The sequence below is a fragment of the Dreissena polymorpha genome, chromosome 12, assembly GCF_020536995.1.
Source record: "Dreissena polymorpha isolate Duluth1 chromosome 12, UMN_Dpol_1.0, whole genome shotgun sequence".
In the NCBI taxonomy this organism is placed as follows: domain Eukaryota; kingdom Metazoa; phylum Mollusca; class Bivalvia; order Myida; family Dreissenidae; genus Dreissena; species Dreissena polymorpha.
Genome location: NC_068366.1, coordinates 69,150,673 through 69,213,029, shown reverse-complemented (window position 1 = coordinate 69,213,029; position 62,357 = coordinate 69,150,673). Strand labels below are relative to the sequence as shown.

The 62,357-nt window shown below is 33.7% G+C and overlaps 3 protein-coding genes and 1 non-coding gene across 4 annotated transcripts; 1 reads left to right on the top strand and 3 right to left on the bottom strand.

Moving 5' to 3' along the window:
• Positions 1-13,416: 13,416 nt before the first annotated feature.
• LOC127854322 (U4 spliceosomal RNA) lies at positions 13,417-13,550 on the bottom strand. The gene has a single exon (XR_008037031.1). It is a non-coding gene; the product is annotated as a U4 spliceosomal RNA (small nuclear RNA).
• Positions 13,551-16,522: 2,972 nt separating this feature from the next.
• LOC127854203 (low affinity immunoglobulin epsilon Fc receptor-like) lies at positions 16,523-18,822 on the bottom strand. Its single transcript, XM_052389240.1, has 3 exons — positions 18,673-18,822; positions 16,931-17,101; positions 16,523-16,620 (listed from the first exon to the last, which is right to left on the bottom strand). The coding sequence occupies exons 1-3, from the start codon at positions 18,812-18,814 to the stop codon at positions 16,580-16,582; spliced, it is 354 nt and encodes a 117-aa protein (XP_052245200.1). The 5' UTR covers positions 18,815-18,822; the 3' UTR covers positions 16,523-16,579.
• A 1-nt stretch (position 18,823) lies between these two features.
• Positions 18,824-28,330, bottom strand: LOC127852703 (uncharacterized; the record flags this gene model as incomplete). Its single annotated transcript, XM_052386653.1, has 9 exons — positions 28,188-28,330; positions 27,927-28,064; positions 26,477-26,596; positions 25,463-25,538; positions 22,846-22,956; positions 21,684-21,962; positions 20,699-20,857; positions 19,516-19,566; positions 18,824-18,942 (listed from the first exon to the last, which is right to left on the bottom strand). Coding segments are annotated over exons 2-9 (1,035 nt in total), but the record flags the coding sequence as incomplete, so codon positions are not given.
• A 10,257-nt stretch (positions 28,331-38,587) lies between these two features.
• On the top strand, positions 38,588-43,210 carry LOC127852702 (putative nuclease HARBI1). The gene is made up of 6 exons (XM_052386652.1): positions 38,588-38,647; positions 39,762-39,901; positions 41,079-41,273; positions 41,970-42,042; positions 42,386-42,567; positions 42,991-43,210. Exons 1-6 carry the CDS (start codon positions 38,588-38,590, stop codon positions 43,208-43,210), a joined length of 870 nt encoding a protein of 289 aa, XP_052242612.1.
• The last annotated feature ends 19,147 nt before the right edge of the window (positions 43,211-62,357 follow it).

Sequence of the window (62,357 nt, the reverse complement as noted above, 5' to 3'; positions counted from 1 at the left end):
GAAAGTTGTATGCAGCTCACGTAAGTAATACGTGCTCAATTGTGGTCTTTTGGTGGTCAGTCACATCGTGTCTAAGTCGGTCTATATGGATTAACTTTCCTTGAAATAAAACTCAAAGTTTCAGAAAACTGGGCTTATTTTATGAGCGAAAAGAGCGTTTCTAGATCAGCCTGTGTTGCCGCACTGGACTTCACAGGTTTATCCGGAAATATTCATTTCACACAATCATTAGGCATGTTTAATAGTGTATGTGTCTAGTTTCGTAAGCATCATTGTGACAAAACAGCTGTCACTCAGCTATTTTAGACATCATTACATTGACAGCACTTTTTGAACTCATGTAATTTACCATGCGAGACCATATCCGTTCTTTTCATTTCATTGTTGACATAAGTTCATGGTATGACCAAATGTCATTGGCTGTGTTTTCAGTTACAGCATATTTTCAAAAATGAAACAATCTGCACAATTTTTAATAATTTGATTTTGTTCTGTTTAACATTAGATAGTGTATTGAATATTACTACGGGCAACTTTGAGCGGCGCTGGAAGACTCAGTTATGTCCCACTGGCTTTACTACTACCACTCTGGCAATTGTCTTGACACATATGTGAACGTTCAGTCATACGTTGGTCTTGGTCACTGTAAGGTCACAATAATTGTCTCGTTGCTGGAGCATAATGTGGTCCGTAATATAGCAGCAACAGCAGCAAATATATTGCAAACAGTTGCAAAAACAAGCATCATATGTTGATGGTTAAGAATTAAGCACCAGTAAAACCATGGTATACCAAGGAAAAGCTGCGACCATGATCATATCAAACTTGGTCTCCCATTGTAAGCAATGGTCAATATTGCTATGATTATTACTACCATGGTTACCCATTTCAGCCAATTATCAATATGGATATTATTATTAGTACCATGGTAACCAATGTTCAACCAATGATCAGTATGTCTATGAATACTACTACCATGGTAACCGATTGTCAACTATATTCCTAATCATGGTTGTTCACGGATATTTTAGGGTGGCCACGGTTAAGCATTATTGGCAATCAAAGTCATTTAAAAAAACATGGTGACAATTGTCGTCTCTTTATATAGTGTATACTTGGCAACTTCACAGTTAATTTGAACTGTTATACCAAAAGAAAATAACTCAAGAAAAGTTATATGTTTAATAAGAATTTTCTAAATAGAGATACTTAACTTCAATTTCATCAGAAAAATGGTATAATTTCCAAAAATATAGGGATTGCTGAATCTATTGGCATCGATTAAATTATATAAGAGATGGATAATCGTTTGACAAGGATGATGTCCGAGTATCTGCAAAAAATCGCAATTTATGCCTTCGATATAAGGCTAAATTTTCAAATTTTGATTTAACATATTTAGTAGCATGATTTTATAACATATATTATTTCATTGCTAATTGTTTATTAAATCCATTTTGATGTAATTGAATTTTTGTTAAATTTATAACTGCTTTTCATTTCAAGTTTATTTATAATCGCATTTTTTATTTCCACGTATTGTCTTCATGTATTAAATTAGTTAACCATCTTATGCACGTTGCCCGGTTCGTTATTCGCAAGCTGTTCATGTTTTATGCTGTTTACTGCTGATTCAAAAGCCTCTTAAATACCATAAAAGTATATTTTAAAAGATTATATGAAAAAAGTGAATTAAATTATATTAGGGTCAAATACATATCTTAGAGGTAAATGGTTAATGTTTGTATAATCAGGTAATATCTTAATAATTTAATATTTAATGGCTCCTTTTTTATTTTCAATCATCAAAATTACTTATATAATGAGCCGCAGATAAAAGTCCCTTCTTTTAAGATGCGAAGGGACGCAAAGCAATGAAACGCACTCAAAAGTGGCATAATGAATGAATTTGTCTTTAAAAGATTATATTGTTAAATGATAAACTATGGTTAGACGAAGTTAAATTTAAAAAAAATTTGTAAGTAAATGAAAGTACATGAACTATATAAACAATCGTTCAATCGTGTATCTTGATGTATTTTTTCAGAGTTCAATATGCAATATGAATTTGCATTACGTTAACCATTCCTTAAAAATGAACAGTTTCTATTTTTGGGTACAACTAATTTTCCTTTTCAAGAATGTAAATATATTATGGCATATAAACAATAGTGCTTGTGCAGTTTCATGCCGTGTGATTGACCCGCATTTTCTACGATCGGAAGCGCCATATCGTTCATATGTTCATCAAGCCCCTGGTCTTGTCCCGATCTCGATGATTCACTGAATGGAAATGACGTCACTTAAGTATTTGCTGTTCGAAGTTTAAAAGCGAGCTCAACAGTTTCACCGTGACCAACCGGTTTGGTAAGCTCGATTATACCTAAATTACTGTAAAGACAGTTGATTGATTATATTGGTTTGGTGAGCTCGGTTCTACCTAAATTACTGTAAAGACAGTTGATTGATTATACCGGTCTGGTGAGCTCGGTTCTACCTAAATTACTGTAATGATAATGACAGTTGATTTCTTATACTGGTTTGGTGAGCTCGGTTCTACCTAAATTACGGTAAGAACAGATTATTGATTATACCGGTTTGGTGTGCTCGGTTCTACCTAAACTGTTAGGAGAGTTGATTGATTATACCGGTTTGGTGAGCTCGGATCTACCTAAGTTACTGTAAGGACAGTTGATTGATTATACTGGTTTGGTAAGCTCGGTTCTACCGAAATTACTCTAAGGACAGTTGAGTGATTATACCGGTTTGGTGAGCTCGGTTCTACCTAAATTAATGTAAAGACTGTTGATTGATTATACTGGTTTGGTGAGCTCGGTTCTACCGAAATAACTGTAATGACAGTTGATTGATTATACCGGTTTGGTAAGCTCGGTTCGATCTAATTTACTGTAAAGACAGTTGATTGATTATACCGGTTTGGTGAGCTCGGTTGCACCTAAATTACTGTAACGACAGTTGATTGATTGTACCGGTTTGGTGAGCTCGGTTCTACCTAAATTACTGTACGGACAGATGATTGATTATACCGGTTTGGTGAGCTCGGTTAGACCTAAATAACTGTCGGGACAGTTGATTGATTATACTGGTTTGGTGAGCTCGGTTCTACCTAAATTAGTGTTAAAACAGTTGATTGATTATACTGGTTTGGTGAGCTCGGTTCTACCTAAATTACTGTAGAGACTGATGATTGATTAAACCGGTTTGGTGAGCTCGGTTCTACCTAAATTAATGTAAGGACAGTTGATTGATTATACCGGTATGGTGAGCTCGGTTCTACCTAAATTACTGTAAAGACAGTTGATTGATTATACCGGTTTGGTGAGGTCGGTTCTACCTAAATTACTGTAAAGACAGTTGATTGATTATACTGGTTTGGTGAGCTCTGTTCTACCTATATTACTGTCAAGACAGTTGATTGATTATACCGGTTTGGTGAACTCGGTTCTTCCTAAATTACTGTAAAGACAGTTAATTGATTATACCGGTTTGGTGAGCTCGGTTCTACCGAAATTACTGTAAAGACAATAGATTGATTATACCGGTTTGCTGAGCTCGGCTATACCTTAATTACTGTAACGACAGTTGATTGATTATACCGGTTTGGTGAGCTCAATTCCACCTAGATTACTGTAAGGACAGTTGACTCATTATACCGGTTTGGTGAGCTCGGTTCTACTTAAATTAATGTAAAGACAGTTGATTGATTATACTAGTTTGGTAAGCTCGGTTCTACCTAAATTACTGTAAAGACAGTTGATTGATTATACCGGTTTGGTGAGCTCGGTTCCACCTAAATTACTGTAAAGACAGTTGATTGATTATACCGGTTTGGTGAGCTCGGATCTACCTAAATTACTGTAAAGACAGTTTATTGATTATACCGGTTTGGTGAGCTCGGATCTACCTAAATTACTGTATGGATAGTTGATTGATTATACAGGTTTGGTGAGCTCGGTTCTACCTAAATTACTGTAAAGGCAGTTGATTCATTATACTGGTTTGGTGAGCTCGGTTCTACCTAAATTACAGTAAAGACAATTGATTGATTATACCGGTTTGGTGAGCTCGGTTCAACTTAAATTACAGTAAAGACAGTTGATTGATAATACTGGTTTGGTGAACTCGGTTTCACCTAAATTACTGTCAAGACAGTTGATTGATTATACTGGTTTGGTGAGCTCGGTTCTACCTAAATTACTTTAAAGACAGTTGATTGATTATACCGGTTTGGTGAGCTCGGTTCTACCTAAATAACTGTAAGGACAGTTGATTGATTATACATGTTTGGTGAGCTCGGTTCTACTTAAATTAATGTTAAGACAGTTGATTGATTACTGGTTTGGTGAGCTCGGTTCTACCTATATTACTGTAAAGATAGTTGATTGATTATACCGGATTGGTGAGCTCGGTTCTACTTATATTACTGTAAAGACAGTTGATTGATTATACCGGTCTGGTGAGCTCGGATCTACCTAAATTACTGAAAGGATAGTTGATTGATTATACTGGTTTGGTGAGCTCGGTTCTACCTAAATTACTTTAAAGGCAGTTAATTTATTATACTGGTTTGGTGAGCTCGGTTCTACCGAAATTACTGTAAAGACAATAGATTGATTATACCAGTTTGGTGAGCTCGGTTCGATCTAAATTACTGTAAAGACATTCGATTGATTACACCGGTTTGGTGAGTTTGATTCCCAATAAATTACTGTAAAGACAGTTGATTGATTATACCGGTTTGGTGAGCTCGGTTAAACTTTAAGTAATGTAAAGACAGTTGATTGATTATACTGGTTTGGTGAGCTCGGTTATACTTAAATAACTGTAAAGACAGTTGATTGATTATACCGGTTTGGTGAGCTCGGTTCCACGTATATTACTGTGAAGACAGTTGATTGATTATACCGGTTGGGTTACCGGTTTGGTGAGCTCGGTTCTACCAAAATTACTGTAAAGACAGTTGATTGATTATACTGGTTTGGTGAGCTCGGTTCAACCTAAGTTACTGTAAAGACAGTTGATTGATTATACCGGTTTTTTGAGCTCGGTTCAACCTAAATTACTGTCAAGACAGTTGATTGATCATACCGGTTTGGTGAGCTCGGATCTACCTAAATTACTGTAAGGATAGTTGATTGATTATACTGATTTGGTGAGCTCGTTTCTACCTAAATTACTATAAAGGCAGTTGATCGATAAAACTGGTTTGGTGAGCTTGATTCTACCTAAATTACTGTAAAGACAGTTGATAGATTATACCGGTTTGGTGAGCTCGGTTCTACCTAAATTACCGTAAGGACAATTGATTGACAATACTGCTTTGGTGAGCTCGGTTTTGCCTAAATTACTGTAAGGACAGTTGATTGATTATACTGGTTTGGTGAGCTTGGTTCTGCTTCAATTTCTTACGGACAGTTGATTGATTATACTAGTTTGGTGAGCTCGGTTCTATCTAAATTACTGTGAAGACAGTTGATTGATTACACTGGTTTGGTGAGCTCGGTTCCACCTAAATTACTGTACGGACAGTTGATTGATTATACTGGTTTGGTAAGCTCGGTTCTACCTAATTTACTGTAAAGACAGTTGATTGATTATACCGGTTTGGTGAGCTCAGTTCCACTTAATTACTGTAAAGACAGTTGATTGATTATACCGGCTTGGTTACCGATTTGGTGAGCCCGGTTATACCAAAATTACTGTAAAGACAGTTGATTTATTATACTGGTTTGGTGAGCTCGGTTCCACCTAAATTACTGTAAAGACAGTAGATTAATTATACCGGTTTGGTGAGCTCGGTTCAACCTAAATAACTGTAAAGACAGTTGATTGATTATACCTGTTTGGTGAGCTCGTATCTACCTAAATTACTGTAAGGATAGTTGATTGATTATACTGGTTTGGTGAGCTCGATTCTACCTAAATTACTGTTAAGGCAGTTGATTGATTATACTGGTTTGGTGAGCTCGGTTCTACCTAAATTTGTGTAAAGACAGTTGATCGAATATACCGGTTTGGTGAGCTCGGTTCTACCTAAATTACCGTAAGGACAGTTGATTGACTATACTGGTTTGGTGAGCTTGGTTGTGACTAAATTACTGTAAGGACAGTTGATTGATTAAACCGGTTTGGTGAGCTCGGTTCTACCTAAACTGTTAGGACAGTTGATTGATTATACCGATATTTTTAGCTCGGTTCTACCTAAGTTACTGTAAGGACAGTTGATTGATTATACTGGTTTGGTGAGCTCGGTTCTACCTAAACTACTCTAAGGACAGTTGAGTGATTATACTGGTTTGGTGAGTTCGGTTCTACCTAAATTAATGTAAAGACAGTTGATTGATTATACTGGTTTGGTGAGCTCGGTTCTACCGAAATTACTTTTAAGACAGTTGATTGATTATACCGGTTTGGTGAGCTTGGTTCGATCTAAATTACTGTAAAGACAGTTGATTGATTATATCGGTTTGGTGAGCTCGGTTGCACCTAAATTATTGTTACGACAGTTGATTGATTATACCGGTTTGGTGAGCTCGGTTCTCATTAAATTTATGAAAAGACAGTTGATTGATTATACTGGTTTGGTAAGCTCGGTTCTACCTAAATTACTGAAAAGACAGTTGATTGATTATACTGGTTTGGTGAGCTCGGTTCCACATAAATTACTGTAAATACAGTGATTGATTATACCGGTTTGGTGAGCTCGGTTCTACCAAAATTACTGTAAAGACAGTTGATTGAATATACTGGCCTGTTGAGCTCGGTTCCACCTAAATTACTGTAAAGACAGTTGATTGATTATACCGGTTTGGTGAGCTCGGTTCAACCTAAATTACTGTAAAGACAGTTGATTGATTATACCGGTTGGTGAGCTCGGATGTACCTAAATTACTGTAAGGATAGTTAATGGATTATACTGGTTTGGTGAGCTCGGTTCTACCTAAATTACTGTAAAGGCAGTTGATTGATTATACTGGTTTGGTGAGCTCGGTTCCACTAAATTACTGTAAAGAAATTTGATTGATTAAACCGGTTTGGTGAGCTCGATTCTACCAAAATTACCGTAAGCACAGTTGATTGACCATACTGATTTGGTGAGCTCGGTTTTACCTAAATTACTTTAAGGACAGTTGATTGATTTTATTGGTTTGGTGAGCTCGGTACTATTTCAATACTGTAAGGACAGTTGATTGATTATACCGGTTGGTGAGCTCGGCTCGACCTAAACTGTTAGGACAGTTGATTGATTATACCGGTTTGGTGAGCTCGTTTCTACCTAAGTTACTGTAAGGACAGTTGATTGATTATACTGGTTTTGTTAGCTCGGTTCTACCTAAATTACTCTAAGGACAGTTGAGTGATTATACCGGTTTTGTAAGCTCGGTGCTACCTAAATTAATGTAAAGACAGTTTATTAATTATACTGGTTTGGTGAGCTCGGTTCTACCGAAATTACTGTAAGGACAGTTGATTGATTATACCGGTTTGGTAAGCTCGGTTCGATCTAAATTACTGTAAAGACAGTTGATTGATTATACCGGTTCGGTGAGCTCGGTTGAAGCTAAATTACTGAAACGACAGTTGATTGATTATACCGGTTAGGTGAGCTCGGTTCTACCTAAATTACTGTAAGGACAGTTGATTTATTATACCGGTCTGGTGAGCTCGGTTCGACCTAAATTACTGTCGGGACAGTTAATTGATTATACTGGTTTGGTGAGCTCGGTTTTACCTAAATTACTTTAAAGACAGTTGATTGATTATACCGGTTTGGTAAGCTCGGTTTTACCTAAATTACTGTAAAGACTGTTGATTGATTATACCGGTTTGGTAAGCTCGGTTCTACCTAAATTACTATAGAGACAGTTGATTGATTATACCGGTTTGGTGAGCTCGGTTCTACCTAAATTACTGTAAGGACAGTTTATTGATTATACGGGTTTGGTGAGCTCGTTTCAACCTAAATTACTGTTAAGACAGTTGATTGATTATACTGGTTTGGTGAGCTCGGTTCTACCTCAATTACTGTAAAGATAGTTGATTGATTATACCGGTTTGGTGAGATCGGATCTACTTAAATTAATGTAAAGACAGTTGATTGATTATACAAGTTTGGTAAGCTCGGTTCAACCTAAATTACTGTAACGACAGTTGATTGATTATACCGGTTTGGTGAGTGTGGTTCCACCTAAATTACTGTAAAGACAGTTGATTGATTATACCGGTTTGGTTACCGGTTTGGTGAGCTCGGTTCTACCAATATTACTGTTAAGACAGTTGATGTATTATACTGGTTTGGTGAGCTCGGTTCCACCTAAATTACTGTAAAGACAGTTGATTGATTATACCGGTTTGGTGAGCTCGGTTCAACCTAAATTACTGTAAATAAAGTTGATTGATTATACTGGTTTGGTGAGCTCGGTTCTACCTAAATTACTGTAAAGGCAGTTGATTGATAATACTGGTTTGTTGGGCTCGGTTCTACCTAAATTACTGTAATGACAGTTGATTGATTATACCGGTTTGGTGAGCTCGGTTCTACCTAAATTAACGTAAGGACAGTTGATTGACTTTACCGGTTTGGTGAGCTCGGTTTTACCTAAATTACTGTAAGAACAGTTGATTGATTATACTGGTTTGGTGAGCTCGGTTCTACTTCTATTACTGTAAGGACGGTTGATTGATTATACTGGTTTGGTGAGCTCGGTTCTACCTAAATTACTGTGATGACAGTTGATTGATTATACTGATTTGGTGAGCTCGGTTCCACCTAAATTACTGTAAAGACAGTTGATTTTTGGCCTGCGGCGTAGCCCTCAGGCCATAGTAATGATACCAATTTCTGAGCCTATCCGAATTGGCTGGCTGGCAAAAACCAAATTCTCAAAACTCCGATTTACCACTTAATTCATGCGCAAAAAAAATAGATTTTTTGCAGATCTCAAAAACCCACCTAGTAAATACAGAATATTCACTAAATAACATGACAGTGTCATAAAAAGTGTAAACAAATATTATTGAAGCTAACTTGCTCAGCATTGGCTACGACATAGTATTTATTGTTTACATATGCATGCGAGAATAAATTCCTCACTTGACGGTCAAGGCCAAACAGATACGAGTGTTTACGGAGACATTAAGAATTTTTTTTTAGGCATTATTTGAACACCTTATATTTGGTATTTATAAACATATTTAAAAATATTGTAATTTTATTTTGCGTTAACAAGACATTCCAGAGAAAAGAAAATGAAAAAAAAACACACTAATATTCACGATCATTCTCGGAAATAGACGAAGTAACCGGTTATGGGCTAGCGCACAAATCGAGCGCGATAAGTTCTACGTGAGACAAAGTACACAATCTGTACACCGTTTTTTATCTGGGTAAGTGGATTTTCTTTTGTATACACATTAAAAAAGAAGTATGCGTGTTATCATGATCTGTTAATTATGTAATAAAAAGTTATTTTAGGCTATTGAAAGTAACTTATTTGGCGCCGACAATAAAAGTTTGTTTGCGGCCACGTTGTTGTTGTTGTTGTTTATCTTAACCGCCTATGTAGACGAACCTCTACCAGATCTGTAGAGTTGAACGAAAGGTTATCGTTCCCACCACCAGTATCGTGTAGTCCTCTACCGTCTATGTACACTGTAGTATATACACAAATATTGTTTTTTCTTACAGTCTCTGAGCTTCTGCACTCAACCGCTAGGGTCAATCCGTATACATTCGGACAAAGGGAGAAATTTGGACAATACTTTTTCCCAAGCACACTAAATCTAGCCGGAGGCCTTCAGCGCTTACAGCGCCTTGAGTTATTATTTCCGCTGATGAGACATTGTTGTATGTTTTGTATTTCTTGTTTATCTTAAAATGACGAAGCATCATTTATTTGTAAATGCAAACACTTATAATGCGAACATTAGATCAATAGAAATGTAGAATTGTTAGTTTTTAACGGAATTTATTTGTGCAATCAAAAGGGGTTTAAAATTACAAGGAAATACATGCTTAAGAGAGATTTAGTAAGCAATTGTTCATAGTTGTTAGTTGCTTGTACAATTCTTGTATAACATTCTTTAAAAGGTATCAGTTTTTTATTGTAATACAGATATTTAGTTTGTAGCTTGTAAATATTTTGATTTTATGGAAATGCAAATCGTCGACGATACACAATCTAATCTTATATACCGGTTGTTTATGTCCCCTTCGAAGTGTTTAGCATTGCCGGTCGTATAACAATTATGGGAAAAGTACATTCAACAAAGACAATCGGTCTGTTTGGTATTGAGAAAAGCAGAGACGATATTTGTAACTTAATTATTGAAGTGTGAACTGTACCGAGGGCGTTTCGGCGACAATAATATATCAAGTTTTATGTGATAACATTTTAGCAAGGACGACTTCTTTTGTGTGTAAATCGAACTCCATATCAACTATCTGCAGTATCGTACATGAATACTGCTCCACCAAAATTCTATACGGTTTGAAGCTTTAATGAAATTATCTATATTTACTTAACACCTTAAACCTACAAGATTCATCTTATCTTCGTATCCCATTTTGAAACCTCCTAGAACATGCTAGGGCATTACTTGGAACTGTAGCAGAAGTTTGAATCGGCGTTGACGGTTTACAAAACGTCTTTACAAATGCTACAAAAATGCGCCCGTCTTGCATATAATACGGCGTTTGTGGCAAGTTATGCAAACACTAATTAGTTATAAGTATTTAAACTACAACGTAAAATTGTCCAATAAAAAATATATCGTGTTAACGTTATGTGACTAGGACAAGATTTAACACTTAATATGATTCATAAACCCCAAAATCGTTCTGACACGGATTCCTACGTTTGACATATTAATTTGCACGTGTGTTGTCCAAGTTTGATGCAGCATGTTGATTGGAGTATAATTCGCTTCAACATTGGTTCTTATAATAAGCAACTGCATATGAACATGACGAATAATTGTATTAAGCTCCCTTGTGTGTTCCCTCAAAATTATAATAAATGTTTAATGATCACGATTACTATGATAGAATAAGACAGCTCCATATATAGTTATATACACCTTCAATGTGTGAGCTAAATAAAGGATTTTAGTTTTTGTAAAGTTCAGTCATGCTTAAATTTAAAATAATTCTTCAAACACACTTAATATATTAATATATATGTACATGATATGGTCGTTTTTTATACTATAAACTGTTAAGTTTATTTCTAACAAACGTATTATCGCATATGTTATATTGCTAGCTAAAGCTATTTAATGTGTCCATTTTCATCCAAACACAAATACGCTTGGCATATACATTATCATTTAAGTTAACAAAAGCAAACACAAGCAATATGTTTACTACATGTATTTATGAAATTAAATTGCTTAAATTTTAAAATATTTACTTACCCTTTAAAGCATTTAAATTCAACTATTCATGTTTAACGGTTAATATAGAAAACATTCGCAATTACATATTTAATCACAAAGTATAATTACAATACATTTTTCTACCAATACAGTACGGCCCTTGAATAAAGGGGACTTCATTTAATCAAAGTTGGGAACAGTTTGAAGATGAACCAAAAATCAAGATCTTCTAAAATGTATCTCTTATTCTTGTTGATGATCTTTACATCCGAAAGTTTTTAATACAAATTGTAAATCAAATTGAACAATTAGAATAAATCCTATGAAATTGCTTCGTAGACTGACAAAACTAGTTTTGAAATATTTGTTGCACAACAATACATAGTTGCATTTTTTTAAAGAATCATTCATATAGGATTTTGCAGGAGTTGTCCTATCATACTATGTTTTATTAAACGAGTTCAGAGATTGTGTGGGTAAGCGAGATCCTTTGGCAAGCTTACATGATATGGTCGTTTTTTATACTATAAACTGTTAAGTTTATTTCTAACAAACGTATTATCGCATATGTTATATTGCTAGCTAAAGCTATTTAATGTGTCCATTTTCATCCAAACACAAATACGCTTGGCATATACATTATCATTTAAGTTAACAAAAGCAAACACAAGCAATATGTTTACTACATGTATTTATGAAATTAAATTGCTTAAATTTTAAAATATTTACTTACCCAATAAACGTCTATTTCCACATATTTCATAAAATAATTAGGTTTTCCACATTTGTGTTCATGATTTTCAATTTACTCAAGATGAATATTTCTTTGAGATTTGAGTCATAAGTTTGATTCAAACATCTTTACACCAATCTCATGATAAAAGGTATCTAAACTGTTGCATCTTAAGCAAAAATACCAAACATCTAACATGTCAATAGGCAATTGAACACCAACAAAACGAATATCCGATGCAACCTGTTTGAGTAATATTATTATGATACAAGCTATGCATGCTCCTGAACTCTGTCGTCCTATACATGTATTAGACGCGATAATCGTGTGAATGAGCTTGAAAACAGATCGAATTACTTTTTGCGCGTTTTTTTTTCATGTTATCATTAAATTTAATGAGTTATCACACCGAAGTGGTATTTCTCATAAAATAGTTCTTCGTGGGAAGTGTAAATTTATTCTAGTCGTAACTTTGTAACTTTTCAAACTAATTGTTCTTGTGTAGATTCCTTTGTTGCAGATGTTGAAAGTAAAGCTTCACAATTAGCATATGTATATCAACATAATTATAATGTGACTGTGTATATGAACGGTCGCTTGATACACAATTTTTTACTATTACGGTATTACATGACACCATCTTAAGTGATTGACTCAATCGAACAATTTGTAATAATTGCATCCAATATATCTATTGATAACAATGTACTGTAAGGAAATTACCGTCACTGAACAAACATATAATTTCAATGCACGAAAAAAGTCATATATCCTTAATTCTGAATAATCTGAGTGTTGCATCGGTGCTTTTAAATTAGGAGGCACATCGAATATCTGAATCCGTATATAATATTCGCAATCAATTGAATAATACAAAATGTGCACGATTAGTTATCATAAAGTAGTCACATGTGTCGCTTCTTATCCATTTTTTGCTGTTTTTTTTTGCTGTTCACGATTTAGAATGCAATTGTCGGTATGTGTTGTTCACGAGAGCAAGCTCAAAATACGTATACATAAGAATTGCAATTAATTATAGATGTGTAAGGAAATATTAATTCGAAACATAGGCTACAGTCAATCGAAAAAAAAATCGGTATTCCCATCTATTTTAAAATGTAGTAACAAATGAGTTAATGGGTACATGAATGTATGTCGTATGTTACCAAAATGACAGTAACGTGTTAATTGTTATCACATGAAACGCGAAACTCAATTTATGATCATAACTGAACTGTTACTGTCTGCATAGTTTAATGTTAACTTAAGCAATTATGGAATTGCTGTCCTCGTGAGGACGTCCATAAATTGGACGTGCCACCAATATATCCGGTCGTCGGCTCGGAATATTGTTTTGAATTAGCAATAACCACGCCTGTCGTTAACCCTCTTGACTATGGTACCGACACTGCGCAACGCTAACAATATGGACTGTTTAACAGTTAATATATGCATTCGGTACTTCTTTGATATTGCAATAACCTTTAAAGCATTTAAATTCAACTATTCATGTTTAACGGTTAACATAGAAAACATTCGCAATTACATATTTAATCACAAAGTATAATTACAATACATTTTTCTACCAATACAGTACGGCCCTTGAATAAAGGGGACTTCATTTAATCAAAGTTGGGAACAGTTTGAAGATTAACCAAAAATCAAGATCTTCTAAAATGTATCTCTTATTCTTGTTGATGATCTTTACATCCGAAAGTTTTTAATACAAATTGTAAATCAAATTGAACAATTAGAATAAATCCTTGGAAATTGCTTCGTAGACTGACAAAACTAGTTTTGAAATATTTGTTGCACAACAATACATAGTTGCATTTTTTTAAAGAATCATTCATATAGGATTTTGCAGGAGTTGTCCTATCATACTATGTTTTATTAAACGAGTTCAGAGATTGTGTGGGTAAGCGAGATCCTTTGGCAAGCTTACTTACAAATTTCCTGGACGAGTTAAATAAAATATGGTATGATATGAGAACGAGTGTTATATATTTTTTATCAAATGCTTTTGAATGTGCAAATTAAATAAATATTTACGCAAACATATTGATAAATCCCGAATGTTGTTTTCATTTCGTGACGTCATTTGAACTTGCAACGTCATTTAATAAAAAACACGCGATTGGTTAATCGAACGAAAACTAAGCCAACGAAAACGCTTATATTACACATTTGTAAGATACACATATTCGTAATGGTTATATTACATGGGAAACATGGTATGACATGTGATAAAATTATACTAAATTATAATACATATTGTGTTGTCAGTCCGTTATGGCGGTATGTAACACAAACGGTGGTTTATCAAAGCAATATCATATCAATCAGTAAAGGCCCGTACAACATTACCGCAATACGTTGTGATTGTGCATGTGTGAGTCATGTTATCTATTTACTGTTTGCCAATCGATTCCTTACCATACATACAGGATCACTTGATTTTAAAGCTATTCTCCTGCAGTTGCAGAGGTTTACTTCGTACATGTGCTTAATTTCAACTTAACCGGGTTTCACTAATTATACCGAAATATGGATATGCTATGATTTAATTGTTCCCGAAGTATGTTACGTGATTGAACAGCCTAATTACGCACACGCGTTTGAGCTAAAATCCACACGCGGGAATGGCTATAACATTGTTTAATTGTTATAGTTCGGTTCGACTGGAATTCAAATTCAACGTTTAATATGACCTTTTGATATTTTGTTTCAAAAATATCTTATACAAATCGTCCGGATAGACAATTGCTTGTATTTATCTTAACATATATTAAAACATTGGTCAGATCATTTAATGATTTTCTCGCATAGGTTATCGTCATTCCCAAATAACGTGATTGCGACTGACGCATCGTTCATATAAGATAATTTTTCCTTACTATTAGCAGCGCGAAATCTATAACGTTTTTTAGAGAATCCTTAATCGTTTTTACAATGTGATGAATGCTGGGTATAGTAACGTCTTTTTACGCATGGAAAGTATTCGGGTTTTGTTTTATGGCGAGTTTACTATCATTAAACATATTTTGTATTAAAATATCCGTCTTCTATAAATTGCAGTTGGAGTCTATCACTTACCTACGTTTAAGGTCGTTAATGTATTTTATTTCGTTTTCAAATTCAAACTATAGATTATTTATCCTATTGGTATTGGATATTTTAATGGGAAGGTTCTGCATTTGATTATGTGACTGCGATAGCGCAGATCTAAATTTAAGAATACATGTATATTCAAATTAAAATAATAACAGGGAACAAAGACGGTTAAACCCAAACGTTATTGCAAAACAAATATGATGAATCATTGTAGTTGCAATATAGCATGTCAATATATACTTTTTTCATTTGATATATATCTTATATAATTGTGCTTTAGCTTCTTCGTTATATTAAAATATGAATTTCCAGTTGCGTCTACATGTTTAATCATACTCAGTATTACATTATTTATTTCGTTGCTTAACTGTATTTTTGAATTGAAGCTTCCAGCGTGCATCATGTGTATAACTACTAATTTACGAAGCATGATATCGTGTGTTTGTATCAGATATCACTCAAATATATTAACCACAGGCGTATTCTCCATTGTTTAACAGTTTAACATTATTTTCACATTACAATTGTCAAGCTTGTTCGCATTTATGTTATCACCTTTGAGATCATTTTCCGAAATTTGAACTAAATTAAAAATACAGGTTACACACAACACACATTAGAATCGTGGAATGCATTTTTGCATTGCAATAGTTAACCTGATCTCCATTTTTTTTAAATACATTGTAAGTGTCACGTGAGGTATTATAAAGCGTGTAAAGATAAACATATGTATCACATGTTTCCTATAACCATTATATATGTCCCTTTTTCATCAGGGGCCGTCATGCAGATTAACGAACAAGAAAAGTTCTAAAATACCGTGTTTTTTTACAATTATGAGTTTATATTGATTAAAATATCACGACTGGTATATTAGATTACTTGAAAAAGTAAATATTTTCAGTATATTTGGTAATACAATTTTGCATTGTGAAATCGAAAGCACATCGCGAAAATATGTGACATAACGATATACACTACAAATAACGTAAGTAGATTGATCATTTCATATAGAAAATCTATACAATTCATTTCGCATGCACAATTTGCATTCATGGGTTTACCAAGTGACGATAATGACAAATCTACTTGCGTTACTTATAGTTAATTGGTAGTTACCTGGTTTACATACCCATACAATTGTATTACCGAACATACTGAAAATATGAAAACTTAACAACTTTTTCAAGTAATGTAATATACCAGCCGTGATATTTTAATCAGTTCCATCTGATAATTGTAAAAATACGGTAGTTTGGATAACATCAGTAAGACTCATCTGATTGCATTGATTTAAATTTCAAACATAAACATTTGCAAACAGTTGCACTTTTTCTACCCGACAATTGTGGCCCCTGGTATCTTGGAAACCATAGCTGAAAGATAGCAATATTAATATGATTAAACGTCTGTTATGATATCTTCATGATACTATTTATGATATGAACTTGAGCAAATTATATTCTGTACAAGCTACCTTTTAAGCATGCAGTTTTTTTAGCTTTAAATTACCAAAACTAACGTTGTAATGGAATCAAGCGTTCTTGTTGAAACGAATTGTACACCGTTTTTTGTATATAATGACCATTTAAATACACATTACAATTGATATATTGTACATTGAACTACGATGATGCGAGAGCAAAATGTGAACACAAAACTATTTGAGCACTGGAGATGCTTTACCGTATTCACATAACCACGAGTATTGCCCATTGTTGTCCCAACCACAATCACATTCTATGTCGTCCCATGTTCCATTCCTATAGGGAAGCAGGACCACACAGTGATTTACGTTATGGCCGGCAAAGGTGTCCTCGTGGCCGACCAACCAGTTTGTGTACGTTAAAGGGTCACCTTCAATAGATAAAAGGGGCGTACAATGAAAGTCCATCATTTGAGAAATCCTGATAAAACATACGTATAACGTGCAATGTCTGATGTGTATCAGTTTACGTCGTTTACGTATACCTCGCTCTAGGCGACAAATGTTTTCAATATTAAATATTTGATACACCTTCCATAGTATTTGTTGTAATTGGCACTTTTGTGATATCCCACGTTTGTTTTATAATTGGCAATATATCATATTTATTGCAGAATAATAAATACAGGTATTTCAGAATAGAGGAAATATATGTTCTGCAATGTTGGATGGGATCTTACGTTATATGTATAGGTCGCTGACATAATTGTCCGGAAATGTAAAGTTGTTTAAACCGCTAGTTACACAAACTCTCTATTTAAGCCACATATATATATATATATTTTATAGTATTGTTAATTTAGAGTATATGTGGCTGGAAGCGCGGTCTTGACTATTCCGGCGATGACGTCGTTTTCGAGAAAATCGACTTTAAGTTCTGACTACCGTATAACAAATAAATATGACAGTATGTATTCACAACACACGTTGTATCATGAGCAGTTAATCGTTTTTTTGTGTCAAGATGGAAGCTATACAACATGTTTTATTTCTGATTACACAGCTATTTCCAGAAAATGGGCATACATGTTTAATATTATGAATATGTTACCATGTTTTATATCTGTCCAGAAATTATTTGGTTGATTTTGCTATTATTGTTCGTCTTAATTTATTTAGAATGGTAATTACTATGAAATCAACGTTTTCGTTTCTATGGCAACCACGAGTATTTAATGATGTATAATACTGCAATAAATTATGTACTTTGTAGTCAAATATGTCCATCGACAATGGAATTAGTAACAACACAAACTAATCAATCAGCATAACATCTTATGATACTCATTGTATTGAACCGCCATTTCATACAAAACAACGCTATTCAGCGAGTGTGGCATGATTCACAAAATATACATAACTTTGTCATTTTTAGGATTTATATTCTCACATTTCTTTTTTTCTAATAATTAATATGTAGAACGTCCATATTATATGCTTAACGAGAACAGTCTAAATCGTGTTCCTAGCCATATATCATCAATTATACCCGAATGTCATATATAAGGCTGAAGTAATCCCTTACAAAATATTATTTTCATGACATATCATGATATTGTGTTATGCAAAGAAGAACGAACGATTTTGATATTTTCAAGTAATCAAGTAAGCTTTATGGCCATTAGGTTTGTTCGGTCTTCTTCTTTGTATTGTGTTATTGCGTGATGTAGCATTGTCATGATTGTGTTATGAAATAACCCTACACGACGCGATTACTATTTTGTAACAAAGTGTAGACATTTTACCAAATGTTGATCTAAGGTTATCAGCAGTTAATATATTGTCCCGTGTTCAACATCGTGTACATGTTAACAACTACGATTTGTCAAATTAACATTCTTCAACTAATTAATTATTTATTTAATTGAACAATATTCGTATTAAAATAACAGCTACACAAACATATTTCTTAAATAAAAGCCTTAATACAATCAATACTGACCATTTTTCCACTCAAATGCTCCCTTTTCGTGGCAATCATTTAGTCCGATCCACACTGCCTTGTTCGGGTTATGGCGCATCATGAAGTCCTGTATAAACGCCTGCTCATCGGCATTGTTGATACTGGCAAGATCCCCGGACATCCCACAAAAACCCATGTATGAGTGAGACCGTCGTCCAAGCACATAGCAACTGTTTCCATGTTGAGCCATGATACCTCCACTTAACTTTGCATCGTTCATAAGTTGCAGGGAACACATATGCAAGTCACCTGTGTATAAGAACGTGTTTTATCCGTCTCTTATAAAACTTTAGTTTGAAGATTTTTTGTGTGGCATAAGTGAATATAGTATTCTTGAAAGATGACAATGCGTCTAGGAAAAGCTAACAAAGTAATGTATGCAGCTTGACATTTGCCTTCTTCTTTAAAATGTTTTTTTGCATGCAAAGACTGCAGTGGTATTGCTATCTAGTAAAATGTAGTTCATTGTAGGTTATTATTTGAATGGTAATTTTCTTAAAGAAGTTAGGGCGCTTACCACATTTTGACAGAAAAATGATACGACCGATAAACGAATATTTGCCATTCAAACGATGTATCTGTACTGATATTTTAGGCAAAACTGCTATCGGTAACTTGCAATTAGGTTAACACTATCAGTGTAGCATTATATCTAAGGAAACCATGGAAATAATTATTGCATTACAATTAAGAAAACAACAAACGTGCCTGCGTGGAACATAAGTATGAAACGTTGGTACATCTCGCAACTTCAAAAAAGCTGGTATGACTTAGCGGTTTATAAAGAAATGTATGTGGCAAAGGTCTCAAACATTATCCTACCATCTTCATTTGTCGCCATATTTGTTCCTATTTCATTCCCCGTCACGGCATCTACAAAATACATTAAGGCGACATTTAACTATCGACTGATTAGTTGTATTTAAATATCGGTGTCTTGTTTGAAATACGTTAAGCACATTGTTAACAGCTGTATATAAAATAGCAACTATATTGGGTTACACAGTGAATTAGCGAATATTAACTGACGAAACATGTAGAAGCTTCCGCTATTACACACACACACAAAATTGCCCATCCTCATTTTTCGTTTATTTACATTCCTATTTTATATCCTATAACGTTCGTATAGGTATGTTGTTGTTCTTTATAAAAACAAGACAATAATAAGGGTTAGCATAATATTCAGATCTGAAATAGTGTACTGTACTTGTTACTGCCAATTATTCGTTCAACCCAAATGGGAGGTTACATTTCACGGTTCTTATATCGGTATGTATAACGCAATAACATCAGTATATTCAAAGTATGTTAGTACATTTTATACGTACTTCGGTTTTCCGTAGTACTAACACAAGGTGTAATTTCGTTGATCGTTTGGTATTTGTTGTCCTAACTGTTCGTGTATTGAACAGTCTAATAGTTGATCAATTTGATACGTTTGAATTATTCGATAAACATATTTTACTTACACCAACTATACAAAAATCAGTATTAAAGGTTTCAAAAATACGAAGATACATTATAATTGTGTTACTGTTAAACCATACTACTTAACAATCCACGCGTGAGGTGCATAGCTTTTATTTTAAACCATGGTATATTTTACAGCCCAATTATTGCAAAGCAATAACCTGTAATTTCATTTTCATTTTTCGTATGTTCAAACCAGTGCTATCGTTGTATTCATAAAGGAATATGTTTACTGTAAACAAATTACTAATTTGCAAATAGGGAAAGCGTTGATTACCATTCAACTATTTATAAAACAAATATCAGTCTTTCTTAAAATGTCTACATGTATGCGGTAATAAATAAAACACACCCAAGTATCATACACTGTCTGTGATTATGTACATACACTCCTTAACAACGCGTGTATTGTCTACGCCACAATATTGCATCGCAAGTCAAGACCAGATAGTATATAATCGGAACCAAACAGATTCTTTGCATGAAGTTTGAGGGTGTTTTTTGCGGAGAACGGTGTGCGCTAGGTTCTTACCAAACTCGCAAATGTAATGGTTTTTTTCGCAACACACGCGTTTGAACCACGTCCCGTTGCCTTCATGGTGTAAAGGAGTGCGAAGTACTACACAGTTCGATATATTATGCTGGTCGTGATACTGGTTTGGTTCCCAGTTGGTGTAGTTCACAGATTGACCTTAACAGGAGAAAAGCAGAAACACGGCATTATTCATGTAATGGCTATACGCGTACTTTACACAAGTTTTGCATGTAAATCCTCTGACCAACGATAGCATGACCGCCTTGCAGAAATACTACGTATATGTTATGTTATCATTTGAGTATTAAGTAGGGAAGACGTTGTCAGTATTTTGGTTTTTGGGAAATTTAATTACACCGTAAACTACTTTCGAAAAAAAAGTATTTACATCTTTTTTGTATTAACTGAATACTGATAAGTACGAATAATGCTAAACAGCACAATGGTTTTCAATATTTGATGTTCTGTCTTTAATTGGAAACGTAACCTCTCAAATGTCTATATTTGATGAGAAAGACCTTTTGCTGGCCGTATACCACATGGTCGATCAAAAAGTATAGCGTATTCCAGCGAACATGTGTTCCGACTTGGAATCGAACATAAGTCGTCTGGTACACAGAAAAGAAAACCCCTCTATGTGCAATCAATCAACATGACACGTTTATAACACATATAGTTAGTTACTGATTATCTACAAAATGATTAAAAAATATGACAAAATCTCTCAAAACACATGTTTGTAAGGTTGAAACCGATGAGTTGTTATTGGTTTGGAAAGATAAGGAACACTTATATTGCAGTTGAACAAATTAAGTTTTGATCGGTTGCACTGAATAAGCATCTAATTGTATATGATTCTTTCTGATTCGCCCTAATGTGATTGTATTTATTGAAATTTTAGAATGCATTGAATTTAAATACGTAATAAATAAAATTATTTTTATCAGATGATGTCACAGCTGCATGATATGCCTAAACATACCCGACACCCATTTGAACTGCTCCTCGGTGTCTCTGTCGTGAAGTCCAATCCAAACGGACTTACTCTCGAAACTGGACAAAAACCTGTAGATCAGAGTCTGCTTCTCCGCGGTATCGATGGTCGCCAGGTGGCCGCCCCGTCGTTTGCAGTCAGCCTCGGAATTCGTCCAAGAATGGTATGTCGGGATAATCTTAAAACACTTGTCTTCCACGGTGAAAAGGACACCGATATCGGTAACTGAACTGAAGTCGAAGTGCTTCAGCGGACAGCCGTATTGCGCTAAAATGTTTGCGTACATTTATAGTTGGGAAACATGTAACTAAGATAAAACATTATGTTCATTAATGTAAAACCTGCCCAAGACATATAAACTGGCAAACGCGGCTAGATGCAATATACATGCATGAGTGCCTTTTTGTCACTACTACTACTACTACCACTACTACTACTACTACTACTACTACTACTACTATTACTACTACTACTACTACTACTACTACTACTACTACTACTACTACTACTACTACTACTACTACTACTACTACTACTACTACTACTACTACTACTACTTCTACTACTACTACTACTACTACTACTACTACTACTACTACTACTACAACAACTATAACGAAAACTACTATTAATACTAGTGCTTCTACTGCTTCTACTGCTTCTACTACTGCTACTACTACTACTTCTATTACTACTACTTCTACTACTACTACTACTACTACTACTACTACTACTACTACTACTACTACTACTACTACTACTACTACTACTACTACTACTACTTCTACTACTACTACTACTACTACTTCTTTTTCTACTTCATTTTCTACTACTACTACTACCATAATATGAACTAAACTTAACAAATGGTGTGTAAGTCGTCTTCCGATATTCAACGAGCAGTTCAGCTATATAGATCATTTATTCAGAAAACATATGAGATTCCGTAGTCTGCATTACCGGATAGTGCCTAAGCACCCCTACTTGCACTAACCTACTAGAGTCACGAACATTGGAAGTGTCAGGTAATTATAGCAGAGATTTTCGCAATGTATGTACTAACATATTTTCAATTAACTTAGTCACCTAGTTATAACCGGACATCTCCAGACACTTTCATATAAGAAACTGAATGTGTATATGACCCTACCGCCTGGTGTTCCTGCAGTATGGGCCATGGGCGTCGTGGTCATAGTGACATATGATGACATCCTCTGATTGACAGCAGATGTCGGTGTGGTGGTTTTTGTCCAACCTTCCGCTATATATATATATTAAGTACATAACAAGCTATATTTATATATTGTCAATTTTCAAAATCTGGTATATTATATTGAATTCGTCTTTACTTTACATATATAATTCACATATTAAAACAAATGCAGTGGTACATGTCTTATGTGTGTTATAGTTGAGAATTTTGCAATTTTAAGTTGAATTAGCCTTGATTTTGAAATGCGGTTGAGTAGACTTGATACGGTTTTTTAGTTTATATAATACACAATAACTGTATTTGTTGAATATAAAGCTCGACCGATAGGTACTGGTTATGAATCATTTTCTTATAAATGCAACACACTTACAATAATACATATATTTTATTAATTTATTTGGCTGCATGGCTTACAAGTTAACACAAATATATACACATAGATATATAAAACTTGACGTGTTTTTGTGCATACATTTTTTGTCATATAGTTATATATTCAAATAACATTCAATTATTTAAAGTAAACATTTTACTTAAACCTTTATGAAGCTAAATTGGCTTATAAACGTTCACGTATCTGTGTCCTACATCTATATTGTACAATAGTAAAATCAAAATTACAATAAGACATTATTTTTTAAATATTTAGAAATGCATCCATCTAATTAAATTAGCACACTAATATAAATATATGCATAATATTAATTGAAATTAAAACCGAATACACACACACATATATATATATATATATATATATATATATATATATATATATATAATTTGTTTATTATTGTAGTACGTCGTTTTTTTTTTTCGAAACATTTTTTATAACAGCCTAAACAATCTATGGACAAGGCGTCATATAGAAAAGGAAAATAGCAATAACTATAATAAACATTTTTTTATTAGTGAATATCACATAAAAGTCCACCGGCAGTTGTAGTTAATATGTACATGTATTGTATTATATGATCACGGTATGTACAACATACTTATGTTAAAGCTACTAACATGTTGTTAATGATTAATTGTATTTCCAGTTCAAGTAATTGTTAGTCCAATACTTACATGTACATTAATAATGATAGATTACACTGGTGTATATACTTTTAACATAATACACCTATTGATAAATGAAATACTTTAAAGGCCAAATATACTGTATAGACAGGGATTATGTTGTGTAACAGTTGAACACGGCACGCAAATCATGTGATATTCGTGTTAAGTATACTACTTTGTTTGTGCTATTAAAAAAAACACATAAGGCGTTTAGGTGTTTTTAATGAAACAGATCGAAGAGAGCAACAACGTCACACTAAGAAGTTATTTTTCACAGCAAATGTAATGGTAAATACGATACAAACTGATGTTATGTTAATATATTGCGATTATTGTTTGCATGAATTAACACCCGAGATCTTCATTAACTTAAAAATTTACCCATCTGACTCGGATGTCTTCATCAATCCATACATATATTCGTATAATATTTTACGTGTACATTATTTTAGAAAAAAAGCAATATTTTAGCTTAAGATGTGATTGACATATCAACAGTGGGTTTTTCTTATAAGTACACTGCGGTCACAATACACGTATAGCCTTTTTACGTAAAGATGCTCGATGTTACTTGTTCTCTGCATCTGATGTTGTATTACAACGAATCATTTAGCTAAAGCGATATTTAGCAGGAAACGTTTGGTGACTTTGACTGAACCCAAATCATCTGCAATCCTAATTTAAGTTTTAATATAAAGTGTAAGGGCACTTATTTCTATTACACTTGTTCGATTCATGCTTGGACATATTATTGTTATAACCAATATAATAATAAGTCACCGTATTTAGTAACGGTGGCATTTATCAGTATCACACTCATCGAGACGGTGATATTTGTCGTCTTAACGTGAAATATTAACATAACTTAATTAGTTTGAACGGGTCAAAATATTTTTTTAAATAATTAATACTTGTTTCATCCGGACAGGTACGTGAAAGCATTTTCAAGTGTGTACACAAGTTGTTTACTTATCAATCTACGAAGCGCAAACATGTTCTATCTATTGACAGTGACATTTCCATTAAGTAAAGCAATTGCGAATGTCGTCTCAAGCGAGGTATTCAGTTGCACTAAATATATAACTTCGTTATCGAGGCATTTAAGGAAAACCTCTTTTTAAATGGTTAGGTAATAGTGGCAATATGCATATCTTCCTGAATTTGAAAAACAAATGAAGTATTGATATTATAATTCTAGGTATAACGTAGCATTTATTTTTGTGAAAAGGTGTCTTAATAACTACATATACGCTTATATGTTTTACTTGTTAATTGAAAACCAGATGTTGTATGGACAGGAATCCTAGCATAGATGCACACGAACAACCGAGCATGGGTGCATGACCACCCTAATTATCTTAAAAGTATTTCATACGTTTAACTGCGTTATGTTGTATAAATAAATCTGATAGCATATGCAATATGTATTTGTTTCTTTCCGATGTTGGAAATGGAACGCTAACTCTGCGGTAGAGACAATATCTATATTTACATTTTTGCCGCATGTCATCCGGGAAGCAATAGCATCCTACAATTTGGATATTGGTGTTGTTCGCCACATATCCCATCTGAAACAACCCACGCAACATTAGTAGCATATGACTTGAACGGAACAAAACTAGAACATTTCTGATAAATTACAATAACTTAAGGGATAATTATGACTTTGTTCAAAGACCATTTTATTAATCCCTGATACGAGCATACATACTAAGTATCGACTGTAAAAAATGAAAACCGTGAACATTGTAATGTGAGCTAGAGAAAAGAAACAGATCGATCTTTGTGCCAATAGAAACAGCATTCATAATTTTGAATGAATTGTTAAAATATTTCTGAAAATGTCAACGAACAAAAAAAATTCTGTTAATGCTGTTAAAAGCCTTATTCGTGTTCATGCCCCCGGTAGGGTGGCATATAGCAGGTGAACTGTCCGTCAGTCAGTCAGTCAGTATGTCCGTCCGTCCGAAAACTTTAACATTGGCCATAACTTTTGCAATATTGAAGATAGCAACTTGGTATTTGGCATGCATGTGTATCTCATGGAACTGCACATTTTGAGTGGTCAAGGCCAAGGTCATCCTTCAAGGTCAAGGGTCAAATATATGGGGGGTAGGGGGCACATAGTGTTTCACAAGCATATTGTTTTTGGCCTGTCTGTCTATCATTCATTTATTGTGTGTGTCCCAAAACTTCAACCTTGGTTAAAGTTTGGTCATAACTTTTTGAATTCAAGGTCAAAAGTAAAAAATACAATCCAAGGGAAGTAATAAGCTTTAAAAGGGAGATAATTTTTAAACCTGCCAAATGATGTATTGAAATTTTATTTCAAAGTGGCGCAATAGGGATCATTGTGTTTCTGACAAACACATCTCTTGTTTAAAACGTATAGTTTTTTGCAATTTTACTGGTCATGAAATAACTCAACCAGTTAACATTCTACGACAGATAATGAATTGGCAAAATGTTTTTTAAAACATCATATGTGAATATATTAAAAGTGTACCCGAAGATCAAATTCTACGGTCCACCAGCCAGCTGTACCCGCGTTATCTCGATTATCTGTCCACAGGGAAATGCAATCATTCTCGTTCAAGACCCCAATCGGTTTGCCCTGGCCTGAAGCCTTTTGGGAGAAACAAATGAAGACTCCGGTAAATGTGTTAACCTAACTATAAAAATGCGCTGACCATAGTGTTGCCATAGTGGATGCTGTTTCAGTTATTGTATAACATACAGTCAAAACTTATTCCACTACTACTACTATTTATTATTATCACGAATAATAGAATAAGGAGAGGACAATGAAGGCAGAGGAGCAAGATATAAAGAATACGAAACACGTAAGAAGAATAAAAAGAAGAAAAATACGGTAGCAAACAGAAAAGAGAAAAACGAAGGGGAATAAAATATAAGAAAATTATAGTGGTAAGGTAAAATGTGTTTCCGTTATGTGTAGAGTGTATTGATTTGTGTATGCATAATGATGGTTGCTTTCAAATGCCCATGCACAACAACATATGTGATATGTGATAAACTTGTAAATGTATATCAACCCTACTGAAATGTGTCGTCAATGTTCATAGCTCAAGTCAGTAATCTAGGCTACTTCGGCCGAAGCGGTATATGTCCTGAATTTAGTACACTTGATGTTCTCAAATGAATGCTATTTGCATTTAGCTGAGAAGTACTCAGTAAAATGTGTACATCTTATAATACTTTATATACACGACACGATGGCTTTCATATGCCTTTTATTTATTAAAAATAAGTATATGAACATACATGATTGTATGATAATGTATAAACAAGTACTTGCTAACCGTTATAGGTTATATATAATTGCTGTGGACGCAGTTTCAGTGTGACTCTGATATGCCTGCTTTCATGTGCTTTTGAACTTGAACACAAAGCTTGGTTTGGTTTGTGAATCCAGGCGAAGAACTAATGTCGGTACATATCTATTTTTAACAGCGTAATCTTAGCCTTAAACATAACACATGTACGTTTACTCTACTCTATATATTAATTTGCATAAAGTTAATTGTTTAACTAAATGGTTAAATCTCAAGAACATGAGACTATTTCGCGGATAAACATATACACATGATATGTATAGCTTTTTTAGCAGATAACAATTTAACGAAGCTTTATTTAATATTTAGTCTAAGACTGGTTTGGTGTATACAGATCAAGGTCTTCCGACGAACATGTACGATGCACCGAAGCAATTTTAAAATTAATGTTTTCTAAAAATGTGTAGACACTTGAGATCACACCGTTTTCTTTCGCCTATCGGTTATGCGTCGGTGGATCAGCCATGTTGAATGTCCACATGTTGAACCGTCGAAATTACGATGGCATTAACAAGACCATATAATTTACTTAGCTTACACATTTTCTTCGGGACGTACATGTTATTACCGCTCTTCGGATTAAATAACGATATAACTTACGTCCGGGAAGACGTTGACTTTTGTTTTTAAACTGCATAAGCAGTCCCACTGTGATTCGGCAAATGTTGACGTCAAAACGGAATATACGGCCAGAACGATGACAAACAGTTTCTTGTCCATGTCGGTATATTTTAAAATCTGAAACAAATATAGTTAACATTATAATTCAGTATCATTCTCTTTACGGCTTTACTTAAAATAAACACATTAACACGAACTTATCGCAGAGCAAAGAAATGACAACAAAAATATTAAACTCACGATTTCGTTTTTTCACAAGACGGTGACTGGTTGTTTCGTGGCTTTATAACATTATTTTACTTAACCGAGAGCATTTTATTCGTAAGATTCAATTCTTATCTATCAGGTTTGGTACTAATTTATTACTTTGCGTGATGTTTAATGTGGTATAACATAAACATATGTCAAGTTTATAATTTTTCACACCGCATACACGTCTTTCCGACATGAGCGGTAACATTTCAATTAATCATTTCACTATTAGTTCTAAGTGAAGGTAACGTTTGTTTTCACACGTATGTTATACTATTGTGCACATATGGCGTTCATTTAAAAAACAAAAATCTTGTAAAAGTAGACAAATACATAGAGTGCTCATTTCCGCTTTCGTAGAACCAAGCACAAGAATTTAACGTAAACATACTAGTGGCACGTTTACTTCGTCTGGTGACATGCCCCAACCTAGCCTGATTTCATCGTTTATGGTCGCTTTTAGGGTTTTGGTAGGTTAACAAGTTTTGCTACGTTGTTACGGAGATACTCGTTGGTCTTGTGCTCTATGTAGGAGATGCGGACGAGTCTTCGTATAGACTTGTGTCCACAAACATATATCCTGCATTCTGTATCCGCATAAGTGTACATGCAGTGAGCAGGTATAATAGCAGTAACGCTAAGAGGAATTGGTAGGTACTTAGCTTGGTGGGTAAGCTTATTCAGCTGTGTGTACACAACCTGATCAGTATGACCATCCCTGCGGTCGCTATGACAATTAGTATCTGGACATCAGCGGCTCGGGAAGCATCCGTGGATAGGATATCTCAAATGCACTTGGATCCGATCACTGTTTCTACGTTCTCGCCATTCATGTTGATGTCTGCACTGGTATTGTTCATGCTGATCACCATGATCGTTGACTTCTCCGAACTTACCTCCACCCGCAATGCTTCTTCCCTTTCATGAAGTATGTTGCTTAGGCCTTGGATTTCACTGCTGTAGCCACCCATTAGGTCAAATATCAGGTTTAATAACGGTCTGCAGCCGATGTAGATGGAAGTGATATGGTATTGAAGGGTCTCCTACATGTGTGTTTAAAAGCAAAAAAGTTTAACATAACGAGGGAGAGAAAATATCCCTGATGAGCATTTACGTTCTGAAGAAGTCATCGATCTTTCCAATGAGCGGTAATGTAATGCTGGTGTTCCCGTGGAGTCCTTAGATGATTTGCAATAACCCTTCGCAAATGATGAATTCTCTCTTAACCTAACAGAGAGCATCATTCCGCATTTTCTTTCAGGTTGGTTAGTTGTTACTCCAAGATGCCTAAGAAGTTGAAGGTTGACGCGATTCGTAATGCGCACAATTTATTTAAAATAAATAATGCTTTAACTGTTAGTTTATAATCAAAGTTGCACCCCATTAACTGATTGTATGTGATGGAAGTCAAGCAACGATTAGGATGCGTATATTCCAAATGCTGATGTTGTTGGAAATTGAAAAACGCTAAATTAGATACACATCAGTTTTCAAAACAGAAACATGATTAGTACACTATTATCTTACATGTACAAATTTTCTGTTATTTTTAAATTATGACGTTTTTTTCTCTCAAGCGCTTTTCATCGGTAATTTGGCCAAAAACAACTGTTTTATTATTTACCACATTTAAAATGGTGTTTTTTTTTTTAACTGAATACTCCCTTGAAGACCATCATTAAATATTAGAACAAGCTTTATAATTATATCATGGCTAACTTTAGATATTGCAATTATATATCTGGATATTTGCAGTTATCGCTTTGTTGCAATAAAATGAATCGTATTTCAATGCTTCCTGGTCGTAACGGCGAAAACAACATTTCCTTGCATGTTACGGTACCTACGTACAAGCAAACACTGTGTGATTCAGAATCACAATTTGTTCCTATCAAATTACCGTGGATTGTCTGGTGTAGAAACACAGGGGCTTCACACTGATTGAATTGCATTGCATTACATAAAAAAACATATGTCACAACATATATACATATATACCAATTGCGTTTTCAGGCTCAACCTATATTAGTTCTTAGTGTATGTATTATGTTCAATATTCAATTAAATTTTATAACATTTGGGGAGATTCAAAGCATTTGGGAATGCATGTATTTGGCAGTTTTGTATATTAACTTAGCAAAGAAAAACAGAAAACGGTTTCAATCGGAGGTCATTTGCGGCTGAAAGTAGGCTGTAGCGATTGCACATTGGTCACCCAGGCTACGGCTCCTTGGAGACAATTGAAGACAGCGAGGTTCCTCCCGTGGACTTCAAAATAGCAATTGGTTTGGATGCGGAACCAGCTTAAGCATTCAACATCCTTTTTCCGTTTGAATGAATAATTCTATAGTTTATGTGATGATATTCTAAAACTGACGTGTTCGTCTGGTGTTTCGCTTATTTCGTTCACGATTGGAAAACTCATCTCTGGTGGAATATTCTTTTTATGTATTTGATTAACGCCTAAGTTGTCAAAATCAACACGACCTTTTTGAACGATCGGTTATTTTTTGTTTTGAGACATCTGCATATGTGCGAGTTAGGTCTCTGGAGTGGTGCGTTTTGTCGCCAAACGTGTCTCCCACACAAAATGGCAACACACTGCTTAGTTATTAAGTCCACGGTCGTATAGGCCGAAATATATAAATGCGTCTCTAATGCCAAGGAACAGTGTTCCATATACGTTGCCGCAATAGTTGTGCTAAAAACCTAATTTATAAATTTAATGTTCGGCCCGTGTATAGGTCATTCCCCTGTGTGTATTGATCAACAATTACATACAATGTTTACTTTTTTTATAGTTCGTCTGTTCTCCAAGCTTACTAAGCAAAAGTGAACTGTACAGTTTTCTTACCATTGCAATAACCGCCTATAATAGTCGCTGCACAAATACCTCTGTCAAAAGTAAGAACACATTGGACAGATTTATGGAGAGATTATCTCTTCACGTCGTTTGTTTGGTCCCAACATTAAACAATACATTTTGTATTATTGTTTGATTACATTTATGAAAAATGGTTCCGAATAGCAGTGTTTCATGAAATCCGACCCTTTTCAAAATAAATAAGTTCATAGTTTGTGTAGCATTCTTCATTACTCTACCACGGCGTTAAGCTTAAATAAATCCGCAACTCTTATCATGTATGCACATATATACAACCACCACGTTTTATCTGTTTACGCATAAATACAACCTAACCGTTTAACCTGTCTATCTTTTGACTTGTTACGAAAGGAGAAATTTACTTTTAAGGCGATATACGAATATCTTGTTGGTAAGTTATTACTTCGTAAACGATGGTGTCTTGTAGGTGCACATGTGTATGTGCGATACAATACAGATAACTGCAGACTTAACAAATAGCACGCTATGCACTCCTGTTGTATGCACCATTATTGGAAAACTGTGAATTTTCTTGACTAAGATTAGAGTGATATATTTTCAAACATATTGTTTTATTTGATAGTTATAACGTGAAAGTTGTGAAATGTAAACCCTATGTTGTATATACTAGGGCATTGAAGGCTTTTGGTAAACCTGTTCAGGGGGATCATAATATGATTTAATGTTATGATACAATAGTGGTACAGTGTTTACTCTGTACATCAAGGTATGTCTTGCAGAGGCCAGGTGGGTCATGCGGAGATCAGGTTGGTCATGCAGAGGTCATGCAGGGGTCATGCAGTGGTAAGATATCCATGGGATGTTTTGTTCAGGCAGTCAATATTTTAATTATTAGGGCGGACACTCACAATATGACGTTCAATAAGAGAATAATAAATGCTCCATGTGTGTCCCAAAGGCATTATTGCAACAACATTGCTAGAAGATACCTACTAGTTATATCAAGCAAACGTCTTACCATTGCGATTTCAGATGATGACATTTGGAAGTGTTCACAATATACCAATGTTTATTTTTAACGTTTCACTACATACATACAATTACAAAAGTGCGGGTCAAATGGGTAGACACACGTTCACTGATTAAAGAACATGTATTTTATAGCAACGAGCTCTGCGCTGGTATCGCTCAGCTCCTTTTAAACTATTTTGGGAGTTTGTTCTCGTACTCTTGAATCACGCAGCTCAATTGTCAGCTTCTCTGCATTTGTTGTACTCAATTTTGGAATCACGAAGCTCAGTGGTCAGCTCTCTGCTTTCATGAAGCGTTCTTTATAGGATTGCAAATCGTTCCAGAACGAAAGCATCATTATTCGTGGGATAAGCTTTGCTGCATGAAAACAAGACCGCGGCGAAATAAAAGCTTTGATATTCCATTATTGCCCGGTATGCTTGGTGTGCAAAAAGCATGTGCAGACAATTTAATACAAGGAGAAACTCATGATAACGACAAGGTTATGCATATCATATATTATTGGGGCTTATCAATAAGTTTCGTGAATCAAACGCTTATTTATATGTAAGAATAACTTGAGATCGGCAGTGTTGTACCTATCGTATGTTTTCGGGCATCAATGCTGAAGAAAACATTCAATCACGATCTACTTTCGGAATGTAAGCCAGTCATTTTCATCTTGCATACAAGCTTATCGTGTGTTGCTGTATTAATCAATGTCCACTAATACAAAAGTTAAAGATGTAAACACCGACTGTTAAAATTCTAAAATACTGTCATTCAATGTATACTGTATAATGTAGAAAGTATATACATATTATTATGGGAATATAACACGCATGGTTATGACTTGGGGTAAAATATACATACGACTCACACGTATGTAATTCAAGTCACGGAATGCAATTGTGTTTATTACCAAGCTACAGATGGATTGGGAACCGAGGACGTTAATTTTCATTAATACCTTTGCAATGACGTTCTTAACTACAAAAGCGGAATAGGTCAAACATGAACGCGTTGCCTAATCAAAAAGAAGAGCCCTACATTTTAACCAACACGGTCATAATGATAATGACTTGCTAGTTATGAACTTTTAGACCATTTTCAAATTTTCCCGATACGATGTTACAATATTAATTACGCTTATAGTCTTGCAAGTATAGATGTCCGTAAAATGCAACAGGTCTTCTCAATATTACCATTTTATACACACGTCAGTTTTGACTTATTGTATTGATTAAATTGTATACATTTATGTGTGAATATTTTTGCAAATAGAAGTATGAATTGAACCTAAACAGATGGAATGACATCATCGACATACAGTGACGTAACGTTGAAGTGTGAACAAAATTATGCAATAATTATATTTTGTAAAATACAATATGACAATACATGTACTAAGCCTCTACTTAAGTCACATAATAAATAGGGACCTAGAGGGAATCCTCGTGTTGTGTTGACACCCCCACAAGCGTACATGTTTGCGGTCAATATAATGCAGCTTATTAACCTTTGGTATATTTAAGAAAAAAATATCTGTCTATCATGGTTTGTTGTCGAATAACCCACAGTAAGGATTATATATGCGTACGCACGAGTGTTTTGATAACACGCATCTATACTCCTTACTGTGGGTTACTCGACAACAAACCATCATATAAAAATATTAATTTCGATTCTTAAACGATTCTGATTAATTTGGTTAAAGCTTTTTGACGTTACCTATATGTTTCAATACACCGCCCTTCTTAGTACAAAGTTCACTATTTATTGACGTCATTGAATTGTACAAACATATGGCGTCGTTTTCGTTTATACATATGTTGCAAATTACGTCACTTTCATTGAGAACAACAATGGTACAAACTAAATGACGTCACGTTTATTGATGCTACTGAAAAGCTGACATGGTATAAATAGTTTCTTATATACGTCTCTTGACAAATAACATTCTTTGCAGGCGTGGTTATGCCACTTAACACCACATATACAATGTATTGTTTCATTACATATATTAACATGCTACATGTACTACATTTTTTTAGAGCGGGTTTTAGCACGTGCATTTTACTGCAATATTTTCTTGTTTTATTCGGAACTATTTTCGAAACATTAAGCTCCACCCATAATTTATTGCAAAATAACCCACATATTCTTCTTTGTCTGTAGAAAACAAGTCGCGTGCCGTGTTATAATAAACCGTACAAATTCATATCTGCCTTTTATAATACAATTAATGCATGGTAGACAAGTTCAAATAATGGAATGATACAAAATACTGTCATAATTGCATACATAGCAATACATGTATACAAATAAAAATAATGAATAAACGGCTAAATTATGAAGGTCACAATGCACAATGCAGAATGATCAATTAACAGTGATACAAAGCAGAAAAGTGCAACCAGTTACATAATTCGAGTAATATAATACAATCATAAATAGCGATATACCAATGTATACCTGTACTGTCCAAATGGTTTGGACAGACATTATATGTTTTAAACAGATGTCCATTGCAATACAAATTTAACCCTTCTTGGTTTTCCATTAAGGCTCATACAACATGTACATCCTTTTTGAACCACGTTTTTAGGAAAACACTTGAATTACCGAACGTTATTTATGGATAATAAAATTTTAAATTATTAATAGAATGACCAGTTTTATTCTTATATATTCTATCACCTATGCTGGTTTTCTTGGTAATTTGATTTCACAGTACCACCGTTTTAATTTTAATTTTTATTTTACAGTACTGCCCCTGGATTTTTTTTCACGTAATCGTGTCATCGCTTCTCATTTGCGACATACTATACACAATCACTGTTCTTCGCTTCATAACTGTTTGACGTCATCGCTTCTCTATTGCTTCATACGACTCACTTTCAATGTTTAGGCTACATGCATAGGTCATCGGTTTTCTGGCGTTAAATTTAATTAATATTTTCTCTCTGACGGGTGTTTCTTGTTTTTTTTATTGTTTTTATTCTCTTAGCAGTCACATAATTAAGTTGAATGAGTTTTATTTCCTTATATTATTGTTTAATTTGAGTTGCAATGCTAATTGAAGTTAAATTTTATTTACACTTATATGAATCATGAATATTGCTGGGCCAAGTGTTAGGTGGAGCGCTCTTAAACCGGTTTAAACCCCCAATGTTTTGCATTGAACGTTCCAAGGCGATAGCTCCAGCTTTATTCTTATATGTGTTCATGTTGTTTTGTATTTTGCTGTTGTGTGCTGTTTTGGAAATTGGTCACTTGCCTTAAATAAATTACCAAATAATTGTATTAATGAGAATGCAATACTGCTCCAGCAGCTGAACTCTCACTTCTTTGTATTGCAATATGTTCTTTGTATTTAATGAGTAAGCTTTGTAAAAATAAAGACAATATTTTAAAGTGTCCAAAAAAATTGTCTGTTTACTGTTTTCGGTTTTCCGGATAGTGAAATCGATAATTTTAAAAGATTTGCATTTTGAAAATATATACCCATTTACCATTGCCCGTAATGAGCCGTTGCATCAAAGAAAATTTCAGAGTAATTATAAATCTAATATGTCTACCATAAAGGCCCCCTTCAGAATGTTCTTTAATAAGTATGTTTGTGTCAATTGTAGATCTACCATTTCGCACAAAGTTTAGACAAGATCATTAACTCTATCAACAATCTATGTGATGGATTGGAAATTGAAATAAACACAAGGGTGCGGACTTGCAATCAATGCTTTTAAGTACTCGTATCCTTTCAATGTTAGGTAATATTCGTTTGGACCAGCTTTTAAGCAGTGTTCTAACCCTAGACACTTTTTCCGAGTAATTAAGATCGATCATCCAGTCAAGATAAATATGAAAAGTTAAACCAATTATATCGAAAGTCTGCTGGTTCCATTTTAAGTTGCACCTAGTTGTGATACTTTCAAAACTAATTTATGTGTCCTATTAAAAACATTTATGTTTTTTAAACAAGGGGACCATGTTAAAAGCGACACTTCATTAAAGTATTCACTAGGGGATCGGATTCTGCAGAGGTTTTTTTTTTATTTTGAAAACCTTTAAATCGTTTCTGATGCCCTTGAATGCCTCTACAGTTGACAGAAACAATTGTTAGCTAATTAATAGATTAACAATATTTAGAGCGTAATAAAAAGTAGAAAGTAACACTATTAATCTGAGGCAGGGTTAATGAGGTTTAAATAAATTAAAACGATTTTCGATGTGATATTATTAACAAAAAAATATTGTGTTGATTTTGACCTCCATTATCTTCGTACGCTAACGCAGTAAATCGAAGATCGCGGGCAAAATTATTTTAACACATCTATGGTCGACAGTATATTCTTGATCTTATTTTAGTATGTACATTGTTTTCTTCACAAATCGTAGTTATGTTATACTCCAAAAGCAAGCTTTCTGTGATGTGTATGAAAAGTTTGTTTTAAAGAATACAGAGAAATTGTTCCACCTTGTGGGTTATGTACAACACATAAAAAAAAACTGCAATATATAGTCCTGAGTTAAAAACAAACACATACAACGAAATAAGCATGTAAATGATTCAACCATATGTTAGCGTTTTCTGTTATATAACACAGAAATCCAGGAGGTTGTATTAAGCAAAATAACAGGAGCATATTTTCCAATGTTGGCTTTGTTTTACGTTTTGTATTCAAATTCATTTTATCAAAATGAAACAATCATATACCTGCTGACATTAAATACAGCCCCAATATATTAAATGTAGAAAAACATTTGAATGTATTTATCATTTTAATATACGTATTTAAATAAAATATATGTTCTGAAACATCAAATAGAAAAATACTATGTGCACGTGTTGTAACTATTGTACTGTGTCATTAGATGAAAACATGGCAAAACGCAGGAAAGTTGCCCGTCCTAAACGTATGATATGTTTGTATCACTTGTTGTAACATATATATTAGGCTCGGTTATGGTCTTCGTATATATTACAATGGTTTATTTTTATTTATCACGTTTTTTTTTACGTTATACGAATGCAGGTCAGATGTATATTTGAGGAGTTGTTTGTGTAACAATTGGTTTGATTAAGTAGAGGTTGATTTCCAGCATTAAGAGTGCATTCCCAAAAATATACCCACATGAGTAAATTCAATTTTATTACACACCCGCGATGAACATTGGTGGAGTTGATAACAAAATCGCAATGTTAGCTCGTTGGTTTGTCTACACATCTTTTATAAGTTTGTTCGATGGACTTCTTTTTTTATTTTTTATGTATGATGTTGTGTATGAGCAAACTTGAAATAAATATCCATACGGTTTAAATCACTTTACCTACAAGATTGATCTCATCGAATTGCGATGTCTTCCTATCATTCGCCTACTTTGATATCCTTTCAAACACTGCATGGAACTGCAGAAGAATTTGCAATCGTTGTGGGAGACTTTCATACACTCTTTACAAATGAAGAAATGCGGCTGTACTGAATATTGTTCGACAGGTTTTGCCAGTAGTTCAATATCTTCAACTACAATCAAGAAGTAGCCATTATTAATATTAATATTATTATTATTATTCATATTAGCATGTGAGTATTGGAAAAAGTATTGAATGAAAACAGTAAGGTCGAACATGACTCCAATGTTAATATTTTAAACATATTGCGTACCTGTATGTATAATATCAACCTACTTATATTGAACCCGTTAACAAAATACATGAGTGACCATACTTTGTTTTAATCCAAATGCCAATATATTATTTCATTTGTAATCACATGACATTGAAACAACGATAATTTAAACTTAGCTTACATGACACCGACGTAACAACGTACTGACTAATTTTTTGATAATATGAATACGAGTCTTCCGAAAGTTAATTTTAATTGTAAATACATAAAACAACACATTTACACAGAACATGATTTACAATATATCAGTGACTATTTGAGGTATTTTTAACGAATACGTCAATATATTGAACTAATGGTGTATAAACGAATTTATATGTCGTTACACAAAACTAAGTTAGTACTGAATGAGTTGATTTTAACATTATATGAAGCGAAGTATTAATCGCTAGTTTGAACGTATTTTTGTCAATGCTCTCGATTAAAATCGCAAGTTCATACATTAATATAAGGAACCCATTACAGTTCGTTTAAGACGTTGGTGTTATTTATACATGATTTACGTACACTACAGACAATGGCCCCGTTTCATAAACGTTCGTACGCACGGTTTCTTACGTAAGTATACTTACGCAGTTCGTAAGAAAATCCGAGCGTTTCATAAAGAAATACTTACGCAACCACCCGCTACGAATTCGTAAGTTTCAACGTAAAAGTTACGCAAGGGTAGGGCTGTCGTAGCGTTCTTAAATATGGCCGCCGCGTTTGTTTTCTTTGGTGACGAGCGACGGAGACAACGGGTTTTTCGCCCTAGAATGGACATATCCCATTTAAGTGATATTGAAATTATACAAAGGTACCGCTTGAGTCGGGAATGCATTGATTATTTGCTTGAATTAATGGGTGAACACCTGGAGAGAAGAAGTGAACGAAATCGGGCAGTACCCCCTTTAACGCAGGTTTGTTAACTGATTTTTCATTGATGAAGTGAAGTATTTTGTTATAATTTTATGCTGGATTCAAGAAATGCTTACATTTTTTACTAATCTATAGCCTTCTACAGGTTCGGTATATTGTTTAGGAGTTACTAGTTTTTCCCTTGACTGCGAGTACTGTTTCCTGTGTCAGTAAATAGGTCAACGATTCAGTCTTGTCAGATTTTTGTCGTGAACTACCTATAAGTGGATCGACATATGTTGATATTGCTCATCATACTTTTTTATTTTATTCGGTAATTAAAGCAATCCTATCCGAGAATGGATCTACGATGAGTAATACCTAGGGTAGTAAAATAATGTGCTGTGAGTGTGACAGTGGTAAATTTTAAACATGTTAAACCATGGACACAGGACAGTTCTTAAAAACAAATCGATCGACAGTTGGAATTAAGCATTTGGATTTGGATATGGCTTGGATTGTAATTTAAATGGACTTATTTATTGTGGATATATGGAGCTATTATGAAAATATCGTTTAATTATGTGTAAATTTAATGTTTTGTCATTATGTTGTTCACTAATTTGACAAAATGTGGGTTTTCATTTATTAAATGAGTTATTTTGATTCAACGATTGCCCTGCACTTTTGTCATTGTATGGTGAGTGTAAATTGAAATAACGTCATCATTCAATGGTAAGGATTTGTTGAATGTATTTTAATGCATTATCATTTAAAATAGAATAGATCTATTTCACTGTTTTAGTAGTAGATCTAACATAAGATATCATTTATGCTCAACATTTTGTAAACCAATACCTATAGTGATCCGACAAGAAGAAAGAAAAACTGGTGTCATTATTCAAATTAATTATCTGTTGTGTTCATTTGTTTTATGGTATTCAAGTTAATGATAGTATTATAAAAACAATCGTTTGTGTCTGGTCCCTTAGGAGTTATCTGTATAATGCAATAAAATCTGCATACCAAAACTCAAAATGTCTCATGATTGTACTATTTAATGCACCTATAATCTGTTTTAAACAATGTATACTTGTGAGATATGCAAACACCATATTTGAAAATTTTATTTCATGAATTCGCTCTAAAATGTATTGTAGCACACCAATTTTTCAGATTTTTATTGGCCTAAGATACCTTGCAACGGGTGATTTTTACTCAGAAGTTGGGGACCTTCACGGCGTCAGTAAAAGCACAGTATCAAGGGTGTTGGGCTCCTTTTTGGATGTTCTTAATGAACAACTTGACAACATCAAGTAATGGTTTAACATATTAATTTATTGATGAAAAGGGTAATCATTTTATGTAAATTAGTTGAAAACTTATAAGTAAAAATTGTCAAGCACTAAATAGAATAATGTGCAATTTTGTCATTAGTACTGGCCAGTGCTCCTGCTAGAATTTGAAAAGGGCAGGGTGGCTTTTTTGTGAAAAGGGCACTTTCGACGCGCAGTATTTTGTGAAAAGGGCACTTTCGACGCGCAGTATTTTGTGAAATGTTAATTTATATGTTATAAATAATTGTATTATTCCCATTATTATTAAACCATTCAAATATAATGTCTACAATGAGGATTAAACTAATTACAATGTAATAAGAGATTTATGAATTATCATATGTAAAAAAAAAAAAAAAAAAAAAATTTTTTTTTTTTTTTTGAGGGGGGGGGGGCAGGGCGGAGGTTCGGGGGGGCAGGGCGGAGGTTCGGGAGGGCAGGGCGCGGCGCCCTTCGATTTAGGCCTAGCTGGAGCACTGAGTACTGGTAAACGCTTATTTTTATTCCATTTTCAGGGCTCAACATTAACCTAAAAACCAACTTGCCCTGCTGGGCAAGTACTTAGAAAATATACTTGCCTTGAACGTTAAGCCACTTGCCCAAACATGAAATATCACATTAACTGTAAACCTCATGTTTTTGAATAAAGATTAAAATGATACACAACAAACCCTTTTTTATTGTTGCACATTTATCAAAATGATTACAGCCATAAAGTCTGAATTTAATGCTCTTTGTTCTTTTTGCACTTTCCTCCAGGGCAGACAACTAGATTATAAAATAACTTGCCCATACCCATCTTTGACTTGCCAGGGGCAATAGGACAACTGTTAATGTTGAGCCTGCATTGTACCATTATATATGTTTAAATGTCAAAACCTAACTGAAATGATGCTTGCTGCTGATAAAACGCACACAATACAACAGCTGTTACTTATGATGTAAGATTTATCTACAATTATGAAAAGATATACAGACAATTTGCAAATAGCTATACTTCTGCTCTCTTTTTTTTAATAAAGACTTCATTTTGATGAAAATGTGTGTCTTAATATTTCTTAAACTAATAATAGGAAACAAAAACAATTATGCCAGTATTGTTGTTTGTCAATTAGAGAACAAACTGTAATTGATTATAATTTCATTTTTAATAAAGGTTTCCCATGAGCCCAGAAGAGCGTCAAGCCATCAAGCTTGAATTTTACCAAAAGTCAAGGATTCCTGGGGTGATTGGGGCCATTGATGGTACCCTTGTACCAATAATTGGCCCCCATGAAAATGAAGAGGTGTTCAGGAGTCGGAAAGGGTTCCATGCACTGAACGTACAAGCAGTGGTGGACACCAAAACCATGTGAGTACAAGAAATAATATATTATGTGACTGGGAAGGCTTGTCTAAAACTGTCTCCTGTTAAGTGTCCCCTTTGATTAGCTTGTGTGCATTGCACAGGCTAATCAATGTGCACAGGCTTATCTGAGACACCACTTATTTGACATTCAATAAGCCCCTTTTCCCTAAAAGCTGCCAATATGTCAAGATTTAAATGACAAACTGGCCAATCTTGTCCCACAAGCTGTTAAACACTATTGATTAAATAAACACTGCTGTCTGCACTCTGCAGTATACCAGTGGTAGAGAATAAACAGGCAGATATTGTTATCGTTCCTAGCGTAGCTAAGCCCAAGCATAACTAAAACCAGACTGATTTGCAACGCACAGTCATAACTTTGGTCCTTCACAAGCAAAGAACTAAAATGACTGCTCATTTTGATGCTTGGCATTGACCGTTCCAAGGCGGTGACCCCAGCTTTTTTCATATTTTGTGTTTATGTTTGTTTGTATTGTGCTGTATTGTGCTGTTTTATACTGTTTGGGCAATCGGTCACTTGCCTTAAATAAAGGACCAACTAATTGTTTTTAATGAAAATTCAATACTGCTCCAGCAGCTGGAGTTTCACTTCTTTACATTATTATTAGAAAAAGTGAAGTACAATTTGAAATGTTAATGCATGTATTTTTTCAAATGTTAATGCTATAATTGTTTTAGTTTCAGAGATGTTGTATCCAGGTGGCCAGGTTCAGTGCATGATTCTGCTATTTTCAATAACTGTGGTTTGAAGGTAAGATTTTCATGTCAGTTAACAAACACTAGTTAAATTGGATATTAAATTAAATTATTAGATTTTATGAACCAATTTTATACTGCACCATTGAACGTTAATATTCCTTTTAAATAAAAGAATTCACCTTTAATGTGATTGTCTGATTACATTATTAATCTCATGTGCACTAGACTTCAATATTATGTAATACTTGTCTGGTCATTATTGAACACATACCACATTACAATGTTTAATGTTTTCGATGCAAATATCAATTACATTGAACTTGTGTTATCGATTCAGAGTGTATAGACATCTTGTTGTATTTAATTCTATAAATTTGCATCAATTTCAATTACAGCAGTATCTTGAGACACAACAAGTAGGTTGTTTGTTGGGTGACAGTGGCTACGGGCTCAAGACATTTCTTTTGACCCCAAAACTGAATCCAATTACCCAGCAAGAAGTGCGCTACAATGCTGCTCATAGGCGTGGCAGGGTGGTGGTAGAACGGGCCTTTGGAATGCTTAAATCCAGATTTAGGTATTATTTGATTACTTTTGAAAAAAAGTTGATTGATGCAATTGAAAATTATCTGTATATATATACTTAATCTTGTACTTGATGACAATTTTTTTTTCTAAATCATCCATCTATTTAACAACTGATGTCAATCAATTATTGTTATATCCATATTGCAATGATACATGCACCAAATGAAAGTTTGTGTACTTTTTTGGGTTTTTGCTTTAATATTTTCAATATAAGAACCTTCATATATAGGTTGTTGTCACTATATTTAGTGTTTTTTTACATAATATTTGGTATTTTAGCCTTTTAAGAATCAAATATTTCAATCCCTAAATTGATAAAATCAAATGATTTTTTTTAATTAAATACAATAAATTAGTGGTAGAAAATGTAATTGGCAACATGAAAATGTGTTTGTGTTGCTTGCTTTTAAAGATGCCTTCACAAGTCGGGGGGATGCCTCCCATTTCAACCTCAACGAGCTGCAAAAGTTGTTGTGGCCTGCATGAGACTGCACAATCTTTGTGTGCAGTTCAATGTTGCAGTTCCACAGATGAACGACACAGAGAATGATGAAATTGATGATAATATTGTAGGAGATGGAATAGATGTGAATGCACAACAGGCTAGACAGCTGATAATTGATAGATTTTAAAAGTTGTCAACATGTAACAATACTTAAAACCCATAAGGTGTGGGCACATTTGGGAAAAAAAATACTTAAATGTATACACAGTGATTGATAAAAGTGTTTTTTTAATTTAAATGTATTTGTCTGCCAATATTTCCCTTTGATTTTCAAACAATTTGATATGGCACATCTATTCCATGTCCTACACTATTATCATTTGGAAAGAACAATGATTTAGATAACGAAGTCACTTTTATTCAGTTCATTGAATAATCATTCATTTCATTGTTTAATCTGTTGATAACTTATGAAGCATTTTTTACAGATAAATACTGTGATGAAATTATAATAATAATTATAATTTAATAAACTGAATATTTTGTTCAATATGGTTGTATGCACATCAATAAATGAGATCAGCTTTGTTCATCTCATTTATTGATGTGCATACATCGATATTGACCGATAGGTTCTAACAAAAATAAACATATATTGTCAATTTTTCATTATGTTCATCTTGTTCATCTTATGTAAGGAAACATTATCAATGTTTAGAAATATAAATTATAATATTAAAAGGTTTAAAGGAATGTAACACATAAACTTAACAAAAGCTGTATAACACAGGGGCTCGACTACGGGTCATCTTTGATTCTGTTGTCACCTGAAAACAAGGGCTGTTTGTATAACATGCATGCCCTAAATCTGGGCTGTCGCTTGTAGTTAGTGCCATTGTGTAAATACATTTTTTGTCACTGTGAACTTGACCGTTAACCTAGTGACCTGAAAATCAGGAGTCATCAGTCAGTCATGATAAATGTACCTATGAAGTTTAATGATCCTAGGCCTAAGTATTTTTGAGTTATCACCCGGAAACCATTTTACTGTTTTGAGTCAATGTGACCTTGACCTTTGACCTGCAAAATAAAAAGTGGTCATCTGCCAGTCATAATATCAATGTACCTATAAAGGTTCATGATCTTAGGCGAAAGCATTCTTGAGCTATCATACGGAAACAATTTTACTGTTTCAAGTCACTGTGACCTTGACCTTTAACCTAGTGACATGAAAATTAAAAGGGGTTATCTGCCAGTCATGATCAATGTACCTATGAAGATTAATGATCCTATGCGTAAGCATTCTTGAGTTATCATCAAAAAACCATTTTACTGTTTCGAGTCACTGTGACATTTACCTTTGACCTAGTGACCTGAAAACCAATGCGGGTCATCTGCCAGTCATGATCAAGGCACCTATGAAGTTTCATGATCCTAAGCATAATTGTTCTTGAGTTATCATCCAGATATCATCTGGTGGACAGACGGACCAACGGACAGACCAACCGACAGACATGTGCAAAACAATATGCTCTCTTCTTCGAATGGGGGCATAAAAATGACTTTAACGTGAACAATATTCAGACGCCAACATTTTGGTGAGAAGTGCAGCCCTGACCATTTCATTTATAGTCGAGCTATTATTCAAATACATTTGTAGTTGAATGCTTAAGCTTTTTAAAACAAAGTGACTCTCTTTTTAAATGAACTATTTCTTCAAATAATTCCAATTTCCTTCTCTCAATTGCCAGAAGTTCATCATGGAAGTCACCTGAAATACACATGTATATTATTCACATAGAGGATATTTGTTGGATTCGGTGGATTATCGATTTTAATTCACGACATTGAGTGATCATAGATAATATATATATGTTATATGATCATGAGTGAATTAAAATCGATATTCCACCAAATTCAACAAATTTTCTTTTTATTGTATGCTTTTTTCTCTGTTTATATACATTGTTAAAGAGTTTAACAACAGAATTTCCCTGGAATAATATTGTCATTAAAAACAATAATTATTGTCATTTCACAGCAAACAGTGAAAAATTGATAATTTTCACTATTTGAAACAGTGAAATTATTAGTTTTAATTCACTGATATTTCTCTATAAACCATCGGAAAGCACAAAATAAATTTGTATAGCCAATTTTTACACATGCAAGGACATGTGTATGTAATAATTCATAGACACTGTCATCATTATTAAAATGTATGATCGCAAAGCTCCATTTGGCAGAGCCCTGGACTTCAAAGGCAATTATCATATGTGCGTCCCCAGCACAGCCACATTGGTAGTGAAATTATCATGATATTACTTCTATTGCCACTTCCGCACAACATCAGATGATATGCAATACCTGTAATGTTGTTATTTTCCAAAATATCAATTTAATATACTATGATTAAAGTATGCAAGTTGAAATTTATTGGAAGTTATTTTAGTTATTAATAAACAAACATCATGACAATAAAGTTATGAGTATATCTTGCTGGTTTTTTAAAATAAAAAATGATACATACATTTCCTTTTCTTGTTGACCCTTTTTTTTTCATTACGGTGTCTGTGCTTTTTTCTGGAAATAAAAAAACAATTTAGTTTTCGAAAAGCTATACAAATGTATACATACATTTTGGAATATAACTCTATATATATTTAAGCAATGTTTTAGCAAAATGCAATTCATTCATAGAAAGCTTAAGAAATAGTTTCAATAAATTTAGTTAAAATAATCTCAATAGACAACAAATAGATTGAAGAAATGTATCATTGTTTGTCAATATTAACATTTATTGATCAGCGATTGTTATGAAGAAATTCATCATTGTCAATACTAACATTGATTGATCAGTGATCGATACAATATTTAAGTATTTTTGTACCATAATAATGCATAATTTCTAACCTCCCGAGATTAGTGAATAGGATTCACTGTCTGAATCTTCGAAGAAACCTTCAGGTTTATCTAAAGAAACAAAAAAACATGTACAAACACACATATGACATAAAACAGGTGTGTTTTGTATGTGTAATGTTTTTTTTTATTTGAAGATAAAACAATATAACAAAACAAAAGTATTTTTTCTTAAATTAATAACTTTTAATGAGCTTGTTTAAGGCAGTGAGTCTACTTTATATATATATATATATATATATATATATATATATACATATATATATATATATATATATATATATATATATATATATATATATATATATATGTAAAACTGGTGATAATTATTATAGACACTTTACTACACAGCATGTAATTGTAATGTTAATGTGTCTTAAAAGATTATTGACATTGTTTATTGCTGATTATGTGTTAACATAATACCACATGGATGTTTTGTATCTATCATGTATTATTTTTCCATAATGTAAATTCAAACATAGCTATATGTTTTCCATAGTTGGTTCCGGCAATGTTTGTTAAATTTTTTTTTAAATATTTTTAGCTGTATGTATGTTTGTGAGAAATGAAAAAAGTGTTAGTCAAGACAATAATAGTAAATCATTTTCCCATTGTGCATTTTCAGGACAAGCTGTAACTTAAATCACCTATGTGATATTTTATTTTATTATGGGAGCTTTGTGTCAATAATTTGCAATAGTTGGAATTATAATCGTTGACTTATACAAAATTTAAATGAAAAGTGTGTTTATTTTTGTGTTTTCTTACATTCAGTTGATAAATAATTCCTTAAATTCTAAACTTTTGATGTGCAGTTTGATATAGGTTTGCATAGAAAAAATTGATGCATTAGGCTGTGTTAGGTATTTACTAATATCAATTGATTTATCAATGAAGACAACTACAACCTTCACTTGTTATGCTATTATTTTAATATTGATTTATGAATTAAAATGGAGCAAGTAAGACATTTAGATCAATATATTTTATTTATAAAAAAAAATCATTGTACTATTTTCCAATTTGCTGTGGAATATAAAAAAAACAAGAGCTGTGTTTGTGAAACACAATGCTCCCTACTGCGCTTTGAAGCTGCATGGCAGCTATTTAAGACACATTTAATAATTTTGAATGTAAAGCCTTTAAGGTAACAGTGACCTTGACCTTTGACCTAGTGACCTCAAACCATGTCTGATTGTAGATCTAAATGAGATGCACGCACATGTGAAGTTTAAAGAACATAGACCCAAAAGTTATCATTTTATGAGCAAGGTTAAGTTTTGGGACAGACACACACTTAAAATGTGTCAATCACAGACAGACAGGTAAAAAACAATATACCCCCTGACCATTCGATCTGGGGGCATAAAAATGTACATAACAATTGAAAATTTTACCTATTGTGAGGAATGTGTCAACGCCCCCAGTGATACCCATTGTGATGCAGTCTGGGAGTACAGACAGGACCTGAAAATTACTTACACATTTTTTTAACGCAAATCATTGAGGTACCTAATTGTTTCCTCATAATGTATCAATCTTCAATAAGGAATTTTTCAAACGTGAACATATCCGTTATGAGTAAAGATATTGATTTAAAATTTTACATACGATCATTTTACTGCATTCTATGCAAGCTCACAATATAATCATTCATGTTGATTTGACGCTTTAGCACGTGGGGTAAGTGTGGTTCCATATTTTTGCATGTGAACATTTTGAAACGCGATTTAATTCCAGATTTATTTCAGTTTAAATATTTAAGGCGTGTTCTTACAAAAGGAAAACAAAAAATAATTTACAAAACAATAGAGCTCATATGAATATTCAGGAGCGCAATCGCTCACTTTGCATTTAATAGTCTACCTTTCCCACTTGCTGAAGCATACCATAGTAACGGATGATTGATTGTAGCATTTGCTTGCATATATTGTATTTAAATGGACACAAGTGATATTGTAAATAAAAAGTATTACCCATTACTGAGATATGTAGGTTTTTAAAGTGTTAAGTTAGGAAAATCACCAAGTGTAGTAAAAGGCGACATACATATTCCAATTTAATTTCAATTTCATAATTATAAGCAAGTTTTTACCCAATAAAAACATAACATCAATTAAAGAAAAACCAAAATGGCTGGTATGAATATTCAGGAGCGAAATGGCTAAGTTGGCATGTTGGCAGGCTATTGAGAAATGTAAGTTTATGCGTTTTACTTTTTATATTGTTGTTATTTAACATTGTACAAGTTTGCGAATTTGACTTTTGAAATGACGTTTTAAATTTTTTAAGTTTGACATATTATTACTTTTCAATTCATTCAAATTTTCAGTCATTATCAGATATGTGTTGAATTATTCTTGGTCCAAATTTTAACACAAGCCGTTAAAAAATAAGGGAGCTATATTGATATGATTAAGTGATGCGTTAGAAAAGTCTCCATGTGTACTGTCCAGGGTACGTTACTTCCGTGTGCGATCTTTGATATACAACAAAGTGTGAACACTTACGGTGAAAATACGATAGATCATACCAACTGTACAAGTTGGGCTCTCTAAAGTTTAACTGAACAGTGTGTGGCTGAAAACTGCATATTCTTTCAGAAGAATAACATTTCCATATGTCGAGACTCAACTGTCAAAATAACAAATATGGCCGACTTGGGGACTGTTCATAACGGTTAAAACGGACAACATTATAACGGTCTTGGAGAAAAACAAACACATTTCAAAGAGAAAATTACAGATATATAATTACAATAAACTCAAATACACAAATACCTTTTCCTGTAAGGCCGACAAGGGCTTTGGTGGCGGCCCTCCCCCAGTCTGCACTACCACAGACTTGATGGCCATTGCTTTTGTTTTTGTTGCGGACTGTAATAATTTAATTAAATTTCAACGTTCATACATATCGCTTTAATTTCGTTTCAAGATTTTTATACGGATTAAAATGATCGTAAATTCTTCTTTAACTAAAAATGTTTTATTACCTTTATATCTGACCACTTCTTCTTCACCTTCACTTTAATTGGGACATGGAATGGAAAAATCTGTAGGTGCAAATTAATGCTGTAGACTAAATGGGATTTCCACAGCAAGGGAGCATCACATCACTTAGTTTCAAGTACACTTTCTGCTATAATGTTATATAATGTCAGTTTTGCTTAGCTTTGTGTGCTTTGGTTGCTTAGCATGCTCTATATGCTTTATTTTTACTTAAATGTTATATGCTGTTAGTGTTTTTCTTAGCTTTGTATGCTTTGTGTGCTTTGCATGCTATATATGCTTTGTAGGCCCTATATGCTTTATATGCTTTGTGTGATCTGTATGCTTTGTACACTTTGTGTGCTTTGCATGTTTTTTGTGTGCTTTATATACTTTATATGCATTGTTTGCATGTATACTTTGTGTGCTTTGCATGTGTTTCTTGCTCTATATACTCTATATGCCTTGTTTGCTAGGTGTATTTTTGTGTGCTGAGTATGCCTAGTATATTTTGTATGCCTGGCATGCTTTATGTGCTTTATTTGCGTTGAATTGCTATGTATGCTATGTATACTTTATGTGCCCTACGCTTTGTATACTCAGGTTGCTTTGTACGCTCCGTACGCTTTGTATGCTCTGCATGCTATGTATGCTCTTTATGCTTGATATGTTTTTTATGCTCTGCATGCTGTGTCTTAGTTGATATTTTATTCTTTCTCTTAAAAAATTATCTGACTTTTAATGTAAACAAATCTAAATTTTTTAGTACCATATCTGATGTTGTAATATCATGCTATATATTTATATGTATATCTGCCTTTTAATTGTAGAACAAATTGTTTCCAGTCTTTCAGCTTTTATACACTTGTTATTTCTTATTCATCATGTTTTATAGTCGGTTGTACAAGCTGTCTGAGCTTATGTTTGTTGTTTAACCCTTGCCGTCTCCATTGTGTCACACCGGTGTCGCGTGAGAATTGCAAGACCGTGAGGCAGTTAAGATATACAGGAAGACAACAGGTTTTGCGCATGCGTAGTATGTTATAAACATGTTCGTGAGGAATGCAAGACCGTATCCTTGTATTATATCAACGATTCTTACCCTATTTTATGATTATTGCAAATGGTGAATGATTTAGATGCTGAAAGTACACTCAAAACCCCCGAACAAGATCGTCACGATTCGTACTCGTTAGTTTTCTTATTGCGTGAACACAAAAAATAACATTGTTATTATAATGTAAGCAGATTGATTCGGCCCCAAGCTATTTCGGTTATTTAGTTGGGGATATAATCTGGGTCATTTATTATTAAAGCTTATTATAACTACCAAGTTTTAGTTTCAAATAGTCGTTGTGATGCATCGTTTTACTTGGTATTCCAAGATGTTCACATGCAGGCGTGTTGTTTGTTTTGCAAATGTTCAGACAGAATTTGTTAAAAAATGTTAACATTAACTACTAGGATTGCTTAAAAACATACATATTTATAAAAAAAATGAAAATCAATGTGAGACAGACTCCCAGTATAGGCGCAGTGTGTCAATGCCCTAGAGGAGCTTTGCAATTAAAGTGAAGAAAAAGAAAGCTTCAAATATTTTAAGCATAGGCAGACATATGACCATGGGAATAGTATTGTACTGTAACACACTGCCAATTTTTATTATGTCATCCAGTGTGGTCAGTTTCTGATATTAGAGCGAGCCAGAAAACTGGGCCTACCCAAACTAAGTTGTTTCTGGCATTTTGTATATAACGTATTTTTCAGTGAAAAAATCATAACTAATTTAAATATAAATGTATTTTAGAAATTTAAAACAAATTATGCAGCAGTAAAGGACTAGGTATATGTAAATCTCTACAAAAGATGACAACGTATTGCACAATCATTCTAAAAATGAATTGACTAATTAAAACCTCATATTAGTTTTTTGTGGCAGTTGTTTGTTTTTGTTGTTTTTTAATAATGTTTATTCAAGGAATGGTTGAAAGTATGTCAACATTCTTCCATCAGGGATAAAACTTTCTTATAACTGATAATAATAATTATTATTATAAATGATTGTTAGTATGGTTATGATATTATGTATAAGCCATAATCTGTATTGTCAGTATCTTTGATAAAATTGTTATTCTAGTGTTATTATTAATGAGAGTGAATCAATCTCAATGCAGAGTTGTTCCTTGCTCTCACATACACCTCTGCAACGGGCTCAGCATCTATTAGAAAAAGAACCGTGTTTAAACCGAACAAACATATTCAAAGTATATTTAATTGCACATTGAGGATAGAAAACATTTTACAATGAAATACCACCACCCATGATTGTAGGGAAACTTTGACCCCTTCATTTATGTCCAATCATTATCTGATCTACATGTAACAGGAAATTCCTCCCTTGAATTATTTATTATGTTGTACTTGTATTGAACAGGTTTGATACTAGCCAATGTATACAATGTATCTTTATTCAGAATTGTTCTCAGACAGAGATATTAAAGCAATTTATTTTCTTATAAGATTCATTATATTGGGGTTTTAGTTAATAATATTGATAGTTTTAGTATATTGATATTTCATTTTTTGTATTCAAACAAAAATGACTTAATTTTTAATAATGGAAAATATATGAACCATGCAAAATCATACAAAAATGGACTTAAGCTGTAATGTGTTGCAGATTCACAGAGGCGTGTAATGTGATGTTGTTCTGTTGTGTAAGATAGATAGATAAAAATATTCTTCATGGAATTTGTAAATAATACCACAGATAAAATATTGTTGAAGGTAAATAGTCTGCAAGTTGCTCATTTTCCTCTAACATGCCCTTGTATTTCAAGAAAGAATACTTTCCAGGCCAGAGGAAAGAGGTTTGGGTTCATATCCCAACAGGGGCTTCAGAGGACATGCACTTTGGGACTAATAATTTTATTTGCTTAACTTTATCCTTAAACTCAACCAAAGCATCATGCAAATGCATTGACAATAATCTTTGATAATGCATAAATGAAAAGACATAAAACTTATGAATTGAAATCATTTTAGCTCCTCTATTATATATGAAATATATATAGTGGAGCTATCCTACTCACCCCGGTGTCGGCGTTAGCATAAGCGATAGAGTGCAAATGTTAAAGTTTGCGTACCACCCCAATTATTTTCCATGTCCCTTTACATACTTCTTTAATATTTTGCATACTTCTTGACCAACATGACCCCAACCTATAAACAAGAGCAGAACACTGTATCAAGCATTTTGTAAGAATTATGGCCCTTTTTCACTTATAATATGCATATTATTTATAAATCTATGTAAAAGTTTGCGTACCACCTCAATATTTTTCTATGTCCCTTGACATATTGCTTAAACATTTTGCATACTTCTTTACCAACATGATCTCAATCTATAAACAAGAGTAGACAACTTTATCAAGCATTTTGACAGAATTATGGCCCCTTTATACTTAAATAATTGAACATTTGGTTAAGTTTTGTGTTTTGGTCCAATTTACTCCTAAAGTAGCATAGCTATTGCTTTCAAAATTTTAAAACTCGCTAACTATCATAAGGGGACTGTACAGGGCAAGTTGCATAACTCTGGTTGGCTTTTTAATGGAATTATTGCCCTTTTTTGTCTCAGTAACTTTGAATATTTTGTTAAATTTTGTGTTTAGATCCACTTTACTTCTAAAGTATCAAGGCTATTGCTTTCAAACTTCCAATACTTTCTTACTATCATGATGGAACTGTACCTGGTAATGAGACCTTGACCTTTGAACGACCTTGACTCTCAAGGTAAAATTAATAAATTTGCTTATATTGCCTTAACTTCTTTATTTATGATCAAGGTACCTGTAGCAGACCTGAGCCCCCCCCCCCCCCCCTGGACGCTTGGACCCATTGATGTTGACCTATCACTCTCTAATAAAATAACAAAAACTGACTTGCCACAACTCATCAAGTCAGAAGCTCTCTCCCTTATAGATAATTTGTATGCTGAGCATCTAAAAATCTACACTGACGGCTCCAAATTCCCTAACTCTGGTTTGGTAGCCAACTCTTTTGTAATTCCCTAAAAAAATATTACCAAAACGCACAGGCTCAGCAACAATCTCTCTATTTTTACAGCAGAACGTTTGGCAATTAAATACTCTTTGTGCTGAATATTGGTCAATAAACATACTAAAACTGCTATTTTATCAGACTCAATGTCATCTCTTGAGTCTATAAAAAACAGAAATAGCAGATCTAGGCCTGACATTTAAGCTAGCATTTTGGAACTTCATCAACAGTGCCTAGATAAATCTTTAAAGGTCACATAAGTATGGTGTCCAGCACATGTCAACATCAGCGTGAATGAGCAGGCCGACAGGGGGGGCAAAGGGGGGGGCCTCTTGAGGGGGGCCGTAGATGCTGGGGAACCCCTGGCACCTACTGAGATCTACTCCCTGACAAAGAAATTTGTAGTGGGTGAGTGGAATCTCCGGACCGACAATTTGTCTTCCCGTCGACATAATTTTACCAGAACCGCGAAAACCCTCAGGCCGCCTGACAGATACTCAGCAAAGTATGTCCTCGGTATAGACCCCGCATGTTCCAGGTGCCAGGAACCCCATACTGCGCCCCACATGCTGCTGCACTGTCCTTACCATAAAGGCAGAGCGACCACCTCGAAGCTGAATTGCACTCCCATGGACTAGTTTTAAACCTTTCCAAAGTGCTAGACCCCAAGGGAGCAGCTAGGGGCCCGGTCTTCTCTGCCCTCGCCAAATACCTTCTGGATTGTCAGATAACTGACAAAATCTAGGTCATTGGGGGAGGGAGAGCAGCCAACACCCACCCAATTATTCAGTCTTGTGACTGTTTGTCCTTTAAACTGTGTAATCTTTGCACAAAACTGACGTAATCTAGTAATTGTGTTGGATTTGTGTCTCCTTTACACAACTTTTATTTTAGCTTTTAATGGGTGTATTGTTCAACGCTGCCCTTTCTAAATCAGGCCAATGGTATTGACCTGGTGTTCTTTATTTTAATACATGTACATTTTTTATGAGAGTATGACGTTAGTCCACCATTTACATTTTTCAGTATCTTAATATAATCATATTTTATGGCATTTCTTATTACAAGAAAGGACGAGGCTGTCCAATAACCTGGGATTGTTGGCTGCATTGCACCCCCTCTCTTCCCCTTTGACACCCCACCCTTTCCCCTTCAAACTCGAAGATCCATGTCGGACTGGAGTGCACGGTGCAGGGCCTTATACCATGAAAAACCCTTATTTAGCCCTATCCAGGGTAATACCAATCCCTTGGTATTATTGTTGATTTTAATGATATTGCTAATTTTCGATCATAGCAAATTTTGTACCTTGTAGTACATTAAATCTTGTTATAACTGCTAATTTGTGTAGCAAATTTCCTTATTTTTGTGTAAAACTGCTATCTTATATAGCAAATTGCCTTAATTTTTTCTCAATACTGCTATTTCTACACCATAGCAAACTTTTTACTCTGTATTACACTAATTCATGTTAAAATTGCTATTTTATATAGCAAATTTCCTTAATTTTATGTTATATTGCTATTTTATATAGCAAAGTGCCTCGGTTTTTCTGTTTAATTGCCATTGTACATACCATACAAGGTACTTTAGTACTATTTCCTCCATTGTTTTCAACAATATACAAATAATATTGATTGGATTAGAGCTTTTTGGGTTTGTTTTACTGCATCTAGGCAATATTTGGTCTTTTTACCATTTTACATCATACCTTTTTCCAATTTTCCTTCAATTGCATACAAACTATTTTTCATTTACCGTGCACTCCCTCTGGTCCTGGGGAAACAACCTTTGTAGACTCCATCCCCACAATTACCTCCCTTTGTTCAACAAAGTGACATCACCCCTGCTGGCTTTTCTCCCCCACTCACACCGGCCTACACTCCCAAAATCTCTTCTTCTTTCAACCCTCCAGGGTGGCAACTTGTAATTTAAATATATAAACGCATACAGTACTGTACATATTGTAAATAATGTACTTTTTGTACAAATTTAGTTGTTTTGTCACATTTTTACCTGTAAAGCACATTGTTTTACCCTTTATGTTTATGTGGCCCTATAAAGGTGACCGTTTGAAAACACGTACGTCATTACCCTTAACATATAATTTTTTTTTACTAATCTCACTTTTAAATATTGTTTTAACGCCACTCTGGGGGGACTTCTCTTCTCCATAGCCCAATCCTCTTTAAGTTCCATACAGACAGGGTCTAATGTTGGAGCATTACGGCTATATTCCCTGTCTGCAAGTGTTTAACATTGAGCCACATACATAAATTTATACACATTACAATTTTTATTAACTCAATACTCAATTGCAACATTAATATAGATTCTCCCTATAGATACTCCCTATGTGTTATTATATATTATCTTTTTCCTTTTTTTCCATATAATTGCATGTCTACATGCAAATTCACTTTACATTTGAGAGCTATTAAATCAGGCTCTAGCATTCCTACTAATTAATGTTCGTAGATAAGCATATTTTCCCATCGATTAGATCTTGTTGTATGACATTTCGTTTAAACATTAAATATACACCTAATTCTGGTACTTCACTATGTATGTAAATATATAGTGGCAATGTTAAACCACTTTGTGATCTGGAAAATCCTTAAATATAATTTATTTTTTTTTTCAAACATATTACACATCTGTGTATTCCTTTACTTTTCTATAGGCATTATACTAAAAATAATCCTATTTGGATTTTAACATTTAAAACACAGATCGCAAAGTTTAAACACTCCAACAACGCATTGCAGTAAATACTGAACAATGGGTCTAGTAATGATGATACCACATGTAATACAGTGCTCCAGCTAGGATTTGGAAAGGGCAGGGGGGGCTTTTTTGTCAAAAGGGCACTTTGGACGCGTAGTATTTTGTCAAAAGGGCACTTTCGAGCGCGCGAGCATTTCTGGAATGCTTCCTCTTGCATGTTAATATATATATTATTAATAATTGTTAGAATATATTATTCCCATTATTATTAAACAATTTAAATATAATGTCTACAATGAGAAATAAATTAATTACAATGTATTGTAATAAAGTAATAAGAGATTTATTCATCATCATATGTAAAAAAAAATATTTAATTTTTTTTTTTAAGGGAAGGGGGGGCCCTAGGAAGGGCAGGGCGGAGGTTCGGGAGGGCAGGGCGGAGGTTCGGGAGGGCAGGGCGGGGCGCCCTTCAATTTAGGCCTAGCTGGAGCACTGTAATAGTATGTGTTTTTACCATCAATACTTAATTATTAATATTAATATAACTTCATCATAATAGTTTAAATAACATATACCAATTATATTAAATTCAAACAGATTCAAGAAGTAATATTCCTTCTTGTTTCATATGCTTTGTTTACATTCCAAAAGTGCAACAGGGCAGACGTCCGTGCAAGAGCAGAAGCCATTTCAAGGTCGTTCTTTGTGCGAAATTTTTATCCCAAAACGGATTGACCTACTTGCTTTTGCGCGGACGTGACAGAGATAACCAATCAGAGCTATGCTTTTAAACACAGTCAACCAATTAAAACACGGCTTTCTTACAGCATTAGGCTAGACATTGATTATTAATTTTATTAAGTACTGCGTTTTTAACGCTTCTTGAATAAGTATAGATATTTTTAAACCAATAGCTTTTTATTAAGGCACCGCACCAACACTGCAAAGTTTTCTATTTATATCAATGGTACAGCCCAGTAAAATCGGACTGTCCATTTTATGGCTGTTTTCAACCTTTTTATCCAGAGTTTTATGTTAAGCAGTGTGCTCGGGCAATGGTTTATTAACCGAAGTCCCGAGGGTAAACAACCCCATTAGTCAGTCATTTATGATCACATTTGATTCATACCTTGACTCAAAACAATGACCACACACCCACATTATACCCCCTCTTCATGATGGCTTACGTTATACTGTCAAGCACTCAAGTAGTCCAGCGGCTGTCCTCTGACAGCTCGTGTTCTTTTTTTTGTTACTCCAACTATCACGCAACATTTTAATGCAAATGAATAACATTTTTGGTTTCAATAGTCCTAATACAATATAATATATAATGCAAAAATGAGAGGACAGAATAAACTAATTATATTAGGTAACAATCTCACAATTTAAATAAATTAATAATAGGTTTGCCATCCATATAAAAGAAAGAAAAGTAAAGAAATTGTGAAAAAAAACACACTAAAATGTGTGTGTGTGGTACAATCTATGTATTGAAAAGAAAATATATAAGACTTCAACATATAAATAACTGTATGTATTAACATATGAAATTAAAAAAGGAATAAAAATACTTACTTTAAAAATTGTTATAAACGTTTTAAACACCTAGGGGCTAATGTCCTAGCGTGCACTTTTTTGAAGGGGCTAATGTTCTAGGGGCTAACGTCCCTGAGGGCTAATGTCTGTACCCTATTAATAATATATTAATTACTGGTGACAGTCATGTATTTATATACATATAATTAACAAAAACCTGTCAAATGTTACACTATCACTCATACAACCATTGAACCATTTTATCCATGAACAATTGTGAACTTAAGCTTTGAAATTGTGAAAAAAAGAATAAGTAGTATAATGCATGGGGAACTACAGTAAATGCAATGCTGAAAGAAATTAAGTATATTATTTGGTTCATCTTCAGTCCATTTCCAAAATAAAATATAATATAATAATAACTGTCAGTCATGTATCATTTATGGTTATAATACCTATGTTAATAATATATTCATAAAAGAATTACATTTTCTTGCTAATAAACTTAATACATGCTCTAACTCGCCTACACAAATGACACAATAAACAAATATTTGGATTGATTTTGAAAGATTCTTAGTGCTCATAGGTAATATGGATGTAATATGATAATAATTGTTATCATTATTTTGTGTTTATTGTTTTTTTAAAAACAAACAGCTATGCAAACAATTAAAATCCTAACAATTAAAAAGACTAACAAGTATAGATCTGGTACAGTGGACAGGAAATGCACCCAGTCATAGGGGTACAATTATCAAGTGATGAGCTCGTTATCATAGACTCTGAGAAGATGCTATAAAAACATGGGACCTGTCATAAAAAGCTAAGATGACCTTTCTGCCATAAAGTTAGGGGTCATAAAGTGTCTTCTAAGAAAAATAACGATATTGACAGGCTAGCTTAAAAAAACATAGAATTATACGATTTATTTATTTATTTTTTATTGGTGAACCAAATGGCCAATGAAATCTATTAATTGTAACGTTAAGAGATAAATTACTTGATTTCTTTTGCTTTTTGCTAACCGCTGATACAGGACCTTGAAGACCGGGGGCCCGAGCCACTCTGTTTGCAAGGGTCAAGGAGGTAGTGTGGCTTTCACACTATACTTTCCAAGAGAGGGACTGGTACATCGACGGGGGTTCGCTATCTCCAGGATCTTGAAGACCGGGGGCCCGAGCCAATCTGTATGCAAGGGCCTAGGAGATAGTGTGGCTTTCACACTATACTTTCCAAGAGAGGGACTGGAGAGAGCGGGACAGGGAGCTTACCATTATGGAGGACGTACGGGGTGGACCTGGTGTTGGCATCAGAACATCGAGGGTGTGGCCCTAGAGAGTGGACCCGGGGCGGCGGTACTCAGTGCGCTCAACGCACTGGGGAAACCGTCTCAGGGTTGAAGACGACGGCCGGTGACGAGAGTGGCCATAAAGGCAGAGCTGCTTGCTGCACTCCCTCGGCGGAGCTGCGTCCAGACAAGAATTTGTCTTGAGATTGTCTCCCCTGAAACATCACAGGGGCAGGTCGATACCAAATGTAGTCACGAAGACGCGGGAACGACCTGTAAATAACCTACAACAACACACACGCTTTTTGCTATTGTTCAGTCAGATTTTTGAAGTGCTGTCAACATTTATTGTATGTTTGATTTTGTTTAAAACTGTGTTAGTAATACTCTTCATAAAATAATGGAGGAATGTGAATATGTTGATTTAGTGAACTTTCTCACTTTGGAAACTTTTCCTGTGCTTATGAAGGGAACTGATCGTGTAAATATCAACAGGCGTCACCAGTTCAAAATTAAGGCAAAGAAATTCTTCTTGAAGGGTAGGATATTTCAAAATTGCATTTTCTCCCTGAATTTCTCAGATCAATAATTAACTACAAGTAACGGTTTCTAGAATAGCTCCCAGATGTGATCATAGTGTTTATTTTAAGTTATAAATTACCCTTAGTCAGGTTGCATATTTCTTTATGAAAACTGGCAATTTAAATAAATATCTTAAGATGAAAATAATGAACAAAATAATATGGTGGTAGTTCTGTTTGTTCATGCTTATGTGTAGCATGACATTTGTAAATTTCATTTTAGCTTTAAGATTCACAATACTATTGCTCATGCAGTTGGCAATAATGATAAATATGGTGGTTGTGGTAGTTAACAAATAGTTAAGCTCAAAAGTGACATTTTAAAGACCAATTGTGATGTAAATTAAATTGACATGGGTATAGGTGTAAGTGTTAAGTGTAGCTATCAGAGATTTTGGAGACTAAACTCTCAGGTAGCTATAATAATGTTGCTGATGGTAGTGGTGTTGTGTACATTGTACAAAATGTCTAGCCTTTAGACTAACTCTCAGATAGCAAATGATGTTAACCATGTCTACATTAATATGCATTTCATGCCCCACATCCTTCAATAATATATCAATACATTTAATGAAATTATTAAAAGTTGTTTTAATAACATAAATGACAACATACTTGTTTGAATTTGAACATTTCTTGATCATATGGCCCAGACCATACGGTCCAGCTTAGCGGATTATACGGCCCAGATTAGCAGACTATATGGTACAGATTTGAGGACCATTCAGATTTTCTGACTTAATATTCATTTCGTGTTCCGATTTTTTCAATATTGTATCAATAAATCAATTAAAATATTAAAGTGGCTGTAATGCCATTAATTACAACATAGTTGTTTAAATTTTAACCCTTTGAGCGCTGGAACTGGATTTTGAAGGCCTTTGCAAACAGTTTGGATCCAGATGAGACGCCACAGAACGTGGCGTCTCATCAGGATCCAAACTGTTTGCTATCCTGATAGTGGTCTTAGAAAAAAAATCGAAGAAAAAATGCTAATTATAGAATTCAGCAGAGAACATTTAAGCAGACGACAAATTTCCCAGCATGCAAAGGGTTAAAGTGGTTGCAATGGCATTAATGACAACATACTTTAAATTTGAATGGCAATTGTTCTATTATTTCATCTTTAAATGACACATCAATTATCAATTAGTGTAATTGTTAATATGAAATAATATGTGGAACACTGTATTATGTGAATTTGGAATAAGACATCAATTTGGGAATGGACATCATTTTGGGGATTTTCTCAAACAAAACTATTCATGATCTCAATTAATTTTTGTAATATTTTATCTATACTTCAAGCGTAATAAGCAAATTTCCATGACTTTATTAACAGTGATTGTATTTTTATCCCTTTTAATGTATTTTTGAAATGTGTTCATGCACTGCAAGGACAAGGTATTATTTTATGGGGATTAAAAACAAATTCAATAAAAAATCCAGTTGTGTAGTGTAGTAAAATCAATTTAAATGATGCTATTATATATGCAAGTATCTATTTGAATTATAATATTTCAAACTTAATAAATACAACATGTAAAACTTCATATTATGCACTGTTGAAAAATCACAATTTATTCCCGCATTGACGTCTTATTCCAACCTCACATTATATAGTATTGTGTCATAAATTGGACGTTTTGCTTTTATATTTTGCATACTTCTTTACCAGCATAACCCCAATCTATAAACAAGAGCAGACAACTGTATAAAGCATTTTGGAAGAATTATGACCCTTTTTCCACCTAGAATATGCATATTACCCGGTATTGATAAATCTATGTTAAAGTTTGTGTAGCACCTCTAAATTTTATGTCCCTTGACATTTTGCTTTTATATTTTGCATACATCTTAACCGACATGACTCCAATCAATTAACAAGAGCAGAAAACTGTTTCAAGCATTTTGTTAGAATTATGGCCCTTTTTCCACTATGAATATGCATATTATTGATAAATCTATGTTAAAGTTTGCGTACCACCTCAAACAAGAACAGACAACTGTATCAAGCAGTTTGTAAAAATTATGTTCCCTTTTTATATTTAGAATATTGAAAATTTTGTAAACTTTTGTGTTTATGTTCACCAAAAAAAGTATCAAATTGTAGTGAGAAATTAAGCTCTGTTTAAATGTTGCTGTTTGGTGTCTATGTAAATATATGTTACAACAGGGAATCATTAGTTCCATATATTTGGTTGCTGTCTGATAGTACTCTGCCTCTTTTTGTATTGAAGACAATACTTTTAAGAGACTTAATATTGTTTTATGTTCAGCCTTATTATTTGAATGCATTTTTTTCCACAAGTACCACGCTATTTTACAGGAAAAGTATACTTAAAAATACTCACCATCTGATTTTGTTAGTCATGCCTCTACATCATAACTTGACTGTTGTGTTCACAACAAACTTTTTGTTGTTGCTATTTTCTTAGAATATCTATTATTATTTGTTTTATGAAACATGTATTGTTCTGAGGAGACAGTGTATTATTTAAATAATTATTCATTGTTTCAATATATACATTTCTATTACCTTATAATACTGTTTAACACAATGTGCAGTTAAACTAGGCTGATATCAGTGAGGAATTTATCTGTATTTTAAATAGCATCTTAGGTTTTATATTTCATTTAATTTACATATTTTATTATATTTTGGTTAGAACAATCAATGATTACTTAGTTATAATACCTGACATATAATTTACACTGTATTGATGATTAATCAACTTGTGAAAGCAAAAGATAAAAAAAAAATTCATCTATAACACACATGTTCTTATAATTTACATGTACTTACCAAATGTTCGATAATTTGCTTTCATTGCATTTTGTTATTCTAAACCTCTGTTAATGATCCCAATAAATACAGTGTTTGTTTTTTTCAGAATGACTGACCATTCAAAATGTATGCTGTATTTTTATTACAATTGTTATTTTCCTTCATATCCAAAGATGCTTAAAAATTTACACAAAGCAGTTGTTTATTTATTGCAAAAAAGAAGTTCCATTTTCTTCTGCTAATTATGTTATTTCACCACTGTATTCAAATGACTTTAAACAAAAAATTTACTATGCTGAAATCAGTTACAAATGTCTTTATCCAAAAAAATAAAACCAAATAAAAAAACAACAAATGAAGCATATTTTTGAAGTTGTTAAAACAAAAAAGAACAACTTTCTTTTCACCAAACAACGTTAAGAGACTTTGCT

Coding starts and splice junctions, on each gene's coding strand:
- LOC127854203 (XM_052389240.1), bottom strand. CDS start 18,814: ATGTCCGGGGATCTTGCCAGTATCAACAATGCCGATGAGCAGGCGTTT. Junction 17,102..18,672: donor AGCATTTGAGTGGAAAAATG/GTCAGTATTGAT, acceptor TATCTATTGAAG/GTGACCCTTTAACGTACACA. Junction 16,621..16,930: donor CTCGTGGTTATGTGAATACG/GTAAAGCATCTC, acceptor GCTATCTTTCAG/CTATGGTTTCCAAGATACCA.
- LOC127852702 (XM_052386652.1), top strand. CDS start 38,588: ATGGGTGAACACCTGGAGAGAAGAAGTGAACGAAATCGGGCAGTACCC. Junction 38,648..39,761: donor CAGTACCCCCTTTAACGCAG/GTTTGTTAACTG, acceptor CCAATTTTTCAG/ATTTTTATTGGCCTAAGATA. Junction 42,568..42,990: donor ATGCTTAAATCCAGATTTAG/GTATTATTTGAT, acceptor TTGCTTTTAAAG/ATGCCTTCACAAGTCGGGGG.